The sequence below is a fragment of the Sarcophilus harrisii genome, chromosome X (genome assembly GCF_902635505.1).
Source record: "Sarcophilus harrisii chromosome X, mSarHar1.11, whole genome shotgun sequence".
Taxonomy (NCBI): Eukaryota; Metazoa; Chordata; class Mammalia; order Dasyuromorphia; family Dasyuridae; genus Sarcophilus; species Sarcophilus harrisii.
The window spans coordinates 25,785,730-25,857,818 of record NC_045432.1 but is presented as its reverse complement, the minus strand read 5'-3'; the positions used below and the strand labels follow the sequence as shown (position 1 = coordinate 25,857,818).

Sequence of the window (72,089 nt, the reverse complement as noted above, 5' to 3'; positions counted from 1 at the left end):
ATCATATAATCTTCATTGGAAGGGACCTTTCTGATAATTTCCTCCAAATCCTCTCTGTTCTGAGTTCTGCAACCAAGCAGGGTGCCCATGATTCCTGGATGGCAATGACAAAAGGGAAACTGCCATTCACGAAATCCCCCTTGTCAATAGGACCTACCAAAATGCTTTGCCCGGCTGAATCCCTTGTTGACCTCATAGCAGCCATTTCCTTGGCTTATTCGTTCCAGTCTAGGGAAAAGTATAAACACAACTGCATCAAATTCAGAAAATAATGTTGTGATTTAAACAAGCAGAAGGTCATCTTTCCTTTTTTAAGTGAGAACAAAGAAAACCAGTAGGGAGGACTGGGATGCAAATGATCAGAGAGGCGTGGAAATTGAGAAGGGATTATGGTTCCATAGGATAGAGACTCGGTTTTCTGCCCTAATCCACAACATGATATTCCTTTCTTCAGAAGCCCAAGCATTAAATTTACTTTTTGATTGACCTTGACTCCAGGGATTAGCATGAAAATGGAGGAAATTGATCCAATGAATTGTTTTGATAATCTGATGAGCCTTCCTTCATCACTGTGATGGATCAGAGGATGGATCAGAGCATTCTGGATTTAGAGCTGCAAGGGCCTTTTGAGATCATATAGTCCAAGCCAGTCATTTTGCAAAGGAAGAAACTGAGGAAGGAGGGGAGAGAGGCAGGGAGGGAGAAAAGCTTGGAATACAATGGTGAATGTTGAAAATGAACTTTGCATATATCTGGAAAAGTAAAAAGCTATTATTAAAAAAAAAAAAAAGAAACTGAAGTCCAGGAGAGTGAAGTGACAGAATCACATAGTCCATAAGTATTTTAGTTTTTATTTTATTTTATTTTTTAAACTAACAAGCATTTTTCTCCCTTCCATCTTTGTTTCAACCCCACCCCATGTAAGAAGGGGGAAAAAGAAATATATAAAAATATACAAAGCTCTTGTAACAAATTTCAAGCAAAACAAATTCTTACGTTGCTTGTATCTGAAAATAAATATGTTGGGGGCAGCTAGGTAGCACAGTGGATAGAACACCACCCCTGGAATCAGGAGGACCTGAGTTCAAATTTGGCCTCAGATACTTAGTACCTGTGTGACCTTGGGCAAGTCATTTACCCTAATTGCTTCTGCCTAAAATATGTGTGCATACACCCCCCCACACACACACACAAATATCTATTTATCTATCTATCTATCTCCATTCTTCATCTTGAAGCCCTCTACTCTCTGTCAGGAAACTGATAGTGTGCCTCAGGAGTGATTCCAGCTCCAGTGCTCTATCTACCATCCTGCCTTTTATAGGTGGGGCCTCATGGGGGCTTCTCCCAAGATGAATGGATAATTGCACTTATAAAAGATTGGACAGTTGGAAAAGGAGCGAACCGCTCTTTTTTTAGCCCCTTTTTGGTTTTTGTCTTTTTGCTTGGAGCTAAGATTAGAGTAAGGTTGAGAGGGGGAAGGGTCTATACATACTGCCTCCTGCCCCCTCAGCCCCAACCAGCCCAATGGCTGTCTTGGGACAGAGTGTGTGGTAACAGAATGCTTTCAACCATGTGGAAATTTATAGAGAGGAAAAAGTGAGCAAGTCCTCCAGAGATGAGGGCCTCAAGGATGGCCACAGCTGGACTGTAGCAGTAGATACAGAACGCCTGGACGTAACCCAAGGGAGACAGGGCTCTCAAACACTTGGCAGTTGTGGAGATGGAAACCATATGTGGGGAGAGTTCCTGAACCCTCAGCCTTCCATCCCGAGCACGGGGAGGCAATCCAACAACCTTCCCATTGGCAGCACTGGGGTTCGCCTTGTGGAGAACTCTGATTCTCAGAGTTTGGATATCCATTCTTCTACTGCAAGAAAATGAATTTCTTTTTAATTAGAGAAAGAAGTTTACATGTGGCCCCACATGAGGAAGAAATAGGGTCAAGGGACTCAAACCATGGGAATTGAGGGACCTTGGATTTTGCCGTTATAACCATGAATTATTGGAATATCTGATGGGAAGGAGCTTTACCTCTCTAGCAGCCCCAAATTTATTGTCTTTCTGGGGGAGTATGAGCCTTTACAGAATTTCTCGTCTGCAAGTCATACTCATTGGAATGTTGGGATGTTGCCCATCAGGCAATCAAAAGTTTCTTTCCCTTCCAAGGGGATCCCAATTAGTTTAGGGGTCTGCTTGGGGAAAGTAGCACTCATTGAAGAGGCAGAAGCACTGTGTGGATTATTTATGGACTACCATGAGTCCTTTTTTGTGTTGGGCTGGATTCTTTTGAGGATATTGTGAGTTCTTTTATGTGTTTCTGCATTTTCTATGGGGTAGAATAAAGGCTGCCACCCCATGTATACTTTGTTGTTTTGAATTCTCAGAGAAAAAAATATAAGTACAAATTTGATTTCTTACTGGTCTCTTCCTAGGAAATTTTTATCTTCTGCCAGTAGGGTCAAAGAACTGATTAGCTAATAAAGTACTTAGCTTCTTATTTGATGCTCACAACAATCCTGGGAGGTTAAGTTTTATTATTATTACTTGTCCCAAGCTTATACAGTTAGTAAATGTTCCGAGTTAGGATTTGAATTCAGGTCTTCCTAAATCTAGCACTCGAATCCGATGTATCACTTAGTAGAGTCTTGTAACTTCCTTGACAGTACTTCTTCTCTACTAAATGAGTAGAAGGGAAAAGGTCAAAACTGTCTTCTGAACCTTTATTTAAAGAGGGTCACTTGGGTGCAATACTAGAGAAATAAGAGCCGGAGCTGATACTGACTCCTATATGTGTCAGGGATCATCCTAAGTCAGTATGTCATCACTTTCCTTACCTTGGACAAGAATTAACTTGGCCTTGACTTTTGTACTCATTTCTGACCAGTGCTTTGGCTCCATAATCCGAATTAGAGTCCAAGCTTATCTTTATCCCTGCATATTATAACAGAGTAATGAATCGTTCCTGTATAATAATCTTAAAAGAATATACAGGCATTGTGGGAAAGCAGGAAGGGTTCAGGATCTAGAAAGAGAAGCCCCAAATTTGAACTCTGGTTCTGCTTTCTTCCTGTCTGACATTGGGCAGGTCCCTTTTCCTCCCTGGATATCAGGGTTTTTTTTTTTGGGGGGGGGGAAGGTAGGGGGACTGTTTTTTCATCTGTAAAGTAAGGGTTAGCAAAGATGACCTTTGGGGTCCCTTCCAGTACAATGATCCTCCGTGTAATCTTGGACAGGTCCTTTTCCTTCCCTGGGCCTTAGTTTCCTTCTCTGTAAAATGAGGAGATTGAACTTCATGGTTTCTGAGATCCCTTCAAGTTCTATATCTAGGAGCTTATGACAGATTCTGTTTTATAAAGAGAAAGGAGAATCTAGAAGAATATCAGAAGAGTTATGGAACATTTTTATAACTTTTAAATGTCTGCAAAACATTTTATTAATTTATTTTCCCAGGGAGTCTGATAGCCAACTTCCTCTGCTCAGTTTTAAGCAAGGAAGGGATTATTGGGAGAACAAGACCAACCTCCATCCTTGTATCCTTGCTCATTGCCCCGTATGGCTGCAAAAGCTGGATTAGGAAGAGTTTGTTGCCATTTCAGTATGTGGCTTTCTCAGATAGAGAATGTAATTGTCAGGCTCCTCATGGCAGCCCAATAAGGCTGGCTCACTTCCAGTTTTAGCCACCACTAGTTTTTGGATTTACCATGACTACACTTTAGCCAGCCATTGCTGTCCCACCCCCTAATCCCCTTCCCTCCCTTATTATAACATTTGGAACAGTGGCAGGTGAGCATACTTGGAGTTTTCTCTCAAATCCTGCCGGGATTAAATTTCTGTCTACATCAGGAAAGTAATCTGAAGGAATGAGACTCCCAAGACTAGTGTATACCCTAAAAAGGAAATAGTTCATCTACTGACTCCCTTATTGACAGTCCAGGAACAAAGCCAAAGAATGATTTGATAGCTTTGATTTAATGCACTGTTTGATCTCAGAGGGAGATGCAATGAAAAGAACTTTGCAACCTGTTTCTTGAATATTATTGACATTTGTTGCTGGAATTCTGACCAGAGTATTCATTTACCCTTTTGGGTAAGAAAAGCCCTGGGCCCTGTTTGCCTAGCATCCCCAAAAGAGAAGAAGAGCAAATTACCTACAAGTACTCTTTGCATGATATTTTGTTTTGAAACAAAATATGAGGTAGAAATCCAAGTAAAATTTTTTATTGACAATCTTTGTTTTTTACATCCATTTCAATTCCCAGTGCATTGTCCCTCTCACCTCTCCCTCCTATATAATCATCCCTTCTTGGTCAGAGTAAACCGGCACATTGACAAAATGATGTCATCTACAGTATTCCATAGTTTCCCACCTTTTCTGAGAAGGAAGGAAAGTGCCTTTTCCTATCTCTTCTTTGGGGTTAAGATTGGGCATTTTAGTCTTGTGGTAAGTTTCATTTGTTTTGCTGCTTTTCTTTCCATGAATATTGTTGTATTCATTGTGTATGTCGTTTTTCTGGTTCTGATCACTTCAGTCTACATCAATTCCCTGGGTAAGTCAGTTAATTTCTATTTGCCTCTCTTAGGCAAACTGTAAAATAAGAGATGATAATAATAGCTTAATAATAAAACCTTATGGGGTTGTTGTATGTATCAACTATTTGTAAAAGCCCTTAGAACAGAGTTTGGCCCATAGTAGGTGTTATATAAATGTTTCTTCCTTCCCTTCCCTTCCTTAATTGTTTAGTCATTCATTCAAAACTGACTTATGATTGTTTGCTTGCGTTTTTGTTTTTCTTCCCAGGTTATTTTCACCTTCTTTCTAAATCCGATTTTTCTTGTGCAGCAAGATAACTGTATAAATATGTATACATATATTGGATTTAACATATACTTTAACATGTTTAACATGTATGGGACTGCCTGCCATCCAGGGGAGGGGGTGGAGGGAAGGAGAAGGAAAATTGGAACAGAAGTTTTTGCAAGGGTCAATGTTGAAAAATGACCCATGCAGATGTTTTGTAAATAAAAAAACTGGCTTATGTGATTTTTCAGAATTAAACCAAGCAGTTTTTAGGTGATTGTGTTTGGCTACAAAGAATTCAACCTTACAAATGAAAAATATAGACCTGAATTCAAATCCTACCTCGGAACATTTACTAGCTGTATAAGAAGCCATCTAGTCACAGTTCTGTCATTGCAACTTTTAAAGAATCCAACTGACTTCTATTTTTCCAGATGTGCTCACTTTGTAATGCAGTACCTAAAAAAACAACTGATGGAAAGGTTGTCAAGGAAGCAGTCAGCATTTATTAAGGCACTGCTGGATGCAAGGCATTGGAGATGCAAAGGCAGGTGGGAAACACTCCCTTTTTTCTCCCTCTCATCAGGGAGACAAGGAAAGGGAGAAAGGGAAGGGAATAAGCATTTATATAACTCCTACCATGTTCCAGGCACTGTGCTAAGGAAGTACTTTACAAATATTCTATCAGACGAGAATCTGTTAGAATATAAGTTCCACGAGAGCAGAACTTACGTGCTCTACTGGGGTCCTTATGGTGTCAAGAGAAATCGAATAAAGCCCTAGACCCATTTGATTGATTCCCCTTGGAGCACTCATAGTAGACAAGAGCGGCCCCAGATAGACAGGCCTGGATGGGCCAAAGTTGACGTCACTGGAGCAAGTGCCAACACGGATGTCATTCCAGATGCATTTGCATACAAGATTCCCGACTCACATTTCGTAGAGGACATGGAGGCTCCTAAGAGAGGTACCGCAAGGTCGGGCTTCACAAAACCAGAGCGTACCCAGCTTTATCTGGATGCCAAGTAATCGGCCGAGAATTCAGATAATACCGATCAATGCCTTTATGCCAAACTCCAAAGGTACCCAAACTGGGCCCACCCAATGGAGCGTCAGGTGGGACTTGGAAATCTCGATGACAGCTCCTTGACAGTTTTAGAGAACTCGAAAGCTTGCCAAGTACCTTTTCTATATTATCTCATCTGAGCCTCAGGATAACCCCAGGAGTTAGGGACTGCAGAGATTAACTCATTTTACACTCAGGATGTGAAACACTTGCCTCATAGTCACAGTAGGTGACTATTAATGGTAGGTGGCAGAGGCAGGTTTGAATTTAGCTCCTGAATCTAGTACCCTGACCCCCATACACCATTGCTTTTCCATGTTACAGAATAAGGGATTCCCACTCCTTACCTTGGATCAGATTACATCCGCTTCATATGCCATAAATGTCTCACATGCCAGTTCATTTCAGCCACCTCCATATGATTCTATAGAAAATAGAAGATAAAGCTTTTCAGGAAGAAAAAAGGCTAATATTTGCTCTTAAAAATCTAATTTGAATGGTTATATTTGTTCTTCCTTCAGCTTTACACACACAGTGTCTAGCACAATTAGAAAATCCTTAATAAAGACTTGTCGTCCTCAGATCTTCATTTTCAGAAGAGGGAAATAGTGTCCCTCTTCCTATGCTGTGATCTTCGTAGCTAATCCTAGATCGTTTTGCATGCACGAGGCGATTGGGGTAAGTGACTTGCCCAGGGTCACACAGCTAGGATGTGTTAAATGTCTGAAGCCAAATTTGAACTCAGATTCTCCTGATTTCCAGAGCAGGTGCTCTATTCACTACACTGCCATCTAGCCTCCCTTCCTAGATCATTTTAATGTGCAACTGAGTGGGTCTATTCTATTATAGTGACCACAGATGTACCCAAACATTCTTGCATCTTGATTTTACATAGGATGCCTCTTTTCTCATTTTAGGACCAAGACTTGCTTGTTCCTTTCCCTCCCTTTCTGAAAAGCAATACTTTTCTATTTACTTGATGAAATGGACTTGCAGCATAATTTTCATGAATGCAAAATAAGTCATCTACAGCAAGTGATATGGTAATATGGTCACTGGGCCAAATGGGGGAGGGAAGACACCCATAGAGAAAAATGATTCTCTCAAAAGAAGGGAAAGGAATAAACATTTATAAAGTGCCTACTATGTGCCAGGCACCGTGCTAAGTACTTTTACAAATCTTCTCGTTTGCTTCTCACAACAACCCATGTGAGGTAGATGCTAATATTATTCCCACTTTACATCTGAGCAAACTGAGGCAAACAGATTAAATGACTTGTCCAAAGTCACACAGCTAGTAAGCATCTGAGGCTGGATTTGAATGCGGGTCTTCCTGACTCCAGGCCCAGTGTTCTATCCATCGCACCATCAGTTGCTTCTAAATTTAAAAAATTAAAAATCAAACTATTATTATAAAGGACTTTCTCTAGAGTTGCTATATATTTGGAGGTATTTGCTGAAACTCAAGAAAGGCATCTTGTATTTTGTGTTCCTGTCGAATGTCGGACTAGAGCATCCTAAAGCCAAGCAAAAAGACCCAGAATAAAATAAAAACTAGAATCCCATCCCCCGCCTTTACCCAACCTCCTTCAAATGATAAATCAGCAACTCCAGAGTCCATATTCAAAGGAAGAAAAAGTAGCATTTGGAAACGGTGATGCTTGTGCTGATCCAATGAATGGTTCTATTTCTCTCCTGAGGGGAGTTGGGAAGGATGAAAAATGAGTCATAGACCATGAACGCTGCCAAGAAAAAACCAGAGGTCAGCCAGCTCAGTGCATCTGCTTGTGAAAAGAGGAAGTTAGATCTGGAGAGAAGGGACCCAAGTTCCGATTTCAGTTCCATCACTTTGTGAATGACATCTTTCAATGACAACAATGTGTTGACTGACATTGGACGAGTTACTTCCTTTGTCTGAGTTTCAAGTTCCCTTCTCTGTTCAAATGAGGGTGTTGGATTAGATGGGCCCTGGGGTCTTTTCTAGCTCTAGAGCTGGGAGCCTATGATTCTAGATGATATGGAAGATGCAGTGTTTTAGGAGGGAAGAGAGGCTTAAATTTACTTTTGGTCACTATCTTTTGTTTTTACCTCATCTTCATTTGCAAATACTGCATGTTTCAGAAGTCTTTGTGCAATCTTAAGCTTTTAAAGCTCAAAACTGCACTAAGACTCTTGGCATTGTATATTCTTCTTTGATTCCATAAACCTTGCCCTCTCCACTCTCTACCCTGACCCTAGTTATGCTTGTAACTTTTTAAAAATGATTTTTTAAAGGAGAAAAAAGAGCAATTTAGCAAAAACCAGCAGACATTTCAATCATGGCTGCTAGTATTTGCCACATTCCCTCAAACCTCATTCCACTTCTGCAAAGAGCAGGGGGAAATGTTTTATCTTCTCCATGGCCAAGCTGGGTTGTTATAATTAAATAAAATTTGGTTTTATTTTGTTTTCTAAAACATGTTCATAGTATTTTATTTTTTTCCCAGCTATATGTCGAGAAAATTTTTAGCATTCACTTTTACAAGGTTTTGAGTTCTGAATTGTTCTTCCTCCCTCCTTTCCTCCCCTCTTCCCAAAGGTATGTTGTTTGATAATTTGTATTTGTATTATCATGTAAAACATATTTTCATATTTGCCATAGCTGTGAAAGAAGAAACAGATAAAAAAGAAAAAAACACAAGAAAGAATAAAGTAAGGGAAAAAGTTACACTTCAAACTGCATCCAATCTTCAATTCTTTATCTGATTATGGAGAACATTTTCCTTTGGGAGTCCTTTGTACTTTGTACTTTGGGAGTCAGTAACAGTTGATCATCACACAGTGTTGCTGATACTGTATACAATGTTTTCTTAGTTCTCCTCCCTTCAAACTGGCACTAGCTGCTACAGTGTGATCAGTCATCTAGCTGATGATAAAGTGTATGACGTGTGATGAAAGTCTGGAAGCGTTCCAGAGAATGAGAAAGGCAACCTCTTTTTTTTTTTTTTTTTTCAAAAAAGTTCTATGGTTTTTAGCCTAGCCATAACCAAGACTTTTCTGCATTTGGGAGAGCTAGGTGAGATAGTAAATTGAGAGTGCTCCAGGTCTGGAGTCAGGAAGGCTCCAGTTCAAATATGATCTCAGAGATCATAAAAAAAGGAAAAGACCCACATGTGCAAAAATGTTTGTGGCAGCCCTTTTTGAAGTAGCAAGGAACTGGAAAGGGAGGGGATGCCCATCAGTGGGAGAAGGGCTGAATAAATTGTGGTATATGAATGTTATGGAATATGATTGTTCTGTAAGAAATGACCAGCAGGATAATTTCAGAGAGGCCTGGGGAGACTTACAGGAACTGATGCTGAGTGAAGTGAATAGAATCAAGAGATATAAACAAGATTGTACAATGATCAGTTCTGATGGATGTGGCTCTTTTCAACAATGAGGTGATTCGGGGCAATTCCAGTGGTCTTGTAATGGAGAGAGCCATCCACATCCAGAGAGAGAACTATGGGGACTGAGTGTGGGATCAGAACATATCACCTTTTTTATTGTTGGTTGTTTGCTTTTTGTTTTCTTTCTCATTTTTTTTTCCTTTTTGATCTGATTTTTCATGTGCAGCAGGAGAATTGTGGAAATATTTATAAAAGAACTGCATGTGTTTAACACACAGTGCATTACTTGATGTCTAAGGGGGAAAGGAAGGTAGAAAAAAATTTTGAAATACAAGGTTTTGCAAGGGTGAATGTTGAAAATCACCTATGAATACGTTTTGAAAACAAAAAGCTTTTAAAACAAACCAAAACCAAATATGTCCTCAGACACTAGCTGGGTGACCCTGGCCAAGTCTCTTAACCTCTGACTGCCTCAGTTTCCCATATGTAAAGCGGGCATAATAGCACCTACCTTGCAGGGTTGTTGTGAGGATCATATAAGATAATATTCATAAGTGTTTAGCGCAATGCCCGGCACATAGTAAGTGCTATATAAGTATTAGCTATTATTTTTGTTAACTATCATCTGTAAACATTGGAGTTGAGCTAGATGATGCTTTCAAAGTCTTTATATGATTTTGTATGTTTTTCTCAGTGAAGCAAAGTAAAAAAAAAATACTTGACAACTGAAAAAGGATACAATAATCTAATAAACGTACTTGAGAGGGGAAAAAGGGAAGTATTTGTAGTTTGGAGGCTATGTTTCTTAAAAGGTATCTGGAGGCTGGACCTGTGACTTCACTGTATTAGTAAATAAGCATTTATTAAGCACCTACATGATTTTGCACAGTTCTGCTTCACTAAAATCAAGTCAAACTATGTTCCTCCTGATGTTCCCCAAGCAGAAGGAAGGATAAACAACAACACAATGGAACCACACCCTGGGCTAAGCCCTCAGGATACCAAAAGAGGCCAGGGAGTATTCCTGCCTTCTAGGAACTGATAGTCTAATGGTAGGAGGGGACAGCAATCAAATACATACAAACAAGCCATAGATATAGGATAAATAGGAAATAATTAAAAGATGGAAGACCTTAGAATTAAAAGGGGATAGGAAAGGCTTTCTTTTAGAAAGTAAGGTTTTCATTTGGACTTGAAGAAAGCCAGAGAAGCTAGGAGGCAGAGAAGAGGAAGGAGAGCATTCTGGGCATGAAGGCCAGGGTCACTGGATCAAAAAAACATGGAATGTTGTCAGGAAATGAAGTATAAGAAGACAAAGAAAGGTGAGGAGGTTGTTATGAAGGACTTTGAACAGGAGAAGATTTTTATTTGATCCTGGAGGTGATAGGGAGCCATGTAGTTTATTGAGTGAGAGGAGTGTTCTTTAGGTTTTAGGAAAATAATTGTGCTGAATGGAAAATGAATCTTTAATAAGAGAATTAAGATAATTTCTCTTAAAATAATGGGAAAATAGTGGGAAAAGATAATTACTTTCACTAAAAACCTAAAGGTTTGGACACATTGAATTTAAGATGTCTATTGGAAATCCATTTCTAAATTCTAGCGCAGAAGTCACACAATCAGGATAATACAAGATTTAGTAGTTTCTACATGAAAGGATCAGAGGGCCTAGAATATGATATTCTGGAGAGCAAAAGAGTTAGGAGTACAAGCAAGAATCACCTACCCAGAAAAACTGTATAATCCTTCGGGGGAAAGGTCGATATTCCATGAAATAGAGGACTTTCAAGCATTCCTGATGAAAAGACCAGAGCTGACTAGAACATTTGACTTTCAAATACAATATCCAAGAGAAGCATAAAAAGGTAATCAGGAAAGGGCAATCATAAGGGACTTAATAAATTTAATCTGTTTACATCCCTACATGGGAAGATACTTGTAACTCCTAAGAACTTTATTATTATTAGGGCAGTCAGGGACAGAGGGCACAGGTTTGAGTTGAATATGAAGGGCTAATATCTAAAATGTAAAATAAAATTAAGGGGGGAGAAGTTAATATACTGGGAGAAAGGGAAAGAGAGAGGTAGAATGGCATAAATGTTCTGCCATAAAAGAGGCATGAAAAAGTTGTTACAGTGGAGGGGAAATGGGGGAAGAGAGTGGGAAAGGATGAACCTTCCTCTCATCAGAATTGGATCAAAAAGGGAATAACGTAACACTCAATATGGGTATAAAAATCTATCTTACCCTGCAGAAAAGTAAGAGGGGAAGAGGATATGGGAAGGGGAGAAGGTGATAGAAGGGTGGGGAGATTGGGGGAGGTTATAGTCAGAAGCAAAATACTTTTGAGGATGGACAGGGTGAAAGGAGAGAGCCAATAGAATAAATAGGGGAGGGAACACAGTTAGCAATAGTAATTGTGAAACGAATTTTGAAGCAAGTTTCTCTGATAAAGGCTTCATTTCTCAAACATATAGGGAACTGAGTCAAATTTATGAAAACTAAGAGCCATTTATGAATTGAGAAATGAGCAAAAGATATGGACGATTTTCAGATGAAGTAATCAAAGTCATAGGAAATCATATCCATATGAAACTATCCTCACTATTGATTAGAGAAATGCAAATGAAAACAAACCAGAGGTACTACCTCATACTTATTAGATTGGCTAACAGGCCAGAAAAGGAAAATGAAAAATGTTGAAGGGAAAGTAAGAAAAAAATGAGACATAAATTCATTGTTGGTGGAATTGTGAACTGATTCAACCGTTTTGTAGAGCAATTCGGAACTGTGCCCAAAGGGCTATAAAACTCTTTGACCTAATAATAGCACTATTAGGCATGTATCCCAAAAGAGATTTTTTTTTTAAAAAAGGGAAAAGAACCTATCTTACAAAAATATTTGTAGCCGTTCTTTTCTCAGGGCAAAGAATTGGAAATTGAAGAAATGCCCATCAAATGGAGATTGGCTGAATAAACTGTGGTACGTGATCATGATGGAATATTATTTGCTATAAGAATTGATGAGCAGGATGCTCTCAGAAAAACCCGGAAAGACTTCCATGAGCTAATGCAAAGTGAAATGTTCTATGTACAAAATAAAAGCAATGTTGTGGGATAATCAGCTGTGAACGACTTTGATATTTTTAGCAATGCAATGATCCAAGACAACTTTGAAGGACTTAGGATGAAAAATGCTCTCCGTCCCCAGAGAAAGAACTGATTGTGTTTGAAAACAGATTGAAGCATTAAAAAAAGACTGGAAGTCAGCAGAGTGGTTAGGTCTGGAGAAGCAAATTTGAGAGAATCATCAGCATAGAAATAAAAATCAAGTGTATGGGATTTGATGAGAACGCTTAGTGAAACCATATAGAGGGAGAAGAGAAAAGGGTCCTGTGTGACATCCACCATTAGTGGGCTTGAGCTGGACAAAGACACAGCAAAGAAGACTGAGGAGTGAGATGAGTTGAAGGAAAATCAGGAGAGAGAGTTGTCAAGAAAACCTAGAAAGAAGAGAGGATCATGGATAAGGGCATCTTCATCAATATCAAAAGCTGTTGACAGGTCAAGGAAAAGGAGGATCATTCGATTGAGCAGCTGAGAGATCACTTTGGAGAGAGCAATTTCAATAGAACAATGAGGTCAGAAGCCAAATCCTAGGGGATTAAGAGGAAAGCAAACAAGAGAAAGTAGACACTGATTGCAGGGCCTTTTCGAATTTAGTCCTAAAGGGCAGAAGAGATATTGAATGATAATGAGGTTAGAGGAATCAAGTGAGAGTTTTTTAAGGATGAGGAAAATTTAGGTAGGTTTGTAGATAGTAGGGAAGGAGCTGGTCTATAAGAAGAGACCGAAGAGAGAACGATAGAGTAAGGATGACGAAAAGGAGAACACTGTTGGAGAAGATGTGTAAGAGGGACTGCTTGTGCAATGTAGTGGGGTTTACCATGCTGAGGAATGAAACCCCTCTTCATGTTGAAGATGGTGACAGAAGGCATCTGGGTAATGTGAATTGAGGAAGAGAGGAAAGGAGGACTCTCATAGCGAATGGTCTCATTTTGGGGGGCAAAATATGAGGCAAAGATCTCAGCGAGGTGGATAGGGGAGGCCACGGGAAGTTTGAGAAGACATGAAAAGTTTTGGAAGAGCTGCTGTGGAAAGTGGTTTAGTGGGTTGATAAGGGAGGTATAGATGGATTGCCTGGCAGCAGTGAGGGTCCAGCTGAGGTTGTGCAACATAAATTTGTGGTGGCCCCAGCCAATATGGTTGTTCCTTTATTCTCATTCAGCAGCCTATGTGTAGGAACAAAGGTGATAAGTGGTGTTAGTTGATCCAAGGCTGAGGCTTGGCAAGGCTCCGTTGGTGATATGTTGGGAGGGCAGAGACTCAAGAGAAGAGGACACTGTAGAACTGAATTGGTTCACCAAGGAGTCAAGATGCAGAAAGAAGGAGAGTATGGCTAGTTAATATAGGAGTCATGGCCTGGAAGAGAACTTAGGGGTCAAAGGATTCATGATCTTGGCATAGAGGGAAGTAATGTTTGGAAGGAGAAGACAGAGGGAGAGGTAGCAAGTTGGTAACTTTTCTTCAAATTGGTCTTCGAGTCACCTAGAGCACTGGAGCTTCAGCAACTTGCCCTGTGTTAGTGGTGGGACTTGTGCCCATGTTTTCTCTTCTTGGTCTTAAGATCAGCGCTCTATCTACCCTGCCATGTAACGTTAGCTCTCTACTCCTGGAGAACGTATGGTGGTAGGGTCAAAAGTGGTTCGACACTTGACGCTATATTGTGAGAAGATGCAATATTAGAGAAAACTTACCCTTTGGAGTGTCACAGATGCCAAAGTAGGCAGCTCTCTAGGTGATAATAGCCAGGCAGGAAATCTTTCTGGAAGGACCCAAGGTGTCTTTCCAAGAGCCAAAGATGGTGGTAGTGAATATAGGGATGAGTTCCCGAGGTGCATCATTGCACAAGGGGGGCACCTGAACCCTGGTGGTGGCAGCCAGCCACTGGCTTCACTTGACTTCCTTTCTCTGCCCCAGTCAGGGCCACATCTGTGTGAAAAACCATTGGCAAATTGTTGCTGGTCTCCAGTTAAATATCTTTAGGGTATTGTCAAACACATTAAGCTCCTTTGAATGATCACCTAAGAAATGTCTAATACTGTTTCCAGGAACTATGGAAATGAAGAAGTATAAAAGAGAGCCTTGCACAGAGTAGTGATGAGACTTACTGTCTCCCCCATAGGAAGAAGCTATTATCAGATAATTCCCAGACTATCCAGGAAGGAACTCTTTAGCAACTCCCATTGTCCATCCCCCAATACGAGTATCTTCAAACAACCTTTTGAGGTATCGATTAGCATATCTTTAGACATGTCTGGGAGCTGATCTGCCAGCTGCATTCAATCAGCCTCCATTCCCCCACCTTAGAGCTCCCTGGCACTTTCTCTCCTCCATGATCTCCCCCTCCTTTATGAGTTCCAGCCTTTAAACCTGAGAGGCCCCCAAGCTATATTTTCCTTATAAAAGATCTGTTTATTATGAAAATCTTTTTTTTTTAATTTAATAGCCTTTTATTTACAGGATATATACATGGGTAACTTTACAGCATTAACAATTGCCAAACCTCTTGTTCCAATTTTTCACCTCTTACCCCCCCACCCCCTCCCCTAAATGGCAGGATGACCAGTAGATGTTAAATATATTAAAATTATTATGAAAATCTTTGCTAAATTCTCTTCAGGACTAAGGCCACTCAGTATGAAGTTCTTTCTCTCTCTCTCTCTCTCTCTCTCTCTCTCTCTCTCTCTCTCTCTCTCTCATAGTGTCTTCCTTTTAATAGCACCATTTTCCTTACTGGAGCTAATTCTGGTCAGTCTAATCTGCCAGACAAGTGTCTCCCATCTCCTGGAGTATTTCCTTTCTCCTGGTTAATTGTGTTCCCCTAGGGAACTTGTCTTTTTCCTTTATAACTATCTGTTGTCCCAACTCTATTTCATATTTGCTATTCTTTGTGTCTGTTGTGTCCCTTCATTTTGTGTATAACCCCTTCCCCTAAATAAATCTACCTTTTATCAAAGAGAATGGCCATTGTGAATTTATCACGTTTATTTTGAGCTAGGTCGTGCTCTCCCAGCCACATCAGTAAGAAGCCTTATGAATATACCGATATGCTTATTCAATGGAATTACACAATAGTAAAGTATCGAATCAATAATTTCTAGAACTAAGGGAGGGAAATGCATACAATGCTCATGCCTTTATGCAATGACAGACTTCAAATAAACATTTATCCAACACCTACTATGGGCTCCCCGGATAGAGCTGGGTCTGCAGTCAGGAAAACCCAAGTTCAAATCTAGCTTTAGATATCTACTAGCTATTGTGTCACTGGGCAAGTCACTTCATCCTGCTTGTCTCAATTTCCTCATCTATAAAATGAGCTGGAGAAAAAATGGCAAACCACTCCAGTATCTTTGCTGAGAAAACCCTAAATGGAGCCACAACTTAACAAGCCTGGCAGTTCACATCTATTGATGTCATTGTAATCTGTGGGCAAATCAAACTACCTCTGGTCCTCAGTTTTCTAATCTGTAAAATAGGAATAGGAACCAGACCTTTGATTTCATTGCTGTAAAGAACACCCGGTAAGGAAACAATCTCTATTAATGCAAATCTGCAATTTATAATCTTAGAGAAATTTGTGGGGGGCAGAGGCACTGAGAAGTTAACAAGCTAGATAAAGTACTTTGTAAAACTTATAGCCCTGACTAAATTTCAGCTGATGAGCTAATGCCCAGGATGGGTAATAAACAAATAGATAAGCTGAAAATTTTAACTCAAGATCTGAATATGAGCTCATTAATATCTCACCCATACTGAAGGAAGGGGATTACTCATCATTAGAATTATGGTACCAGAAGTACAATATCTCACAGGAAAAGATGCAGGGCGGAGGTGGAGGGAGGGGGGCCTTTGGGTGGGGCCAAAAGGACAGAGAAACAAAATATTATTCTTGTGGCTATTATGCTATGGACCAGAATGGCAAAGGATATGGTCAGTGTTTTCCTAAGACATATAACAGAACTGACAGAGAGAGAGAAAGAGAAAGAGAGAGAGAGAGAGAGAGAGAGAGAGAGAGAGAGAGAGGTGCGACTTTAGTTAGGCATCTTCAGGAGTTCATTTTGCTAAGAATGGAACATCTGATTAATCCTTGCCTTGCTAATAATTACTTTTTTTTCAGAAGGGAACTGCTGTTCTAGACTATATTCTAACCAACAAAATCAAAACTGGGTGGTAAAGAGGGAGGATTGGAACTGTGAGAGAAAGTGACCATGTCATCTTAAAACTTTCAACAATAGGTAAAGAACTAGCATAGTCTGATTTGTATACTAAGCTTTAGAGCTGATTTAAAGATTTTCCTTTCCTTTTATAAGGGAAAAGAGGGATAGGAGACTCCACTTCCATCCCCCCAGATTATCACCTGGCAATCACACCACTGGGCACGTATGGCAAAGGTGTCAAAGAGAGAAAGGGCCTACAGTTCTCACATTATTCCCAGAATCACTTCAGAAGAGCAATGGCAATGTCCTCGAGGACAGGCTTCTCTTTTGCCTTTCTTTGTATCCCCAGAGCTTAGCACAGTGCCTGGCACATAAATGCTTACTGATGCCGACTGGTGTCAGTTTCTAAAGAAATTTCATAAGTCTGCCTCCAATGACTTCTAAAGAAATCAATATGAGTTCTCTGATGAATTTGAATTTTTAAAGTACACATGTAAAAGATAGAAGGAAGGGTGGGTCAGCTAGGTGGCGCAGTGGATAGAGCACCAGCCCTGAAGTCAGGAGGACCTGAGTTCAAATCTGGCTCAGACACCCTCTAGTTGTGTGACTCTGGGCAAGTCACTTAACCCCAATTGCCTCAGCAAAAAAAAAAAAAAAAGAAAAGAAAAGAAAAAGATAGAAGGAAGGAAAAAACTCCAAGAAGAAATAAAGGATAGAAATGACGGAGATTTGCAAAAATGCTGGAGACAACAAAAAGAGGAGATTAGCTATGTTCAAAGCTAGAAAGTACATAAAAAGAGAAAACTTATTTGCCATCGTTGTCGTTTTTCAGTCATGTCTGATTCGTCACCCAATTTGGGTTTTTCTTGGCAGAGACACTGGAGTGGTTTGCCATCTTCTTCTCCAGCTCTTTTTACAAATGAGGAAACTGAGGCAAACTGGGTTAAGTGACTTGCCCAGGGTCACACAGTTAGGAAGTATCTGAGGGGGGATTTGAACTCAGAAAGAGGATTCTTCTTGACTTCAGACCTAGCTCTCTTTTCGCTGCAGCGCCACCTACTGCCCTCTGTTTGCTGGGAATGATACCATATTAACAGACCTCAAAAAGCTAGGAGAATGAGCCTCCAACTGGACAAGACAAAAGAAACCTGGTTAAGAGGGGATTTAAGGCAAAGAGAGAGCACCTTGTCAGTTTCAACGAGTTCATGTCTCCAGGCCTTGATGTCTTGGGCTACTTGGGAGAAGTGTGCAAAAAACCTCTGGATGGACAACCTAGCTGCCCCATACTAAATCAGTATTAAACTAGAGGGCTTCTGATGGGGTGCAGCAGGGATCTAACTCTGGTTCCATTAAAAAAAAAACACATTTATAAAGGACTTTGATAAAGTCTTACATAGAATGCTTACCACATTTTCTGATGACACAAATCTGGGAGGGAAATACACTATGTTAGGGGCCAGGACTGAGTTCTAAAAAGTTCTCAGCTGGTTGGAAGGATGAGCTGAGTCAATTAATTTAATTTAATTTAGAATTTAATAAGAACTCACCTTTATATTATTTTAAGATCAGTAAAGTCTGCTTCACAATCACCCTCTGAAGTAGGTAATTCACATTTATTATGCCATTTTGCAGATGAGGAAACAGAGTAAAAGAGATGAAACGACTTGGTCATGATTCCAGAACTTGCTCATTTCTTTCTTTTTTGAGAGGTAATTGGTGTTAAGGGACTTGCCCGGGATGGCCCAGCTAGTTAAGTGTTAAATGTTTGAGGTTGGATTTGAACTTGGGTCCTTCTGACTCCAAGACCAGCACTCCATCTATTGCACCAGCTAGCTGCCCTACAGGCTCATTTCTGAGGCAGGATTTGAAGTGGTTTTCTGATTCTAAGCATGACACTCTCTTCCCTGTTACCCATATCTTAGGAATAAGAATAAAAGATTGCACCTGAGTCAAGCGCAAGATGGAGACATGGTGGAAGACTTAAGGTTTTGAGGGTCTGCAAAGTCAGTGAGCCGAGAATCTAACACAGCACCCAAGCAGACTCAGAAGACATCACTTTCTTCCTGATTAAGTCTCATCTTGCTAGTATGTGCTTTTGAATTATGCTCTAGTTATCACACATTTCTCTTTCATTTTGTCACCTAAATTCCAAGTTCCTTAAGGGCAGATAGCATTTCTCCTACTTTTCTTTAAAAATTCTTTCCATAACTGTGTGGCTGCCCACCAGTTGGGGAACGGCTGAGCAAGTGCTGGTATATGAATGTAATGGAATATTATTGTTCCATAAGAAAGGATTTCAGAAAACCCTGGAGAAACTTATTGAATCGATGCTGAGTGAAGTGAGTAGAACCAAGAGAACACTGTACACGGCAACAACAAGATTATGTGATGATCAACTGTGATGGACGTGGCTCTTTTCAATAATGAGGTGATTCAGGCCGCTTCCAATAGACTTAGGATGGGGAAAGCCATCCACATTCAGAGAGAGGACTATGGGAATTGAATATGGATCACAATATTGTATTTTCACCTTTAAAAGAAAGGAAAGAGCCGAGTTTGATCCTGTGTCAGTCACTTACCAGCTGTGTGGGCAAATGACTTACCATCTCTCAGACTCAGTTTCCTTATCTGCAAAATGGTAAACAATAAAGGATCCACCAATGGTATCTCTTTGAATACCATTAAATTAAAAATTAAACGCTTTGTAAACTATGAAAAAAATTCTTTCCCTGTTGTAAAGTATACCTCTATTAGACACACAAGTGATTCTTGTTGAATAAATATAGTTACCAGGGATAAAGCAGAGAACTGGTGATTCCAGTAAAATAACATTAGTTGAATCCAATTCAAGAACCAAACTCGAGTTTCCATCTCATCTTCTCCAGTTGATTCCCCTTTATGAAATCTCACTCTACTCTTACTCAACTTTAATCTCTTCCAGTCTATTGGCTAAGTTCCCATTCCTATAAGCATGCCCATGTCTTCCTCATCCTCAAAAATCCCTCATCTGATTCATCCATTGCTGCTAGCTATATTTCTCCAAATTTCTTGACTGCTACCTCCATTTTCTTTCTTCTCATTCTCTTAATTGTCTGCAATCTGGTTTCCAACCTCATTCAATACTCTCTCCAGGCCAAATCCTGTGACCTTTCTGAGGCCCTTGACACAGTCGACCACCCTCTTCTCCTTGATACTCCTTTTTCTAGTGTTTTGGAATACCATTCCCTCCTGGCTCCTCTCCTATTTATCTGATTACTCCATCCTGGTCTGGATTTTCAGCCAGGTCACCAACAACTGCTAATGATAGATATCTCTCAGGTCTTGGGACCTTTTCTCTTCTTACTCTATATGATTTCTTTTGTTGTTTGTTTTTTCTTTTTTAATAGTGTTTTCTTTTTTAAATACATGCAAAGATAGTTTTCAACATTCACCTTTGCAAATTTTTCTCTCTCTTTCCCCTCTTTCCTCTCCCCAAGACAGCACATGTACAATCCTTCTAAACATATTTTCATATTCATCATGCAGCACAACAACAACAACAAAACAGATCAAAAAGGAGAAAAAAAATCTAAAAAAGCAAACAAACAAGTCAAAAAAGTTGAAAATACTATGCTTTGATCTACATGTAGTTTCCATATTTCTCTCTCTGGATGCAGATGGCCCGTTCCATCCTAAGTCCTGAATCATCTCATCATTGAAAAGAGCTAAGTCCATCACAGTTGATCATTACATAATCTTGTTGTTACTGTGTACAAGGTTCTCTTCGTTCTAGTCACTTCACTTGGCATAAGCTCTTGTAGGTCCCTCCAGGCCTTTCTGAAATCATCCTGCTGATCATTTCTTATAGAACAATAATATTCCATAACCTTCATATACTATAACTTATTCAGCCATCCCCCAACTGATGGGTATCCACTCAGTTTCTAGTTCCTTGCCACTAGAAAAAGGGCCGCCACAAGCATTTTTGCACATGTGGGTCTTTTTCCCTCTTTCATGATCTCTTTGGGATACAGACTCAGTAGTCCCTCTATTACTTGGTGATCTCATGAGCTCCCATAGATACACTTCACATGTTTATGCTGATGATTCTCAGATCTACTTGTCCAGCTCTGAATTCTTTGCTGACTCCCATACTAGTATCTCCAACTGCCTTGCAGACATCTTAAACTGGATGTTCTGTGGACATCTTAAATTCAACATATCCAAAACTGAAGTCATTATCTTTACTCCACCCCTACTCCAAACTCTTCCATCTTGCCAACTTCCCTATTTTTGTCCAGGGTGCCTCCTGCCTTCCAGTCCCTCAGGCTCCCAACTAGGGATACATCTCAGTTCCTCACTCTAATTTCCATACCTAATCAATCTCCAAATCTTGCCCATTCTACCTTTGGAGTACCTCTCATACACACACACTTTTCTCCTCTGACAGGGCTCCCACTACTGCAGACTCTCATCATCTTATGCTTGGACTATTGCCACGGCTGTTGGTAGGTCTGCCTACCGCAAGTCTCTCCCTTCTACAATTCATCCTCCACTCAGCCACCAGTGATGTTCCCTAAGCACCAGTCTGCCCATGGCAGCCCCCTATCCAATAAACTCCAGTAGCTCTCGATTTCTTCCAGAATCAAATATCCAATCCTCCAATCCGTTGTTTGGCTGATAGATCCTGTCAGAAACCTGCTCCCCTTCCTACCTTTCCAGTCTTGTTACACTTTATTCTGCTCCATGTATTCTGCAGTTCAGTGAACTGGATCTTTTTGATGTTTCTTGCGTAAGACACATCTTCAAAGTCGGCATTTTCACATCTTTCACATCTTGTCTCCTGTACCTAGAATTCTCTCTCCCTGTCTCTTCCTTCTAGTTTTTCTCAAACCCCAGCTACCCCCCCCCCCCCCACCTTCATGGTCGGGCCTTCCCTCTCTTACTTCTGTCTGGCCTGTCTATAGCATCTTTGCACGGTATTGTCTGCATGTTTTCTCCCCCATTAGACCGTGAGCTCCTTGAGGGTGGTGATTTGGAGGCTTTCTTTGTATTCCTAACATTGAGCAAGGCACTTGGAACATATTAGAAACTTAATTAATTTTGATATTCAGAAAGCATAAGATCAGTGAGAAGTGGTGTGGTGCTGAATTATGGGACTTGAGTTTGGATCCTGACTCTGCAATTTTCTATTTATGTGATCTTGGGCAAGTTAATTCACTTGTCTGGGTCTCTTTTTCCTCATCTGTAAAATGGGGGCACTTGACCAGATGGCTTCTGAGGATCCTCCTAGCTTAAGAGCTATAGCCTTTGTGTGACCCTAGATGAGTCCCTTCCCTTCCCTAGATCTATTTCTTCCTGAGTAAACCGAGAGAGGGCTGGACTAGCTGGCCTCTGAGCTCCTTTCCAGTTCTAGATCTAGGAACTTATATTCCTTTCGTCTAGTTCAAGTAGCAGAAAAAGTCCCAACTGCAGCTCAGAAAACCCTCCCTTAGGGTGTGATAAGGGAGATGATTCATTCTTGGTTAATAGTAAAATAGAACATGGAGGAGAAAGTCAAGATGAGTCAAGATGCTGGGCTTGGCAAGGTTTCTCACTGCCACCTTTGAACGTGGCAGCTATGTTTGCCCTGAGAGAGAGGCTGAGAACCTTCTAGACTCTCACCCACCACAATAATCTGGGCCATGGATGAGGTCAGACATTAACGACCACTCCGCAGCCCAAATACAGTGAGGGTCTCAGTAGTCTGGGGCAGGGGGCTTTAAGAACTAAGAAAGTACATGGAAAGATAGTGGGCTAAAGAAGAAAGAACACTGGGCTTGAGGTCAGAAAATTGAGCTTTAAATTCTTGCTCTGTCATTTGCTGCCTGTGTGACCTGGACGCTGCTTCTAGTTCTAGTTCTAAGATCCTGTCACTTAATCACATTGGGTCTCAGTTTCCTCTTCTGTAAAGTGAAGGGGCTGGACCCAATGGCCTCTGGGGCACATTCCAGCTCTAGATCTAAAATCCTATGTGGGAACTTGGACAAATAGTAAGTATCCCCTCCCTGGACCTCGGTTTCCTCTTCTGTAAAATGAGGATATTGGACTCCATGGTCCTTTTGGCTGGAGTTTAGGATCCTCTGGTAATATATCACCTCAGTGCTTTACCCCTTCGCTCGATAACCAATGATCCACATTGTCTCATACGTGAGATCACACTAAGAAACAAACAAAAAATAAATACGAGAAACCTAATGAGAAATTAATTTAATATACATACCTTCAAAATGGTGAAAAAAGAAAAAAATAATCCAATCTCAAAGACATGGTTATTAATATGACAATTAGGCATTAGTGATTTTTAAAACTATATAAGTAAGAATTATCTGAAAGGTAAGATTCTATGGCCTTAGCGTAGATCCACTTTATTTTGCTCCTCAAAGGTGATTTCTTCAGCAGCTTGAAGAACCCCAAAGTACTTTTTCTGTTCCAACTTGATGACCTTCTAAGACCGATCTAAGGCACTTTTACTTCCCTTCTTTGCAACAGGGCCGTAGTATAAAATGAATGAGAGTTATTGGAATTGCCAGTCAATTCTTGGCTTTGCTGGGCAAAAGCAAAATTATTAAGGTCAAAGGCACTGGTGAGTCATTTTTATGAATCTGTCCACAGCAGGACAATTTAGAGGTCACCATAAAAATGGATAGGAACATTTTACCTAACAAGCAACTTGGGCTTCCTAAACTTGAAACGAGAGATTTGGAAATCGAGTTTCATCCTTTTTTTTTTCTTCAAAGGATTAGGGCTGGAGCCATGAATTCTTACATTGAGAATGTCTAGACCAAACTAGTCAAACTGGAGCTGTGTTGGTTTGGGTAAATTTTGCAATCACTGCTAGTTGCTACAAGCAGCGAATACTGGGAAGCCAGGCAGAGGGAGTGTGATCTGGTCTACGAATGTACACGCCAACCTATGTTCCGCCTTTCTTTGAAGAACACAGTAAGCCTGTTTCTTTGGGCCTTTGCTTCTCTTTTCGATGGATATGAGTTTTGTTCTTGCTTTGGTAAGCTGATCTTAGAAAGCTCTGAGCTGGGACCGACTGTTCGGTCACATCCCTGGGACGCTAGATATAATTTGTGAGATAGTGATGGAGAACTCCAGGCCCTTTAATCAAAGTAGACCTCCAACTGTGCAGTGGTGCAGTCAGGAATAAGGCCCGAGGCCCACAGATGAGATGGTGAAAGATTCAAGCTTCTCTTTTTTTTTTTTTTTCAGCATGGTGGACAGAAGCAACCTCTTCCAACATCACAAGGTCATAAGGTGGTACATACGTGTATGTTTTTAACACACCTTTTGGCCTTGTACAATTTTACAGAGTGGCTTTTCTGGTCTCAAAATTGTCTGTTTTTGAAAAACTTCTGTAATTCTCGTAATTCTTGTGGCTGCAAACTCTGATCTACGCCTGGGGTAAGCTTAGTGCTCAAAGGGGACACGGTGTAGCCGTTTTGATAAAGGCAGATTCTCTTGCAAAACTCAAAGGTACTAAACATTACTCCAAAATATGGAACTATCTGTAAAAAAAACAAACAAATGAAAACATTAAAAGTGAGGTTAAAATCCTGTTAAAGAACTAAATATTGTAAAATAATGCTTTTCACAACCATAAGCTAATTTATATGTGGCAGTGGAGGCAAATGTAGGAGTTACTCCAACATAATTAGAATATCAGTTCCTTGAGAGCAGGGACTGGTTCATGTTTGTCTCTATATCCCCAGAACCTGGCACACGATAGGTGCTTAAGAAATGTTTGTAGATCGAGTGATAGATTTTGTCTCTTCTTCCCCTACTCCAGGATGTAAGCTCCCTGAGGGCAAGGACTGGTTCATATTTGTCTGTGTATCCCCAGGGCCTAGCATCATGTCCAGTATTTAGTAAGTGCTTAATGAATGCTTATAGACTGGTTGACCTGGGAAAATGACATCATGGGATCTGTCACAGAACGGAAGGGGAGGAGAAAGAAATGATTTGTACTATACCACAGAAAGGAAACCAATGGCAGAAATCCCAGGTCTGTTGCAAATCTGTTAGCAGATGAGTTTCCCCTACAGTGGGTTTTGTTCAATTGACCATTTATTCATCAAGAGAGACTCTGACTTTAAATTTCTCAAATCTCTTGGAGTGCCATCAGGCCCAATAATGGTTCATGCTTGTACAGCACTCTAAGCCTCCAAAGAACTTTGCTCCTAAGAGTCCTGTGGAGGGCAGGAATTTTTAACCCCTTTGTGAGTTAATGAGATGAGAAGACTGAGACTCAACTGATGTTAGGCGACTTTTTTGTTCACTCAACTGGGAAGGATCAGAGCTGGGACTCAAACCTAGGCTTTCTAATTCCTAAACTCTCCACTACTCCATATTATCCAAAATACTTCGTGACTGATGTGGGTATTTTTTCCTTTTGCAAGGCTATAGTCTTTTCCCACAGTCCTCTTCATGCTTCGGGACCACTGCTCTTCCTGGAGAGACTTGAGCACTCAAGGTGAGTGCTTCTATGAAGTCTCATTGTGGGGCCAAAATTTGAAAGTTTGTTAAAGAGGGTAGGGGAGAGAGCCTCGTGAAAACAGGTTGGGGTACCTAATCTCACCTTTAGCAAGTTGGCGGACAGTCCGTTCCAGAGGGCCAACACACCCTGGGCCTTCACTACCTGGTGGAAGCAGGCCACTGCCCCTGAGAAATTGTTGTTTCCACTAGCACAACGAGGGAGGCAGTAACTCTGGGCCTGGGAGGGAGAAGAGGGACAGTTACGAACCATTAAGCAGAGAGGAGAGCTCACCTTGGAACATCTGAACGCTGTATTTGTTGCCAAAATTACACACATGAAAGGACCAACCAGCCACGAGGTTACCTGATACCACAGCACGTAGCAGCAGCATTTGCTGGTCCCCTTGAATTTACCAGGTGATCCATCCCAAAGGGACAAGCAAGATTACTCGCCCCCTTTCCTTTCCCAACACTCCCACACAAGGTAAGGAAGAAAAGCAATGATAAAGTCCTAGAAAGTATGCTTCGGTTTGGAGACCAGTTCAGGAGAGCCAAGAATCCAAACGGAAATTCAGGCCATGGACCCAAAATGGTATCTTTGATTTCCTGCTTCTTTGTTGGCTTGCATTCCCTGAGTCTTTTGCAGCAGATATTCAGGGTACAGGAATCACCCCATTTTATTAAGCATCAGCACGGGAAAGTGAAGTGCAAGCGTCACACAGCTTATCCCAGAAAGATAAAATAGTTCTTACTCTTCCCAGTCCAGTGATTCTAAAGCTCCTAATTTGACTTGCCATGATTCAGAGCCTGCTTCCTACTTCCTGCTTGGCTCCCAGATCATTATCTTGCTTTGGGATATGGTAACCCCAAATCAAATAGTTAGAAGATCACCAATCTAGAACTGGAAAGGATTTCAAAGAGTCAAATACTTTCATTTTACAAATGAAGAAATCAAGGTCGGGCAGAAGTTAATTGCCCATGATCCTCAGGAATTCAATTCAGCAAACATTTATTAAATGCCAACTGTATGCAAAGCACTGTCCTAGGTGCTAGAGAAACAGAACTCCTATGTCTAGTGTATTTCTACTATATCACAATACCCTTCCTCAGCCACAGTTCCTGTCATAATAACTAACAAACTATTCTTTCCTTAAACTGGACAAGCAGAATCTACACAATCAGGCAGGAACTGTATCACGATTTTATGAAACTGGGGTACAATACCAACCGTGACATTTTGTTATCTTTATAACAAAATGTTCCTTGGGTGAGGATGCCATGGAATACACATGGATTATTAATTCTGTAAGATTAGAGTCCACTAGGACGCGGTATTCATTGTATGACTGACATAGAGCAAGTATAACATTGCATCTATGGGGCCATGTGTGCCAAGTTACAAAGAGTGAATTTAGACAGAAATTGCCAAAGGACGATCCATTCAGAACCTGGAGACAACTATTTGGCTCTTGGGTACGTGGGCTTGAGTTTCAAATATTGCACGGATTTGGGCCATTGTCCTAGGACTGCCGATGTCAGTTTCATCTGGACTTCCTATTTGGGTTGTCTTTTCCTAATAGAATGGAAGTCCCTTGAAGACAAGGATTATCTTGATTTTCTATTTTTTATCACCAGCCCTTAGTATAGTGCTCAATCTATATCAGTGCTTAATAAGTGGTTTTTTTTTTTCCATCCATCCATTCAGATCTTGCTGCATTGTGAAGCAGGGGCTAGTGAAAAAAAATTGGATGGGGAATTAGGGACCGAGTTTGAACTCTGGTGTGTGATCTTGGACCAATGACTTCAGTTCTTTAGGTCTCATATCCTGCTCTGAAAAATGGTGAGGGGAAAGAAGGAGTGGCATGGCCCAAACAGTCCACGAGGTTCCTTCCACTTCTGAGGTTCTGGGATTCTATTACCTAACTCCAGGAAAAATCTGATCCCCTCAGGATATTGCAATGGCATTACAAAGGCAGAAGAACAAGGCTGAGAAGCCAGTCAGTCAGCTATTACTGTGATAAAGCAGGGCAAGGATACCCAAATGGAGACAAATGTGTGGTACTTCATTCTTCCTCATGCAGGTCTCAAGGCCTCAATGACTCAGTCCACTTACTGAGTTTACCACAACAAATATAGACACATAGGGACAGGGCCTGGACTGGTGATTTCCTTGTTATAGGAAACTCTCATATGGGGAATTTCCTTCTACCAAAGCAGATCGGAACTTTTTGAGCAATTTAAGGTCTTAGAGAGTCATCAGGAACCCTGAGAAGTTAAATGACTTTACCCAGGATCACATAGTTAATACCTTTCATACACAAAAGTTGAATTTAAATTTTCTTCAGCTCCAAGGCTGGTTTCCTACCTCCTATTCCCTACCACCTCAGGGAAGGAGACATAGTAGGTAAATGTCAGCTCCTTTTAGGTAGGGACTGTTTCATTTTCTTTGTACTGTATCCTCAACACCTAGAACAATACTTAGCACATAGCGTTTAATCAATGTCTGTTGACTTTCTATTTTATTTTTCCCAATTACATGTAAAGACAATTTTAATATCATTAAAAAAAATTTTGAGTTCCAAATTTTTCTCCCTCCCTAAAACAGTAAGCAATTTGATATAGGTTATATATGTACAATGATGTAAAATGTATTTGCATATAAAGAAGAAACAGACCAAAAGGAAAAACTCACTAAAAAAATAAAGTGAAAATAGTATGCTTCGGTCTGCATTCAGACTCTTTTCAGACTCCCTCTGGATATGGATAACATTTTCCAACAGGGGTCCTTTGGAATTGTCTTGAATCATTATGTTGCCGAGAAGAACTAAGTCATAGTTGATCATTAAACATGCTGCTGTTGCTGTTTACAATGTTCTCCTGGTTCTGCTCATTTCACTTTGTATCAGTTCATGAAATTTTTCTAGGTTCTCTGAAACACCAAAAGAGGGCATTCCCCTCTCACACACAGAACACAAAAATAGGATTCTTTACAAAACTGGGAATTTGCCTTTTTACAAAGAAATTTATACTAGATTCTACATATTACTTTCTTTTTTTTTTTCATTTTCTCACTTAAATTTTTTAAATTTTATTTAATTATTTTTTTCTTTTCTTTTCTTTTTTTAAATTTAATAGCCTTTTATTTACAGGTTATATGTATGGGTAACTTTACAGCATTAACAATTGCCAAACCTCTTGTTCCAATTTTTCACCTCTTACCCCCCACCCTCTCCCCCAGATGGCAGGATGACCAGTAGATGTACATATTACTTTCAAAACTGTCCTGTTTGTGCTTTCTGAACATCTTTCTTCTGTACATTTTAAAGAATGTTGTATTAGCCTTCTTTTTTCTGGCATCACAACTGGTAGTTCCTTTCTCTCCACCCTGACCATATTCCTCTCCCCATTTAAAAACTAAGAGAAAAAAACACTTCTAATGCATCAGTATTGTTTCTGCACCTTATGTTTACATATTGTCTGTGAGGAGGTGGGTAACATACTTAATCACTGGTTCTGCAAAGACATGGTTGGGCAGTGTATTGATCACAGTTCTTAATTCAAAGTTGTGTATATTTACAACACTAATGGCCTTGTAGAGATTGTTCTCCTGGTTCTGCTCACCTCACTCTGTGTCAATTCAATCTACTCAGGAGTCTTTCAAATCATTTCTTTCATAATTTCTTATATTCACTTATATTCATATGCCAATTTTTTCCAGCCCATTCTCCAAACTTTTTTTTTTTTTTACATATTTGAATACTCATTTTCTCATAGGCCTCAATTATGAGAAACAGCAAGTTTCATTCCCTTTTTCTTCTTTTCTACTCTAGTATATTCCTCCTTTTATCCTTTCTGCTCTCTTCAAACTCTCAGAACAGAACAAATCTCTTCCTCCCTTGCCACCCTATCACTAGGACCTCTGTTTTTCTTAATTCCCTCAATACCTATACATGTTTCTTCTGTTGTTTCAGTCATTTTTCATTTGGACCTGATTCTCTGTGACCCCATTTGGGGTTTGCTTGGCAAAAATACTGGAGTGGTTTGCAATTTTCTTCTTTAGCTCATTTGACAGAATTGAGGCAAACAGGGTTAAGTGACTTGCTTAGGGTCACACAGCTAGTAAGTGTCTAAGGCTGGATTTGAACTCAGTAGAAGGAGTCCGCTTCTGAGCCCATAGCACCATTTAGCTTCAATAGCACTACATTATCAGACTGCTCCTTCCAATTGCTCTATTCCATCAAAAAATCATTTTTTCTCCTATTAGGATTACACTCAGCTTTTCAGGGCAAGTTATTCTTGATTGTGAGCCTATCTCTTTTGCTTTTTGGAATATTGCATTCCAAGATCGCTTGTTTAGAATAGAAGCTGCCAGGTCTTGTGTGATTCTGGCTGTAGTTCCTCGGTACTTGAATTGCTACTTTCTGGACGTTTGTTGCATTTTTGTTTGATGTGGGGATTCTGGATTTGGGCTATTCCTGGGACTAATATTCCTGGGACTTTCCCTTTCAGGAGGCAATTGGTGGATTCTTTCTATCTTTGACCTTTTGTTCTAATTGATCTGAGTGGTCTTTATTATTTCTTAAAATATAGTTTAGATCAGTTATTCTTAAATTATCTCCCTCTGACTTGTTTTTGAGGTTAGCTGGGGTTTTTTTTTAAGAGATTAGTTGTTTTCACTACCAGATTACATTTTCTACTATTTGATCTTTTTTTTACTTCATTCTAAAATTTCTCACTGTTTCATGGAGTCATTGATTTCTGTTTGGTCTAATTTAATTCTCAGGGAGTCTATTTCTTGGGTAAGATTTAACATTTTCTTTCTTTTTTAAAATTTGATATTTTTCTTTATTATTATTATTTTATATATTATTCATTTATATTTATATAAATATGGCTATTTATATATTATATATTTTTTATTATTAAAATATATCTATTTTAAGCTATTCAATTCTTTCCTCAAGCATTTTTATTTCATTTTTTAAAATCTCTCACTTTATTTCTTTTATGTATTTAATGGGGTTAAAGAAAATTTCCTTTGTGTTTCTACTGACAGATTTGCAATAATTTTTGATACCATCGGTGTTTTCTTTGATTTACTCATCTCTCCAACCGTAGTTCTTGAGTTGGGACTTTGTGCTGGGGCCAGTCTCTACCATCTGCACTTTTGGATGGGGTGAACAGATCTTGGTCTTGTTGTGGGTCTCCTAGGTTCTTGACTGAACCTTTGTCTCGGGTCTTTGAGGTTCAGAGAGCTTGATCTATATGGCTAGTTGTTATTCATTTCTGGCCCTTTCTTGGAAAAGCCTTCCACTCCTACCATCTCCAGACTCAGGGTTCGACACATCTTGTTGATCTGGCTGGCAATTCATTTGCTGGAGGACCCCCTATTCCTATCGTCTATGGCCTCCTAGCAATTTTTGGTGCAATTTAGGGACGGAAAAACTAATTTACTGTAGCTTCTTCCTGTATTTCTTGATCATTATTTGGGCTGCTGTGAACATTAGGGTTTCTTGGAGGCGCGGAATCTGCAACATCTCCCTCTCAGTCAAGTACTCATCTTACCCAAAAGCCTCATGGGGGAGGGCAAATCTTGAAGACAAGGCATCCTCTAGAATGGTAGCATCATATAGCATAGTGACATTAAATACAAATAGAAACAGATCCCTGTGGGCTGAATACTAAATTAGAAAATCACAAAATAACCTATGTCATATTTTATGTTTATTCATTTTGTGAAATATTTTCCAATTATTTTTGAAACTGGTTTGGGCCACATGTTTACTGGGATCTGCTGGCATTTCAGTTTTAGTTTTTTGCTGGACCTGAACTCGGGAAGACCTGAGTTTGAAGCTTGTCCAAGCTATTAGCTGTATGACCTTGGACAAGTCACTTCCCTTTTCTGAGCCTCGATTTCCCCCTCTGTAAAATGCATGGACTCTGAGATTCCTCCCAGACCTAGTTCTAGAATCCTTCCCCCAGGCCTCAATTTCCCCCTCTGTAAAATGAAAAGAATAAAATTGATAATCTCTAAGGTCTCTTTTAGCTCTAGGATTCCTTGGTCCTATTGGTTACCCATGGTTCAGATGCAGTCTGATTAGGCACATCTCAACAGCTCCCACGTTCTACCACAGCTCCTTATAGGACTGTGAGACAAAGAACACAATAATCTGTGAAGTGAAAATGCATCTCCTACAGAGGGCAATGGAAAGGCTTGCGTGTGTGTGTGTGTGTGTGTGTGTGTGTGTGTGTGTGAGAAAGAGAGAGAGAGAGAGAGAGAGAGAGAGAGAGAGAGAGAGAGATACAGAGAGCAGAGACAGAGTCAGAGAGAGACAGAGAGAAACAGAAAGGGGGAAGAGAAGGAGAGGGAGAGGGAGAGAAAAAAGAAAGAGAAACTTCATACCCTCATTTTATAGAAGGGGAAATTGATGACCAGGCAAGGGAAGTGATGTGTCCAAGGTCACACAGCTGAAACTTATAAGCTATGAGACCTCTGAAGGAAAACATAGCAGAAGAAAAGTAGATGACATATATGGCAAGGGACAATGGGTTAGTGGCCAGAATCGTCCACTCATACTCTCTATATGTCAAGGGAAAGTGAGGAAGGGGAAGCGGAGCCAAGATGGCAGAGTGAAGGCAGGACAATGTGAAGAAGGCCCCCTGCATGTTGAACAAATGTTTCAATATTTGCAGACAAGAGTTGTATAAAGGGGCAGTCCTGGATGACCTGCAGCCTGCGTCTTTGGAGGGAACTTGGGATGCGGGAGAACACGGCTTCACCGAATGTCTGACCGGTGAGTACGGACAGATGCACATGAAGAATTAAAGCTTTTCACTTGCAGGCAAATTTCCTAAAATTAGGCCCCCAAGACCAGCCCCCCTTACTAGCTGGGAGTAAAGGTGCCTTTCCCATGTCACGTGAAGCACACGGCCCCTGCTTTTTTTGTTGTTGTTGGCTCCAATTAGGCCCCAAAGAATTGTCTTGTTCTCAGCTGGCAAAAACATGTCTTGGATTGGGGCTGTTCGTAGTGAGTTGCTCTAAGGGAGCAGCTTTCCTCATCAGGGGAGGCTCTTCCACCAACTGCGTGCTGCGCTTTCCAGAATTAGTCACACTCCAACAGCATCTAGGAGCGGCAAGGGGCCCCTGCACCCCATACAACTCCTGCTCGGGGACTGGGAGGGTTGGGATGGAAAGGGACCCTGGGTCATGTTCCACAGGCTCAACAACCATTGAATGCCAGCTTGGAGCTGGGCAGTGGGAGAGAGGAAAAGAGACTGAAGGTTTCATCCCTCCCCTCAGGGAACCCAGCATCCAACAAAGCAAGGCAGTGTGGTGGATTAGAAAGACCCGGATTCAAATCCCAACACTGACACATATTGGCTGTGGGACTATGGCGAGTCGCTTAGCCGCCTGGATCTTTAGTTTTTTCATCTGTAAAATGGAGATGATACTTGTGCTATCTGCCTCAGAGGGATGCTGTGAGGAAATCACTCAGAGTACACCAGCGATGTGGCAGTACAAAACAGGATCAGAGCATTAATACAGAGGGATTCAAAAGGAGAGACAGAAAGATTCTTTCCAACCAGGGAGTGGGAAGCACTCGATAGCAATATATAGTGTAACAGAGCTAATATTTTCATAGTGCCTTAACATTTGCAAACTACTTTATGTATATTATTTCATTTGGCTTTCACAACAGGCCTGGGACAGATGAAGAAACTGAGGCAAGCAGAGTTAAGTGACTTCCCCAAAGTAAAACAGGTTCATACCCAAGTCTTTGTGAGTCCAAACCAAGAACTTTTACCAGGGAGAAGGGACTTCCCAAGGTCACACACCAGATTCTAGCCTCAGAAGCCAGGTAGTTCATTTTATAGGAGGAAACCGAGGTCAAATGACCGTCAGCTCCAGAAGCCCCACTGGCCAGCCCGTTGGGACACTATCATGGATGTCAGCGGCCCGACAACCAGTCGATTCCATTAGCTCCCAACACAGCAATTCCCCAGGAAAAAGGGCCCTTGCTGCCACTTGCGTCTTTTCAGGCCATGGGTAACCTAGGTCCTGATAAGACTCGTCGCCACCAATCCCATCCCAGCCCGAACGAACTCTGTCATGTGCCCCTATGGCTACTCAACGATCTCAGAGTCCAAGTTGAGTGCCCACTTTCCTGCAAAGGAACTAAAAAAGTTTGGGTGTTTTCTTTCTGTCTCACATTTCGATATGGAGTTTCCAACTTTCTTTCTTCAGCGGGATGTTAACGAGTTAGGGTCACTGTAGACCTTGTTCCTTAAACATCCCTATCTCTGAGTAACGCAACTGAAGAACATGGTACTGGCTCACTAGCCTCCCCCCCCCCCCCCCCCCCCCCCCCCGCTTTAGGCGCCAATGAAGGGTCCAGATCTGCCTTTCCTAGTGCCAAAGATTCGATGGCGGCTGACGCTACTAGGGCCCACAATACACCGAGAAGGTCACATGCATGGTAGAAAGGGCAGATGGCTTTGCACTGCCCCAGAATGGGAGGCTCCGACCCATTCCCAGTGGTGGGACTTTTTTCAAGGGGTTGGCAGAAGTAACTCTAATTGGGCATCCTATGGTCCAAATGTTTCTTCCAGCTCCTTCCACCAGCAACCCTGCTGCCAGCCTAGCCTCTCCTGGCCATTATATCCAGGGAAGCAACTCTTGTGGAAAAGGGGTGCCTTCTCCCTTCTGGCCGTGGCCTCTGAGGGCCCCTCGCTCCCTCCCAGGGTTGGGTCCAATGTGACTTCTGCAAAAAGGCCCGCCTTCGTTCACTCCCTTGGTTGTTCCTAGCTGCGCAATCACTTTGTACTGTTCTGTATTTATTCGAATATAGTTCCCCTAGAACATAAACTTGTTGCAAGCAGAGACTATTTTGGTTTTTGTCTTAATGTGCCCAGGGCCCCGCAGCGCCTGGCACAGAGCAGGTGCTTCATAAAATGCCTACTGATTGACTGAATGCCAGGGTCCTAGCCTGTAAAGCATGAGATGGGTAGAGGCGAGCCCCCACTGGGTTACTGTTTGAACTCTGATTGGCTCAAAGTGAATGTAAATAGCAATGGTTTTGGGTTTTGCTGGGAAGCCCTGAGGATCTTCCCATCCCAGACTGGTTTTATTGGGAGGACTGAGGAAAAGAGGCCATTCTCTGCCTCCTTTCTTACCCAGCAGGGCCATTTCTAGTCGTCCTGATCTCTCTCTGGCCACTGGACCCAGATGGCTCTGGAGGGGAAGTTGAGGCAGTGACCTTGCCCAGTCCTCCCTCACTTAAATCCAGTTCTCTTGCCCGGCACGCCATCACCTCCCTCATGTCATGATCCCCTTCGGAGAAACAAAGAGCAAACAACAACTGATGGAGTGAAATGATTTCCCCTTGTTGAACTGAGTTTTGCTGGGAAAAGAGACAGAACTGCAGGCACTCATATACACACAGTGACCAAGACCAGATGACTGTACCTCCCTCCTGGACTTCTGGCAGGTCTCCTCTGCCTCTACTCCACTGCCAGTGAGCTTCCTCAAGTACTAATGTGACCTCCCTACTCAATCAACTCCAGTGGCTCCCCATTACCTCTAGGACCAAATATCAACTCCTCTGTTTAGCTTTGAAAAGCCTGGCCCCAAACTACCTTCCCAGCTTCCCTAGACATTAGTTCCCTGACCCCAAGACATACGCTAGGCTCCAGTCAGGCGGACCTTTTCTGTTTCTTACACTCCCATCTCCATGCTTTCCTATGTCCTGGGAATTCTGGGAATATCAAGACAAAAACGAGAGCTTTCCAGCACTAATTCTATGATCATCGGGCTGTAGGGAGGGAGGAGCAGCTCGGCAGCAAAGGAGAGCCAGCCTGGAGCATCGCGTATTTAGTTATTTCTCTTTTCTCGAAAGGCACACTTGCCTTGCTGATGAACAGACATCTTCTATGTGGCTCCGACTGTCCCGGAGTCACTGAGCCCGGCCCCACATCCCCTGGGAATACCTCTCCTGGGAAAGTATTTTCCCTTTCTTCCACAATGAAAATGCTTCTCTGCACATGAAGGGAAGCCTGGACTTCCTTTTAGACACTCAGCATTGGGTTCAAGGTTGCCCTGGTTCTCTATTACCCTGATAGTCTTTCAGAGCAGTGGTGTTCAAATGTCAGGCCCCAGTTGTACCCAGGGTTGCGCTCTGTCTTTGTCTGTCTCTGTCCATGTCTCTGTCTCTCTCTCTGTCTTTATCTCTCTTTCTGTCTCTCTATGTCTATCTGTTTCTCTGTCTCTCTGTCTGTCTCTGTTTCTCTCTCTCTGTCTCTCTGTGTGTCTGTCTCTGTCTCTATCTCTGTATTTCTGTGTCTCTGTCTCTGTTTCTATCTCTGTCTGTCTCTGTATCTCTTTTTGTCTTTCTCTGTCTCTGTCTCTCTCTTTCTCCCTCTCTGTCTTGAGCACAGGGCCACATGACCGGTTTGAAAAACATTCTCTAGGCTCCAAGGAGGCAAGACAGCATCAAATGCACCATTTGAAGCCACAGTTTCACTGCCACTTACAGAACAGAAGCTCCTTGATGTCAAATCTGAACAAGAGGAGGGAACCTGGATAATGAGGCAAGATTTCCCCCCCATCCCAAGGAATTATGGGAGCCTTTTGTAGAAGTTAGACTAGGCATTATAAAAGGCCACTGACTCGAAGAGGGACCACATTAGTGTTGTTTCTGTGGCGCTTGTTGCTTATGTCTTGCTCAACGATCGTGTTGCTTACCGGGAGCTCAAACGTGAACGGAGGCGAAAATAGCGGCAAGAAAACGAAGATGCCACAGATGCTAAATTCCGTTTCCGAGCCGTGAGCGTTTGTGCAGCTGGGCCTCTCCTTGGCGAAGCTCATTTGCTGTACTAACTAGAGCCAAGTGGCCAACGTGAAAGGCTGAATTTACATCTGCAGACTGTTTGACTTGGTCATCTATCAATGTGATCAATAGCCATTGCTGTTTTCACTGCTGAAAAGAATGAGAATGATTCAGCTGGGAAAAGCCATTCCATTTGCTCCAAGCCCAGGGTTTTACTTGGGGTTTGTGTGAAAAGAAAATGTATTGACCCACTTCTTTTTAAAGAAAGAAAAATAGTCTTTGGCCGCCCTGACGTTTTGAGCTGAGCTGAAAAGTGGGGGCTCTGTTTAACCTACCCTGGCGAACACGCTTCCAAATTGGAACCTGCTCTCATTCATTGGCCGGTCCTCCCCTGCAGGAGCTCTGGCAGACCAGGAAGGTCGTTTCCCCCTCCGCTCCACTCCCGGCTTGTGCTGGCCCCGGGTTTCGGGGTGCTGAAAGGCAGCCGCTTGCGGTTCTGCGCTCCTCCTCCCGTCCAGGGGGCCCCAGCCCGAAGCCGCCAACACAGGCTTCTACTGTGTGCTTGCCAAGCCAGCCAGGGCTTCCCAGAACGGGCGGGCACACTGTTCTAACTTGAGTTATATAGGTCTTTTTAACTATTTGCTATCCAAAAACGGGCCCCTGCTTGCAGAAGGATTTTATTTCCCAAGTCTGCCAGCACTTAGATGGCAGTGCCCATGAGTCAGGCTTCCTTTCACCTGTATTCTCTGGAACGCCACGTGGCACCTCACCTCCAGAGACAAGAGAATTCGGGTTGGATCCCACCTGGGACGCTCACTATCTGTGTGACTTGACCGTGTGACTGCTCTGCCTCTCCAACCCCAGATTTCTCCTCTGTTAAGCAACGGGATGAGATTAAACACCCTCTGAGGTCCCTTTTGGTTCTATATTATATATCTGTGTCACCTTGGAGAAGTTCCTTTCCCTCCTTGAGGCCTCAGTTGCCCCCTCAGTAACAAGAAGAGCTTGGATTCAATGGCCTCTGGGGGCCCTGCCAGCTCTAGGCTTAGATGCCTATGGGTGATCTCACATAAATCACTTCAACTCTCTGGCCCTCAGTTTCCCCCTCAGTAACAGGAGGGGGTTGGACTCCGTGGCCTCGGAGGCTCAGAGGCCCCGTCAACTCCAGACGGAGGCTTCTACGAACTTTCGGTCCGTTGCTCCTTTCCTCCCCCTCCCCCCCCATGTACTTTCCATTTCTGTGGTTAGCTCGGCAGGAGCCGTCCCGTTGGCTAGTCTGGGCTCTGAGAGTAGGAGATGACAGACGTCACGGTAGCTTGCCAGTCATAACATTTTTACGAGATAAATGGAGTGCAACTGGCCAATCTGAGTCTCCGTGTTCTCTGACTGCAACCAGTCTGTAATGGCGCTAAAAAAAGCACAAATGTGCACAAACAAGTCTACTGTGCTATGGTAGACTGTGCTAAGTGACCCAAGAAAGGCTGCTTTTATGGGAATTCCAAGAAGGGCCGGCGGGGAAGAGACAGGGGTATTCCAGGAAGGCTTCCTGGAGTAAGAAATGGTTACAGTTGGTAGAATTTCACTAAGCTAAGACAGGGAATATTCTAAGAAGGGGGATCAGATTGAGCAAAGGCACTAAGGTGGGCAAATCGGAGGCGTGTGGGGGGAAGAGGGAACACCCTCTTATACCTAGAGCACAGAATGTTGAACTGACAGAAGAAAAGAGTTCAAATGTAAGCCTTGTCATGGTGGGTTGACTTCTCTTGACCTCCGTCTGCTCATCTGTAAAGTGGGTACAATAACACTTGCCTTGCTGATGTCAAGTCAGTCTACTATGTCCAAAGCTCTCCACTAAGTTTTGGACAAATAAAAAAGGCAAAAGATAGTTCTAACTCTTAAAAAGCTCACAATCTGTAGGGAGAGCGGAGCTATAGACAGAAAAATTGGAGGTTGTGTAGGAAGAAAGGGACTGAGATTAATGAAGCACCTGAAGAAAGTGGGATTCTGGTTGAGGCTTAAGGAAGCAGAGAAGTGAAGATGAGGAAAGAGAGTTCCAAGCACGGGGGCCAACCAAAACAAATGCCCAGAGTCACGAAATGGAGAATGTTGTATGAAGAAGAACAAGGAGCCCAGTGTCCCTGGATGTCCAAGTACATGGAGGGAAGGAAGGTGGGAGAAGGCCTGGAAGGTCAAAGGTTATGAGGACTTTGTGGGCTACATAGAAGATCTGACCTTTATTTTGAAAGTGAGTGAGCCACGAGTTTATTGAAGGCAAAGAGAATGACATGGTCACATCGGAGAGTTAGAAGCTCAATTTGATGGCTGAGTGAAGGGTGGAGGAGAGTAGGGAGAGACTTGAGGAAAGCATCTCTCTCCTCCCCACCATCCCCCAGCAGACTATCGCAATAGATGGGGTCAGAGGTGATGGGCGTCTGTACCAGAGCGGGGACAATGTCAGAGGACAAAAAGGGGTATATTTGAGAGATGTTGGGGAGGTAAAAAAAGTCAGGAATTGACAAGTGAAGGACTACACAGGGAACCAAGGCTAACGATTGGGTTTCCAGCCTGAGTAACTGAAAGGCCCTCTGCAGTAATGAGGAAGGTGGGAAGAGGCAAGGATCTGGGAGGAAGATACTGTGAAGGGGCTGCTGGGAGAATCAAATACAGGACTTTGGAAACTAGGGACATGATCTATGAAAAGTGGCCAAGTAAGCGCCATCTTGCATTGGAGAGGGATTTTCCTGCTTTTCTGAGATTGTCACATGGCAATGAATTCACAGGTTTGTTCCCCAAAACTCTAAGGGAAAAAAATCTAACTTTGGCCTAGCAGACAAAAAAAAGAAGAAAACTTTTTAACCTTAATTGCTGAAAAGGTGACAATCTTATAATCAATGCTCACTACCTGGATGAATAAATGAATGAACGGATACCCTTCAGTAGCCTAATAAAGTCACTGCATGGATCTTGTTCTTTATGGGACTGGGAAAGGAAGAGACTGGTTTCAAATCCTGCCTTAGACACCAGCTATGTGACCCTGGACGGGCCTCTTCCCCTCCCTGGGCCTCAGTTTTCCCCTCTGTAAAATGAGAAGGTTGGACTTGAGCCACACATCTGAGCTTGAGATCTAGGATTGTCTGATCCTCTGACTCTTCCAGCTCCTTTCCAGCTTTTGTAGATCTAGACCCTGGCTGGGTCACTACCACTCCCCTGAGCCTCAGTTTTCTCCTCTGGACTAGATGGCTTCAAAGATACCTTCCAGTTCTAGATCTAGGATCCAAAACGTGTGGCCTTGGACCTCAGTTTCCTCCTTTGTTGTAAAACGTCAGGAATTGAACCGTATCTAAGGCTGTTGAGCTTTCTGTCAGCTTGAAATCTGGGATCCTGATCCTCTTAATCTGGTCAATCACGCAGTAGAGCGACAAAGGAATGGAAGGCGGGGAAACCAGCTTCATATAGTCAGGTTCCACACGGCAGAGCCCGGGGTGTGGTGGATGCAAGAGGGTTCTAAATGTGGGTAACTGGGACCGTGGCGCTGCTATTAACAGAATTAGGAAAGTCAATCAGTCAGTGATCATTCATTAAGTGCTTACTGCCAGCAAGCACTGGGGCTCCAAACATAAAGCCTCTGGAGCTGATCTTAAGAACCTCAAGATAAGGAAGGAGTTGTAGTGCAAGTACTACAGTCACCTGAGTGACGTTCAACAGGAAGTCACAGAGAGTGGAGAGAAGCTCCAAGGCTGGCAAAAAAAGACCGAGGAAGACCTTGCCTTTACAAAGCATGACGGTCAAGGGTGGGGCAGGCCGAGCCCTCTGAGACGATGAGAACTGAGACTGATGTAGGATCTAGAGGGAGAGGGGCAGGCTGGGAACGAGGCCGCGATCCCATCACCCGTTCGCCAGGGCGTTCGGGCCAGCACGTCTAGGTGCCTCCTCATCTGTAAACGAGGGAGAAGAGTCCCTCCCCTATGTACCTCATGGGATTTTGGCAAGGCTAAAAATGAGACAGTGTGTGAGAAGTATTTTGTAGATGGCAAGACACTATACCCCAAAGAGAGGGATTATTATTCCTTCAGCAAGATGAGCCAGGAGCCGCATCCAGTCTACACTGGGCCAGGCCGGGCATCCCCATTCACAACACACTAGGCCCTTTGTTCACTTCTGATTCACAAAGAATTGGCTTTGTATCCAGTCAGTGGCACCCCTTGGACCACTGCCTTCAGGCCTTGGGTTTTTGTCCTCAGTTCAAACACTGGAGTTTGACTGCATTTAGCCAGTGAATCTTAATGCAAGCAGGCAGTGTGGTATAATGGATAGGGCACTGGGCTTGCAGCCGGGAAGGCCTAGATTCAAATCTGACCTCAGATACTTACTATGTGAGTGTGAGCAAGTCACTTAAAAAAAAAAAAGTCTGCCTCAGTTTCCCCATTTGTAAAATGGGGGGCTTCTAACCCCAGATCTCAGATCGTCTACAACAGTGAAGCGATGAGATGCTGTGCGTTTCGCTTCCATTGTACGAAACTCCGTGACCTAATACGGGTGACCACAGCTGATCTTAGACAAGCCAAGAGCAAGCCAAGTCTGGCCCTAGCACATTGCAGCCACTGTTTTCAACACCTCTCACTGCCTCCCATGATTCTTAGCACTCTGTGACCGAGTGCCAACTCCCAGGAATACCTACTTTGACATTCTACTGGGGCCAGGATAGTGTTTTAGAACCTCTATTAACCCCCTTTGGGCTTCCCTCTCCCCACAAAAAAAATTCCCCGGCCCCCCACTAACCAGTCCTGTATCTTAACCCCAAGATTTAAAGCTGGAAAGGAAGGCAGAGGCCATTGATTACAACCTTTGATTAACAGATGAGGGAAAGGGAGGTAAAGCAGTTTGCCAAGGTCACACAGCTAGGCTGAGAGGCAGCGTGACTTAATGGATAGGGCACTTGACCGGGAGTCCCAGGGACCTGAGTTCAAATCCTAGCTCAGACACTTATTAGCTATGTGACCCTGGGAAAAGCAACTTCTCTCAGTTTTCTCCTTTGTAAAATGTGGAGATGAGGTGAAATGGCTTCTGAGGTCCCTTGTAGCTTTAGATCCAGTGTGTGACCCTAGGCAAGTCACTTCTGTGCCTCAGTTTCATCAAATGAGGAGGACGAATCAGACCCCCTTCTCAATTCTAAATCTAGAATCCTGTGAATTTAGGCCTTCCTGATTCCACTATCTCAAAGCCGCCTCTTTGAACTCTGATTCCCACCAGGGGTCAATTGGTTCTCTGAGGGGTTAAATGTTTTGATTTGACATGCCCTTTAATAGAGGGATCCCAGGCACTGGCGGGAGGCCCATGAGAGGTTGGTTTTGATTGGTGGAGGAATTTTCAGGGAGCCTCATACCACACCATTCAGGTGATGCTTCTTCCTCCTCCTCTTCCTCCTCCTTTCTCCCTGGGGCCCACCCTGAGCAACTACAGTGTATAGAGCAGGCTTCCCCAGCTTCCGGAGCGGCTGCCAAAAGCAGGAGCACACGCATGCGCCCTCTGAAGCTCGGCTCTCCAGCAGAGGCTGCTGGGGAGGGGCTGAGAGGAAGACAAAGGGAAGCTTGGGATCACAAAAGCAAGGCCCAGGGTTATTGTCCTGAGAGCTGGGAAGCTCTCCAGCTGGGTTTGGTGTGACCTGGGCCAGCTTTCCTCTTCCCTCCCTTTCTGCGGCTGCTTAAAGACCATGTATGGAAACAGAAATGGCCTGAGGCCCGGGCGAAGATGGAGGGAATTCCCATTACAGAAGATACCCCAGACACTTAGTGCTTCACAATCAAGATGGAGGCTCTCTTCAAAGTCAACGGGAACCAGACTTTGAAGGGCAGTCCCTGCCCCTCTCCTGGATTATGTGCTCTGAAAACTGCACACCCTAAAAAACCGACCGAATAACATTGTCCCAGAGCAGAACACTAGGTGCAGCACACAGGATCCAAAGCTTGAAAGGACTTTAGAGGCTATACAATGCAGCAGGATAAACTGAGGCCCAGGGAGGAGAAATGACTTGCTAGGGTTAGCACAGATCTAGAGCCGAAAGGATGTTCAGAGTTCCTCTAGTCCACCTCCCTTCATTTTACAGCGGAATAAACTGAGGCTCAGGGAGCTGAAATGACTTGCTCAATGTCACACAGGTGGTAAGTGGCAGAGGTGGGACTTGGACTCAGGGCCTGCGATTCCCACTGAACCACAATTCTTTTTAAGCTCTTTTTTTAGAGCCAAAAGACTTACACAGAGTTCACACAACCTTCCACACAGCTGGGGGAGAGCTCAGAGAAAACCCTGTTTTTTTACAGCTAAGGAAACTGTGGCCCCAAAAAGACAAGGTCACACAGGCGGCGACAGGAGAACCAAGTTTCTTTTTCCTAGAAAGGATCCAAAACTCTCTTTCCTCCTCGCCCTCTCCTCCGCTGAAAGCTCAAACAGGTTATGTGAGATTTGGCACATAATACGTGTTTCATAAAAGCTTGTTGGTTTATTGGATAGTTAGAGGGCCCATCCCAAGGGGAGATCTTTCTAGAAAATCACATTTCAACCACATGACTGCTTATGCATTTACATCAGTGCCACCTAGTGACCAGAAAGAGTAATGCTTCACTCGAATTTAAAAACACTTTTTCTCTTCAAAATGGTTCTTCTCATAGGCTCATAGATTTCAAATTTTTGTTCTGAAATGATTTGACAAGTCCTTACTTGGATATGTATTATATATATACTTGATGAAATGTGGGTTCTCTGAGAATACAGCAGGTGATTAATTAGTGTTGACTTATTAGTGTATTTGAATTGGAAAAATTACTTTCCAAGGTCCCACAGATAGTGATAAGGGCCTAGATTTGACTCCAAACCTTAAGCTGCTACACAATGCCTTAAATTCACTAACCACAGAGAACAAGGCCTTGACTAAAGTTCTAAGAATATACCGTTTGTACAGAAGACATTTCCATTTATTGTAATAAAAACCATTTTTTTCTGGACTGGGAACTCCTTCCATCAAGGCAGGTTGGCACTTTTTCTGCTGCTTCTGGTCTCGGTGGCCTAGAGCAGATGCATCAAACTCACGGCCTCCGCACACCCCCAAGGGCGTCCAGAACCAGATTAAAATGTAACTGGGAAATATTTAACCAAATAAATAAAAATAGAAGTAAGCATAATGTTCACATGTCATCTTCTAAGTCAATAGGTGCTCCAAAGGGATCCTTAGGTACAGCTCAGTGACACTTGTTTCTATTTGAGTTGGACTCCACTGGCCTAGGGCACTATAAGGTTAAGTGACTTGTACAAGGTCATAGGGCAATATTTTTCAGAATTGGGATTTGAATCCAGGTCTTCCCAATTTCTGGCCAGCTCTTTGTCCACTACACCAAGATGCCTTGTTAAGAAGCAATCACAGGACCTATTTTGTTGGTATTCATATTCAATGAGGTGGGTACAGTGGAATTCTCCCTTGGACTGGAATGGGGAGATTTAAAGCATTCTCATAATTTGGCATTTATTTGAATCTTTCTGTTTAGAGGTCTTTGTGTTGTTTACATTCTTTAAAAAAACTTCCCCCCAGGAGTGAGGAAATACTACTAATAATAGTAATAGTTATAATAGCTAGCATTATATAGGAGCTTTAGGCTTATAAAGCCTTTTATAAATATTCTTTCATTTTATTCTCACAACAGCTCTGAGAGTTAAGTGTTATTACTATCCCCATTTTACAGATGAGGAAAGTTAGGCAAACCGAGAATAAGGGACTTGCTCAAGGTCAACACAGTTATTAAGTGTCTGAGGCAAGATCTGAACTCAGATCTCCTTTATTGCACGGTACCGCCTGGAACTTTATTCCAATTATAGGACAGTGTATCTAAATAATGGTAGTAACCCAGGGGTTGCAAAGACTTACTTTTTTGGGGGGGAAATGGCTAAATAAATTGTGATCCATGATTGTAATCAGCTACTGTTGTGCTCTTAAAACCAATGACTATAAAAAATAGAGAAGTAGTGAAAGATTTCTATGAACTGATACAGAGTGAAGTCAGTAGGGCCCAAAAAGCAACATACACAATAATTATGAGAATGTTAATAGAAAGGACAAAACCAAACAATTGAAACTGAATGCTGGGAAAACGTATTGACTAAATTTGGCCCCAAAAAGACATGTGGGAAGCCCCTCTCTCCCTTCTTTGCAGAGGCAAGGTGCTACGGATAAGGAACACGGTAGATATTTTTGATGTGTTGATTGAGTTTTATTCAACTGTGTTCCTCCCTCTTTTTTATTCTTTGCTTTAAGGGGTGGTTCTCTGTGAGGGAAAAGGAAGAGGACTACCCCATAAAAGAAATCCTTGTAATCTCCCTGTAACTCCCTAGAAAGCTTCAGCTGTGCTTTGCCATCTGATGGAGCTGCATGGATCTGAACACCAAAGCCCTCTCACTTGTTGGCGAAATCCTGGTACCCCCAAAATGACAAAAGCAGGAAACTCTGAGGAGGGAAAAGGGGGACGATCTCTCCGGATCACTCAATCAATAGACATTGACTAAGTGTCAGGCGCTGTGTTAAGTTCTGGGGACACAAAAGGAAGCAAGGGCTAGCCCCTGCCCTTGTGGACCTCACAATCTGATGGAGACCAAATAAAGCTAACAAAACAAGCAATCTACAAGATGGATGGGAAATAATTAGCAGAGGGGAGTTGCTGGAATTAAGAGGGATTGGGGAAGGCTTCCCGTAAGAGGGATTTTAGTTAGGAATGAAAACAAGGAAAAAATGGTTAAGTCCCTCAGAAAGACTATGTATCCATATGCATTTATCAATGCAATTTTCTCCCCATTTGACAAGCATTTACTGAGAGCTAACGCCCACACTCACAAATAGCGCGACTGTTTGGACCAGAATTGACAAGACTGAATAAATAGCGTAATAACATAACAAGCCATTCTACCTTTGTTCTAAATAAATAAACATATAAGGCGACAGACTGGTCTCCAAACTGCCGCTTGCCGCTCTGGCCTAAGAGAAGTACCTTCCAGGTTACTTCTCTTGGGCCAGGTTTTCCAGGGAGCCAGCAGCTGGACCGCGTCGGAGCGGTAAGACAGTATACTCCAGCAAGTGTGATTTTCCATAGACCATGGCTCTACAGATCCTGCAGGTCATTCTCTGGCTGCCCAGGGCCACTGAGGAAACTCAGCAGGTAGTAGTAGGGGGTGGGAGAGGGGAGGATGGAAATGGTCATGTGGAAAATGACTCCAGATGACCTCGTGGTATCTGGAAGCACAGAGGACACCTTTGGGACTCCCACTGCCTCCTTTCTTTTCCCTACTAGCTCTCTACTGGGTGGAAAACAGTCCGACCTCAGTTGAGATTTCAGAAAATATAGTCCAGATGCGTCCTGTCAGGCTCTGAAGAGACTTACCTGGAACCCTGGTATTGTAGCCTTCTAAAAACAAGCAAATAAACAAATGAAATATTATTGAGATGACCAAAGAATAATTGCTTTGTCAAGTGAATTTTTCTTCCTTTTTTGCTGAGGCAGTCGGGGTTAAGTGACTTGCCTGGGGTAACAATGTTAATATTTTCACTTTTTTTTTTTTTTTTTTTCGCTGAGGCAACTGAGGTTAAGTGACTTGTCTGGGGTCACACAGCTAGGAAGCTATGAAGCTAGATTTGAACTCAGGTCCTCCTGGCCTGGATTTAAACTCAGGTCCTCCTGACTTCAGGACCAGTGGGCTATCCACTGGACCACCTAGCTGTCCCTGTTTCTTTAAATGCCAAGAGAAGTAGCAAGGTCATGAATATTTATGTGCCAGGAACTGTACTAAGTGCCAGAGATGCAAAGAAAGGCAAAAGACTGTCTCTGTCCTTGAGCTCACAAACATATATATGCATATACACACAAATACATACATACATGCATGTATAATATACATCTAGGATAAATTGGAGATGATCAATAGAAGGAAGGCAATAAAACCACGCGGGATTGGGGAAGGCTTCCTGTAGAAGGAAAGAATTTAGGAAGGAAGCCAGGAAATTGAGGAGGAGGAGAAGGAGGAGGAAGAGTGTTCCAAGCATGGGGGGGCAGCCGGTGAAAAGGTTCGGCCAGGAGAAAGCCGGTGTAAGGAATGGTCCCAAAGCCAGTGTCTCTGAATAGAAGAGTTTTGGCAAGGGAGTAAGATGCACTCGGGTGGGAGCAGTGGTGGAGAAAAGAAAGGGACAGATTGGAAAGATATTGTGAAAGTGGAACTGGTAGGATTTAGTAACAGATTGGCCACGGGGGTGAGAGAGAGTGAGGAGTCAGGAATGATACCTCGTTTGGGAGACTGTGGTGTCCTTGAAATAATAGGGACGTAGGAGAGGTCGGGGGGCGGAATAATGAGTCTGGTTTGGGATATTTTGAGTTTAAGATGTCTATGGATCATCTGATCTGAGATCGCCACTAGGCAGTCGGAGATTCGGAACGGAGGTTAGCAGAGAGGTCAGGGCTGGCTAAGTAGATGTGAGAACTACCTTCGTAGAGATGATCACTGGAAACATCACCAGGAGAAACGGTATAAAGGGAGAGGAGGACAGAGCCCTGGGGTCCACTCACTATTATAGGGATACAGATGGAGATCCAGCAAAGGAGACGAAGAAGGACCAGTCAGGGAGATAGGAAGAGAACCAGAAAGAGCAGCCACACAGAAAGGTAGAGAGAAGAAAGTATCACATCAAAGAGGGTAGTCGGTGGTGAATAAGGTTGCAGGGAGGTCAAGAAGGATGAAGACTGGGAAAAGGCCATTGGATTTGCCAATGAAGGGGTCACTGGTAACTTCGGAGAGGGCAATGTTGATTGAATGATGACGTAGGAAGCTGGCCCATAAAGAAGTAAGAAAAGATTGAGGAAAATAAGGGAGAAGCTGGTGCATAGAGAGCCAGCCCAGGAACCACAAAGCCCTGGGTTCAAGTCCTGTCAGCCATATATTTTGGCTGTGTTAACTCCCCAGTGTCTTGGGAAAACTCTTAAGATCCAAGGTTGCATAGGTACAGGATGTCTCCTCACCCAAGTTTTCCCCATTCCATGAAATCACAAGAGTCCCATCCCAAATAACCACAGTTCTCATTTGGCTAATTTAGCTCAATCTCAGAATAATTTTTTCCCTGAGACAATTGGGGTTAAGTGACTGCCCAGGGTCACACAGCCAGGAAGCATTAAGTGTCTGAGGTCACATTTGAACTCAGGTCCTCCTGACTTCAATGCTGGTGCTCTATCCACTGTGTCACCTCGCTGCCCCCTCAACCTCAGAATCTTGAAGAAAACTTTAACAATGGGAAACTGAGGCAAAATCTTGGTAACTGGGGCAGGGCTTTTCCCGTGACCCATTTCCCTGTGCTTAATGACGCCACCAATCTGCAAATGAGTAGTCTGTTTCTGCCAATGAAGAAACTCAAGCTTTCAAAACATATATTAGAAAATGATTTATACTCCCCAAGGCTTCTCCCTTTACAAAAGGACTCAAGGGAGGACCCCTCTACCCAGGGCAGATGGCCCTGCTGCACTGAGAGTGCTGGCTTTTCGGGGACCTCCCCCGGAGTCCTTCTCTGCTGCCCACTGGCTTTTTCCAAGGCTACACGAAGACAGTGCCAGCTACGCCAGGTCTTGCCAAGCTGGGATGGCCAGAGACTCGGAGCTGAAAAGAACCTTGGAGGCGGCCTAAGCCAGCCTCCTGGCCATACAGAATAGGAAGCTGAGGCCCAGGAAGGGGAAGCCATCTGTTTGAGGCCGCCCAGAGGATCCTGGAGCTGGAGGGGCCCTCAGAAGCCGGTGAGCCCACCCCTCTCATTTTACAGAGTAGAAAAAATGGTAGCAAAATGACAGAGCCCTGGGGGATGGTAACAGTAATAAAGATGATGGTGATAATAATAATAACAACAGCTATTAGCGTTTCTAATAGAGCTTTATGGTTTGCAAAGTACTTCCTGTGTTATTTCCTTTGATCCTCAAGAACAGTCCCATAAGGCAGGATCTATTGTTATGATGATGATCTCCATTTTACAGATGGGAAACCTGAGAGAAGTTAAGAAACTTGCTGAGGTTCACACAGCGACTAAGTGTCTGAGGGAGGATCTGAACTCAGGACTTCCTGCCTCCAGGTCCAACAATCTATCTATTCCAACTGGCTGCTCAGGGTAAGAAGGTGACTTGTCCAAGATCATGCACACAGTGATTCAAAGCTGGAAGATACTCCTTCTCAGGGAGAGGAATTAATTTACCAAATAATAACACATAGGATCCTAGTTCTAGAGCTGAAAGGCCCTCAGAGGCCAGTGAGTCCAACCCTCTCCTTTTCCTGAAGCCAGTAAAATGAAGGGACTTTCCTAAGGTCTCACAGAGTCAGGCTTCAAATTCAGGTCCTGATTTCAAATCTAGTCCTTTATCCACCGCACCCTTGGGGGTGGGCTGACGGCCTCTATGTCTGTGACCTAAGGCCCAGCCCGGCTACATGATGAGAGGGGCTCACCACCAGAAAGTCAACAGCGGGCTGATGAATTTGGGGAAGCCACAGTGATCTAAGGCAAGGAAGTAACTGGGCAGGGCCACCAGTGCAACACTCTCAAGGCCAGCCATTGCATTCTGGAGGGGCATGTGTTGCCCAGCTGGTGGCAGTAGCAGCCCTGTATCCTCAGTGGCTTTCTCTCCCTGCTGCAGCCCAGAAACCCGAGGTCTGGAAGTCCGATTCCTCCTGTCACCCAGTGGCCCCAGCCCACACTGTGAGGTAGGTGGATGGTTTGGATCTGTCCCGGTCTCTTTGACCTTGGCCTAGTGACTCCATCAAAAACCCTTCTTGCCAGTCTATCACTTACAGACCTGAAACTCTCTGAGTTCCCTTTTTGTGCCCTAGACCCCTCCGGCAAAGCCCCCAGAATCCTTTTCCCAATAGTGTTTTTAAAGGCATAAAATACAATCAGATTGAAGAATAGACTAGAGAGGGAAGGACTGTGTTCGTGTTCGATCTGGCAGCGGGTCCAATGACTGTTCACATTTGAAAGCAACTCTAAATTTCAGTTTGAGATGAATAAATAAAGCTGTCGTTCCCCCCCCCACACCCCGCCACCCAAGTTAAGTAGACCCCCAAGTCTATCCAAGAATACCAGGGGAAGAGACTTTCTGCTGAGGAGAACGTGTCCAAAATGCAAGGAGGAGCTCACTAATTGGACTCATTGCTTTGCATTCATTGGGAATGGACGCCAGGTCCTTTTGCTAATGGAAACCTGAGCTCGGGAGCCAGCATCTTCAGGAGGCTGGAACCCGTGGACCAAGGCCACCCAAAGAGACACCCCCTCATCCCTTTACCTGCATCTTCCTCTTCATGGTGTCGAAAGGATAGGAGATGGTCTGGGCGACCCCAGCAGCAAGGCAGCTGTTGGCAAAGTTCTGGAGTGGGGAAAACCGATCTTGGCGCCCATTCCAGATGCGATTAAGGTTCACATAAACTAGGAAAGAGCCAGCAGAGAATGGCAGAGCACCTAGATGGTAAAGTTGGGGAGAAAGGCACGGTGAGCTCAGGGACAAACAAAATCCAGTTAAAGATAAAAAAAACCACCTCGGGGAAGCCAGCTAGAGGAGCAGGACTCTGGGGGATGAAGGCAGAGTGCAATTCATATTAGACTCCTGAAAACTACAATGGGAAGCAGGTGATGTACTAGCTATGGAATGAGTATGGAAAACAAGTCACATCTGGGGTTCCAAGCCTCTTAAAGTGAGGAAGTGGACCCATGCTTCCACAGTGGCTCGGGAACCTTCAATGTTGGACACTAGAGCAGAGGCTCACCTATGACAGATCTAGAGCTAGAAGGGACCTCAGGTACCATTCAGGCCATCTCACTCATTTTACAGAGGTGGAAACTAAGGCCCCAGAGCTGAAAGAACTCAGTAATAGCTCGTATTTCTATCCAGCTTTAAGATTTATCAAGCGTTGTACATATATGTGTTTATTTAGCCCTTACAACAATCCTCTAAGGAGGCCGCTATTATTGGTTCCATTTTGCACAGAAGGGAACCGAGGCTGAGAGATCTGATCATTGTGACAGAGCTGGACAGCGCAAGGCTGGATTTGAATGATGGTTTTCCTGATTCTAAGCCCACTGCTCTATCCACTGTAATACCGATGGGCCATCCAGGATCCTAAATTGAGAAGGAACCTCGGAGGCCAGCGGATCCAAGGCCCTCATTTTACAAATGAGGAAACTTAGACCTTGGGAGGTTAAGTGATTTAGCTGAGTCACATAAGCGGTGTGACCCCAAGACCCCCGATTATAGAGACAGTGGTTTTTCCCACGGCACCATGGTACCTCCCCAATGTCACGGAATGACAAAGTTAGAAGGTGCCTTACAAATCCTTTAGACATTTTTATAGTTTATGGGAAACTGAGGCCCAGTGAGGGGAAATAGCCTCTCCAAGGTCACAGAATCAGTTAACAGCAGATCTAGGATTAGAATACAATGCTCCTGTGTTCTCTCCTCTATAAAATACGATTCCCTGGTGGGCCTTCTGCATCATAAGATAGGGTCCGAGAGTTTCTCCTTCAGCTTACCTAGAATGGTGAGGGAAACTCCTCGGTAAAGTGCCAGAAAGCCTTCCTGCTGATAAATAGTACAGAAAGCGTGGCAGATTCCCTTGTAAGACGGTTTCAGCAAGTCCTGCATAATCAACCGAGTTTTGATGACGTCACTTGGGTAGGTGACAATGGTGGCCACCATGCCGGCGAAACTTCCAGCCATGATTGCGCTCGACTGGGAAACGTAACCCAGATCATCCACGAACACCAGTATGAACCTGCGAAGGCAACACAAACAATGGCCAAGAACTCCACTCTACCGTCGGTACCTCATCCCGGCAAGTGGAAGAGAGTGGGAAAAACCAAGAGGGCCACCCAAATATAAGCCGGTATTAGGAATGCCATTACTGATGAGTCACAGATCTAGAGCTGGAAGGGATCTCACAGGCCGTCCGGTCCGAGCCCCTCATTTTACAAAAAGGGAAACTGAGGCCCAGGAGGGGATGGTCCCGTACAGATCTAGATCTAGGAGGGACAGTAGAGGTCATAAAGTCTGACTTTACAGATTAGGAAACTGAGGCCTATGCAGAAGGGCACACAGGTTACTGCTATAATAATAGCCTACTTTCAATGCCAAATAATAGCATGGAGATGAGATTCTGGGTTCAGGAAGGTTGTGAAAGCAGAGGACAAGTTGGCTCAGTTTCTCCCAAGCCAGGAAGGCTTGGAGTCTATCTTGACCCATGCTGTCCTAGGAGAGCAGCCAAGCTTCCAGAACACAGAGGTTCACTGACAGGTGGTCTGCAGGGTGCCAAGTTTCTTGTCCCAGCAAGACCTTCTCCTAAGGAAAAGGGGGTGAGCTCCAGAGAGAGAAGGACCACATTACAGATATTTGAAGTATTGAAAAAAGAGCCTCCCCTTCTCCCCACATTTTACAGAGAGGAAAACTGAGTATCAGGTAGGAGAAGGGACTTGGCTAAGGTCACTTGGAGGATCCCAGATCTAGAGCTAGAAGGGCCCCCAGAGGCCTAGAATTAGTCCAACTCCCTCATTTTACAGAAGAGCAAAGTAAGGCCCAGGGTGGAGAACGGATTTGCTCAAGGTTATATTGCTAGCATCAGAGGCAGAATTTGAACCCAAGTGGTCCATTCCAGGTGGCTCTCTACCTACCATGACCCCACTTAGATTTTCGGAAGATCCTTTAAGTCTAAAGCCTCTTTTGCCGTGACTATCAGCCCTTTCTCACCGACTGGAAGTCTTGGAATGGGGATGGGAGAGGAAGGACTAGATCAGGAGCCAAAAGGCCTCCCTGGATCAAGTCCCAGCTTTGCCTTTGAGCTGTGTGACCTTCAGAAAGTCATTTTCCCTCTCTTGAGTCTTAGCTGCCTCAATTGGAAAATGAGAAGAATGAGAATACCCATACTACCCCAACCTTGGAGGATTGGAGAAGGGGAGGGGGCCAAGGGGAAATAGTCCTGGATTTGTAATCATAAAATGTGGCTGTGAATTTTAGCATTATGGAATCATCAATGTATCCTTTGGAAATCTACTCTTTATAATTCTCAGTTTCCCTGAGTGTTCAAATGAGGGATTGGACTAGCCGGCCTCTGAAGTCTGTCCCAGTTCTAGGCCTAGCCTAGACTTAGGAATATGTGGGGCTTTGGTAAGTTACTTCCTTCCCTGGGCTCCACAGGGAAGTTACAGAGTTACCTCCTCTCTAAAATGAGGCTGTTGAACTAGAGGGCCTTGGAGGCCCTTCCACATCTAGGATTCTCTGGGTTTAGAGCGAGGATCCTGTCAATATAAATAGGAACTCTTCTCATCCACTGACAAAAGGTCCCTTCTCTTCGCCTCTCCTGCTCCCTAACTAGTGAGTTGACTTGAAATGTAATTAAATACCCCCCAACTTTTTTTTTAATGCTATCTTTTGGCTATTATTATTATTTTGTTTTAAGGAAATTCCCCTTGGACAAATAATAAATGTCACAGAGTTCCTCATTTTGGATGGAGCATAAACTTCATCATCGGGGTCTTCCAGGAGAAAAGGAGGAATATTTACTGAGAACTTCCATGGGAGGCCTTCCCCAGCCAAGAAACCTGGGGGAAGTCACTGTGCAAACAAGGCGAGAAAACACATGAAAGGGGTCTAAGGTAGCAAGAGCCATCTCAATATTTTCTGCCATTTGAAAAAGAGGCAATTACCTTTATGGAAAGACAATTTAATTTTCAAAAAGGAAAAAAGACAAGAGCAGAGTAATTTATTGGAAACCAGAGATGGCTGACCCCTTTCCACTCTCTCAAATAAAGGTTCTTTGGCTCTTAAGCCTCTTTACCTTTCTGCTAATTAGTGTATTCTTCTCTCTTCCCTCCTTTCTAAGTTTACCAGGACCACCTTACAATAGAGAGATATGGGGCTGGGCAATCTCAAGGAACCTTTCTGCCTCTTAAAGAGCCAAATAACTTCTTAATCCCTTAAATCATTTTCTCACAGGGCTGGAAATGAGTTACTTTTGTGGGTATCAAATCCTACCAATTACAGAATTGCCTCTTTTAAAAGGTAACCACCCTTTCCCTCATTCACACCTAAAGATTTAATCAGATTGCTTTCAACAGAATTCACAGGAGACCCAGGAGCGGGAATGAATGAGGGCTTAGGCTGAAAGGTAGGCCCATTCTGCTTTGGGTTTCGGGAGAAGGGAGGGGTGGTTTTTGGAGCCTGGGGCACGGCTCAGGGAAAGCTGGCCTGCTGGGTGAGGCTTAGGGTAGAGCCACACAATCAAGGGCCCAAGATTTCACCCAGGTGGGAACTTTTTTCCCCCCATCTAATAGAACAGATGGAAAATCTGACAGAATAGAACCTATAATTTGTTGTCTGAGTCACAAAGAAGTTAAGTGACTTGACTTGCCCATGGTCCCACAGCTAAATGGCAGAGATGGAACTGGAAGTCACATCTTCCTGATTTCAAGACCAGAAATCCATCTGTTCTACTCCAATGCCTAGTGTGAAGATATTACAATAAATTCAAGGGAGATTTATTTTATTCTAAGTATAATGTGAGTAATCAATTGACCCCCTCACTTTCCAATTACAGGATTTCTGGTAAGTCCTTTCATATAAGAAGCTCAGTGCTGAAGGACTTTAGAGAAGGCACTAATGACTAAGGGGAGCAATAAACCAATTGAGAAGCATTTATGTACCATGTACCAGGCACAGTGCTAGACACTGTGGGTATAGAGAAGAAATAAAACAAATGCAAAGTGACACATACAGCAGACCAAGAGAGGGTTCCTCTAGGTGGTACAACAATTAAATCTTTAAGGTCAGGAAGGCAATTCCTTCCTTCCTGCTTTCTTCCTTCCTTCCTTCCCTCCATCTTTCTTCCTTCTTTTCTTTCTTTCCTTCCTTCCTTCCTTCCTTCCTTCCTTCCTTCCTTCCTTCCTTCCTTCCTTCCTCATTCTATTTTTTCCAAACACATACAAAAATAGTTTTCAACCTTGTCCTTTGCCAAACCTTGTGTTCCAAATTTTTTTCCTTCCTTTCTCTCACCCCCTCCCATAGACAGCAAGCAATCCAATATAGGTTAAACATGTGCAATGCTTCTAAACATATTTCCATATTATGCTATAAAAGAAAAATCAGATCAAAAGGGGGAAAACATGAGAAAGAAAAAAAACCAAGTAAACAACCAACCACCACAAAAGGTGAAGATACTATACTTTGATCCACATTCGGTTTCCCTAGTTCCCTCTATGGATTCGGATGGTGAGTCTATTGGAATTGCCTTGAATCAGTAGATACTTTTTCTTCCATACACACAGCTTTGGTCACAATATGCCCTCCGTGCTCTTGCCTAAATCACCAGACATTTCAACTTAACCATCTCATTAAGTCCAGCAAAACCCATCGAGGTCTCTGAAGAGCTCAGGAAACTGAGGCACATAGGTCAAGAAATCTCTCTGAGCTTTGCACACCTACGTGGCTGTTTATGTAGGGAAGGGACATAGAGAGCAGGTGAGGGGAAGGGGAAGGCAAGGAAAGTTTTAGTATTTGCAAACTAGAGTTCACCTTCCTGTCTTTTCTAATAATCACAAAGCAAAAACAAATGGAAACCCCAACTCCCCGGTTTTCCAAAGAATAAGCCCCCCGTTGTCCAGGAAGCCTATCTGATCATTCCAGCTGGAAACGTCTCTCGCTCCTTGGAACTCGTATTGAGTCTTGTTTGTTCCCCTCCTTGGGCATCACTCTAACTGGTACTACTTGTGCTTATGATTGTATTAGCCTTTTAACTGCTGTGCCAGGGTTTGAGTCCCATTTGATTTTGCATCCTCTGCTGCTATTTATGAGGTCTTGTGCATAACAGGTGCTCAATAAAACTTCACGCTGACAGGAACATCAAATAAGTAAAATTCTCCCCCCCACGGTCCTGACAGACAGGATCCTGAGACCCCAACTCATTGTAGAAAATTAAATTAATACGCTAGAGTGTCAACGTTAATTGCGTTAACTTTAATATTTAGGTTCGCAGACATAATGCTGGAAGGGAGACCTGAGAAGTCCATCTAGCTCCCTCTTCTCATTTTGTATAATGACATATTTGCTATGATTGCATCCTGATTTTTTCCACTTCTAGTTCATATATAAAATTCAGCACATCTGCGCCCCACACACTAGGTTCATAGAGAAAAAACTCCCACATAACTATTGGCACCTGCTATTGTTGAGTTGTGTCTGACTCTCCGTGACCCCATTTGGGGTTTTCTTGGCAGAGATACTGGAGTGGGTTGCCATTTCTTTCTCCAGCTCGTTTGACTGATGAGGAAACTGAGGCAAACAGGGGGAAGCGACTTGTCCGGGGTCACACAGCTAGTGAGTCTCTGAGACTATATTTGAACCCCTGTCTTCCTGACTCCAGGCCCAGCATTCATAGTAGCACCACCAGGCCACCACAGGCTGCCAGATAGAGCATGGGAAGGAGCTTCAGAAGCTATCTAGCCGCATCTTGCTTTTACAGAGGAGGAAACTGAGGCCCAGGGAAGGGAAGAGACTTGACCAATGTCACACATAGTATCTTCATATAGAGCTGGAAGAGGAGCTTCGGAGACCAGTCCAATCCTCTCATTTTAAAAAGAAACAGAATCTAAACACTCTGGATTTTGCCGAGGAAACAAGAGTTTCAAAGAACCAAACTGACTCATCCAGTGTTGGCTCAGCAAGGAACTGAATCCCAGAGTTCCCAATGCCAAACCAAAGCTGTTTCCACCACACTAGAGGGCTCCCCACTCTCATTATCCTGTAGGTATCCCCTAGGCCCAGGAGGGAAGGCCTTATTCCACTTTGCCTGCGGAACCTCAGGGCTTCTGGCATGGAGTAGGTGCTATTACCAATTACAAATAGAAACAGGGCCACTAAACTCCACTTGGAAAACCACATTATGAAGAATATGGAAATATGTTTGGAAGAACTGCACATGTTTAACCTGTCCTGGGGAGGGGGGGAGGGAAGAGAGGGGAAAATGGCAACATAAGGTTTTGCAAAGGCGAATGGTGAATCTTTGCATGGATTTTGAAAAAAAAAAGCTATAAAATTTCAAAAAGAAAATCACGTTAAAATGATCTATATTGTAGTTTTCTTCATTTTGTTCCATATTTCCCAATGGCATTTCCGTCTGGTTCATGCCTTTGCTGTTCTGACACCTCGGCTCTGCCCTATGTCACGTGGTGATCTCCATTTCCATGGATTCAATTCTCTCTCTGAAAACGATTCTACTAGGGGCGCTAGATGGCACAGTGGATAGAGTGCCGGACTTGAGTTCAAATTTGACCTCGGACACTTAATGTTTCCTAGATGTGTGACTCTGGGCAAGTCACTTAACCCCAATTGCCTCAGAAAAAAAGCAAGAAATGCAGTTGAGTCGATTTTCCCTATATCATTACCCTTGTTCAGACCGTCATTACCACTCTATTCTAACAGCTTTGTTTACTGGACTGCCTGGTCAGATTACCAATTAAAAATCATCAATTTTGTAATGCCCACTAGGGGGCACCACATATACACAAAGCACTGGGCCTAGAGTCTGGAATATTGCAGGACAAACCCAGACTCAGACCCTGACTAAACTGTATGGCTGTGGGCAAGTCGTTTTTCCCAGTTTCCTCAACTATATACAATGGAAACAAATTATAACAGCACCTATCTCCTAGAGTTGTGAATATCGGATGAGATACTATGTGTAAAGTGCTTAGCACGGGGCCTAGTACGGAGTAAGCAACTGAGACATATTATTCCCTTTTCTCTATTCTCCTCAGCCTGACATTCAAGGCCTGTCATGATGAGGCTTTAAATTTCAGCCTTATTCTCCCATTTCTCCTCCATACTTCCAGTCCCCTGGATATTTTCACTTTCCTACCTCTTCCTGTTTGGTCAGGTCCCTATATTCCCTGTGGTTCTCTCCACATTTAAAATTGAATCCAAACGGGGCCCAGCCATCCCTAGTGACGCCGGATGTAATTCTCTGACTCCTCTGAAATCCCAGATGGACTTTTTTGAGCCCCTCTTCTGACAGTCCTCTTAGTATTAATTAAATGTATACTTGTCAGCCTCCTAGATTATTAGTACGTTTTAAAATGTTTCATGAAGCTGAAAGCAATACATACTAGTAGTAGCAGCTGCTGCAGCAGTAGTAGCAAGTACTAGTAATAGTAGTGCTTCGAGGCAGCCAGGTGGTGCAGTGGATAGAGCACCAGCCCTGAAATCAGGAGGACCTGAGTTTCAATCTGACCTCAGACACTTAGCACTTCCTAGCTGTGTGACTCTGGACAAGTCACTTAACCCCAAATTGCCTCAGCCAAAAAAAAAAAAAATTATTTCCCTGGTATCCTGTGCATAATTAGGCCAAGGGAGGACGGCCTGCATCTGTAACTTCCTAGATGTAAGGAATTGCCTCTCTCAGTGCTTCCTCACCTGGGCTGTTACTTTAAGACACTAAGAAGTTCTGTCAGGCAGCCAGTGGGTGTCAAGAGGTGAAGACCCCCTGCCTCTCCTAGCAGAAAAGCGCTCAATGAAGAATTCGATTCAATTATGAACAATCATGACGTTTCTACCACGCGCCATTGGGCAGGGGATAAAACAACAGCCGGCTTTTATTTACTGCTTCTTTAAGGTTTACCTTGTCACCTTATGATGAGCTCTTGGATCTCCCAGCATTCCCGGGTGGTGCTCCTGCCACCCCCGATTTATAGATGACTAAAACTGAGCCTGATGGGATAAGTGATTCACTGTAGCTAGTGTCTGAGGGCATCTCTGGACTCAGGTTTTCTCGACTCCAGATTCAATTCCTGCTCTATCCATTGAGTCACCCGCTCGCCTCTCTATCAGTAACCTTCGCTTGCTAGCTTAGACCCATTTTTTTTGATGCAATCAGGGTTTTATGATGTCATGGTCCTCTCTGAGAATGAAGGAGGAACAACAACCTCCGTGAGTGGGAACTGTCCGACTGAGAACAGGGCAACAGCTTCCTTCCTTCCTTGCTATTTTGGGGTTCACTGGCTAGCTTTCTTTCTTAAGGACCGGGCCTTAAACTCAAATCCCGCTGGCTTTCCGCCTTGCTCAACAAAAAGTCCCAGGCCAACCCCACTTGGGCTTTGTTTTGGCCTAGAGCTCCTCAGAGTGAAAGTAAATCGCAATTATTGTGGTTTGGGGGCAGAAACCCTGAGGGTTTTTCCCTCCCCGACTTTTTTATTCCTTTTTTATTGACTTACTCACTTTCTAGCTTATTTAACAAGCAATTGCCTCAGTCAAACTGAGACCTGTGGAAGACTTTAGTTAAACCTCATCTGATCATTAATGGGGTCCTCATTCACTCAGAGATAGCAGTCATTTCCGCTTTGGCCAGAAACCCTGAGGATCTCCCCCTCTCAGATTCACTGATTTATTTATTTTTTTCGGATTAGGCGAAAGATTCTTTGCCTCCCTGGCTCTAATCACTGAATGTGTGTTGCTTCTATCAAACTGAGACCTCAGCTTAAAAAGGCCAAGGCCTTCCATTTCAGCCAAGGCCATCTTGATCTAGAGCTGGCCACTGGACTCAGAAGGCTTTGCGGGGGGGGTGGGGGGGGGGGAACCGTGCACAGCCCTCCCTCGCTTAAATCCAACTCGCTTGCATCACCTCCTGGATGAGAATGAATCTGCCTCTACAAAAAGGAGCTTCTATCTTAACGGAGTAATACTGCCCTGTCCGGGAGCGGAGTATCTAATCATTTGCCAAATACTGCTGTTTCTGCCTTCTGTTTGGTAACTTCTGTTCTCCCCCTGTTCAGGCTCTAATCACCTCATAGATGAACCACTGAGACAGCTTCCTAAGTGGTCTCTCTGCCTCAAGTCTCTCCCCACTCCTTATCCTTTTTCCAAAAGAGGTTTTTTTTTTTTGGGGGGGGGGAAGCAGCTAGATGTCATGGTTCTCTCTGGTGCTCTGGATAGAGCACCACTCCTTAAGTCACAAGGATCTGAACTCAGATACTTAAAGCACTTATTGTCTGTGTGACCCTGGGCAAATCACTATACCCTGATTGCCTCACTAAAAGTGTGTGTGTGTGTGTGTGTGTGTGTGTGTGTGTTTATTTATTTCCCCCCTTGAAGGGCAGGTCTGGCCTCCTCACTCTCCTCCTACTCCAACAAACTCCCCTACTTCCTTATTGTATCCAGGATCAAATAGAAACTCTTTGAGTACTTACAGCCCAGCCTATTTTCTGAGGCTTATTTTACATTAATGGCCTTCCAGCCCTTGATACTCCACCTCCCATCCCTGACTTTGGACTAGTGGTCCTTTACCCCAGGAATGGAGTCTCTCCTCACCTCTGGCTGGGGGAATCCCTCACTTCCTTCAAGACTCAGGTTGTCTTGAAATTTCTAGTGCCCTTTCTCCCTAAACTACTGCATATGGATTTTATTTTTTAAAATTAATCTGTATCTTTGACTATGTGCAAGAGAATGGGATCCTTCAGGGCAGGGTTGATATTTGTTGCTGTTCGGGCCTGCCAGACTTTCAGTGACTCCATCTGGGGCTTTCTTGCCAAAGCCACTGAAGTGGATGGCCATTTCCTTCTCTAGCTCATTTGACAGTTGAGGAAACTGAGACAAGCAGGGTGAGGTGACTGGCCCAGAGTCAGCCAGCTAGGAAGTATCTGAGGCTGGATTTGAATTCAGATCTTCCTGACTTCAGGCCCGAGTCACCTAAGTGCCCTAGGGCTAATTGATTACTTTTTTTTTTTTTTTTTTAAGTTTGTGGATTTTGTAAATGTTTTCATCCACAGGAAGATCCAAACAGATCCACCATAATTCTTTAAATCAAACCCTTCATTGTTTTGTCAAGGCCTTGGGGGAGTCTGTGCCTGGCTCGAAAAGACAAAATATAAAACTTGGAAAAACTCGGGAAAATCGGAGCCACAGACGGAGTTTAGGGCCCGGAAATAGTGCTCACACTGTCTTTTAGGGAGCCGAGCTGCACTCTGAGCCCCGGGAAGGGGCGTGAGGATCCCACCTCCAATGCTCATCAGCTTCGTCACCCCGGGCCAGTGATTTCAGCACTCTGGACCTCGACTTCCCCTTTTGTCAAGGAGGGGGTGGATCCGTAGGATCCTCGTGGGCGAGGGCTCCGTGGGAAACTGCCCGAGTCATCACTTGCCCCTCCCCTGGGCTTCGGTCTCCCAAGGTGTCGGGAGATTAAACTGGAAGTCCTCCGCGTCCCTCCCGGAGCCAAATCCACGATCCCAGCGAGGCGCTCCGAGAGGGCTTCGGCAGAAGGAGCCGAGGGCCGGCGCGCCCCGCCCCCCCCTCCCCGGGGGTCCCGGCCTTCAAGCCCGGCCTCTGCCCTTCCCCCAACTCCGCCCGGCTCGGCCCGCTCCGGCCTCCCTTACTTGCGGTAGGCAGCCAGCTGCAGCACGCTGTAGGGGAAGAGGCGCAGGCACGCCACGCCGTTGCCCTTCCACAGGGCCCGGGGCCCTTCGGTGCGCCACACGCTCCGGCAGGCGGCCCACGGGCCCCGCGGCTGGCCCGGGCCCGCGCCCACCTGGGCCCGGACGGTGGCGAGCTCCAGCGGGGCCGTGAGGCTGAGGCTCAGCGCCCCGGCTAGGCCGGCGCACACCAGCCGCTGGCCGCCCGTCAGCCGCCCGTCTCGTCGCCAAGTGACCATCGCGGTGGCTCGCGGCCGCGGGGCCCGGGCCCCGGTTCCGGCCCGCCGCGGGCTCCGGCAGCGGGGACCCCCGGCCCGCCCCACCCCCACCCCCCCGGGCCCTGGAGCGCCCCGCGCAGCGAGCCGGCCGGCGGCAGGGAAGGCGAAGGGGAAGGCCCGGGGCGGGGCTGCAGCTGGGGCGGTGGCCCGGGAGCGGGGGCGCGGCCCTCTTTCCCTTCGGGCTGGCCGGACGCCAGCCTCCCGTCCCTCTCCCCACACAGACTGACGGCCCCCACCCCCGTCCCTAAGCCGGACCCCGGCGTTCCGGCCGGACGAGAAAAAAAAGCCAAGCTCGCCGAAATCCCTCTTTCTCCTCCCCGTCTTCCATCGGTGAGAAATTTCTTCATTTTAAACCAAACGCTCTTTTATCCATCAACAGACATCCATTAAGCATGAAAACCATCCATCCGATCTACATTTATTTTTATTTTTATTTTTTTGCGGAGGCATTTGTGGTTGTGACGTGGCCGGGGTCCCACGGCTAGGAAGCGTTAAGTGTCTGGGGCGAGATTTGAACTCAGAACCGGTGTTCTATCCGCGACACCAACTAGCTGCTCCCAACATCCATTTTTTTTTTAAAAAAACATTGCAGGATCCATTGTGAAACGGTCAGATTCTGCTGGTTACATCTCCTTTAAAAAAAAAAAAAAAAAAAAGCTTTTATCAAATTTAAAAGGACAGGGCCCCAGGGAGGCCCCTACTGAACTTTGTGTTCTTCGGAGTCTTTTGGAGATTTTTATGGCTATCTCTTCTTTCTCTTTTTTATTTCCCCTTTGTCCCTTTTCTCCAGGCTCAGGGATCAACTCCCCCTCCCACCCACCCCCTTTTTTTTTCAAAGATCTTCCTTTGGGGAAAAAATAATCAAGCAAAATAACCCCATACCTTGGCGGTTTCTGAAGCCTTATCTCAAGGCGCACCTTTGTCCATTGCCGCCTCTCGGCCAGTCAGAGATGTCTCTCTGTCCCACAGAAGAGATTTTAAATTGATTTTCTTTTTGTTGGTTTGTATTTTTTGCTAAGGCCCTTGGGGTTAAAGTGACTTGCCCAAGGTCGTGCAGCTAGTAATTATTGAGTGTCTAAGGCTGGATTTGAACTCAGGTCTCCCTGACTTCAAGGCCAGGTCTCTAACCGCTGAGCCATCTAGCCACCCCCTAAATTGATTTTCTTATGAACCTAATAAGCATCAACAAACATAAACCCACCAGTATGCTGAAAACAAAATAAGGTGATTATAGATGATATCAAGAACTCGTCATCTATTATTTTATTTTTGAAAAGTATATTAAATTTTACACAAATGATTTTCATGTGTATATTTGCATTTGCATTTACATGATTTCACATGTATTATTGATATAATGCTTGCCTTCTCACTGGGTTGGGGAGGGTCTGGAGGGAGGGAGAGAGACAACTTGGAACTCAAAATGGAAGAAAAAGAAGGTTAAAAATAAATTTTAAACCCCCAAATTATATTAAGCATGAAAAGCATATTAAGTTTAAGGATGGAATAGCCCCCTCTTTGTTCCCTCTTCTGAGCCTCTTTTTGCCTAGAATCTCAGCTGGGAGGAACTTCGACCAACCTCTTCATTTTACAGAGAAGAATTCAGGTTCAAGAAAAAGACTTAGCCAAAGTCACATGAGGGATCTTTGGAAGAGATTCCCAGAAGCCTCTAGTCCCATTCCCTGTCCCCTCCACATTCACATCATCTTATTCCAACATGAGAAAGTCTAGGTAGGAAACCTGTCAAAAGCAGCTAATCAATCAATTGATCAATACATATTTATTAATAAATATCTCTTTTTATGCCGTACACAGTGGGGAGAAAAAATTAGTTTCTGCCCTCAAGGAGTTCCTATTTGAGTCAATTAATGAGGTGCATTTAAGGGTAATGGAAAAAGGGAATGCATTAGCAGGGTGGGGGGGGGCCCAGGAAAGACCCCTATAGCAATGGGTTTTGATCTGAGTGAGTCAGAAGAAACCAGGGAAATTGAAGAGGTGAAGGTGGAGGGGGCAGACAGGGGCCAGGCTGGGGGGCAAGAGAAGGGGGGCAGGAAGGAAGGGGGTGGAGCGTCCTAGGCCTGGGGAGGGCCTATATAAAGGCGATGAGAAGGGCTTTGTCTCTGCCTGGATCTCTGTCACTGTGTCTGTGTCTCTCTGTGTCCCTCTCCCTCCTCTCTCTCTCTCTCACACACACACAAACCAGGAATCACAGCCCAGTCAGGATGGATGCTGGAGTGTGATGGAATAAGGTATCATGAGAAGACTGAAGGGTAAGCCTATTGATGATGGCAGGATTCAAACACAAGACTTCTGGCATATAATCAGTGTTCTTGGTTACTCTGCAGCTTTATTTAAGATGGACTTAGTAGCCAGTGGGGAAAAAGGGACAAAGAAGTGCTTAAAGGGATTGGCAAAGACTCCTGGGTAGGCCCAGGGTAGGGCTGCCAAAGAACCCAGAGGCAAGTGAGAGCTGGAGCACATTGGCTCCTTTTTGCTGCAGAGTGGTCCAATATTCTTGCAGTGTGTTGTGTTTTTTTTTTTTTTTTGGGGGGGGGGTCAGAGTTCTGCCAGTACTTTGGTGAAGCTCAACCTTAAATGAATCACATTGAAAGAGCTCTTTGACGGGAGAAATGTTTGAGTGACTGGGGATAAAACCCATTCATCCTGGAGTGTTTGGGAGAGGAGTGAGTCACATCCAGAGTTCTGGGTTTGGGAGATCTGGGGAAAATTGCACCAAGCTACTTCTGGGAGTCACCGGGACTGGAATCCACCACCACCTCTAAGGGGGCCCAGAGCAAGCCTCGGGCTCACCCACTCCTTAGCACCTTACCTTCCTCTGGGTAAAATAAGTCCAGATGGTCTCTAACTCCTTCCTGCTCCCTGAGAATTCAATTTGCTCATCTTGCTAATAGAACTAAGTAGGTTAAAGGTTCTGCCTGGGATTTCCAGCAAACCCTTTTAGATTGACTTACATACCCCAGGGGCTCACTGCCAGGATGTTTCATTGTTTGGTGCTGTTTTCTTAACAAATGGAGATTAAGGGTAGGGGCCCCAGGAAGGGAGAGGGCTTAATTATTGAAAAGAGTTGACTGCTCTTGAGTTAGGAGGTGCCTGTCTGTTATTTAATGTGGGGAGCTCTGCTAATCATCAGAAGGCCTATGCAGCTAGGCCATTTCTCTGGTTACAGGTTTCAGGGGATCCTGAATGATTTCCACTTCTGAGTCGAAGACTCCTTATTTCTGTCTTTTCTGAAACTTCCAGATTTAGTACAATATTTGGTAAGTGGTAGGCACTAAAGGGAGGAATGAATGAAGGACTGGATGAAAGAGCTTGTTAAGAGCTTTCTGTAGGCCAAAAGAAGAAAAAAAAGTTTTTGAAAGCAACTGTAGCTAAGGGTATGAGACCTGATGTGGACAGAGGAAGGGAGGGAGGGAAAAAGAAAGGGAAGAAGGGTAAGAAGAAGGAAAGATGAGAGGGGGGAAGGGAGGAAGGAAGGGAGGGAGGGAGGAAAGAAAAGAAGGAAGGAAGGAAGAAAAAGAAAGAGGAAGGAAGGAAGGAAGAAAAAAAAAGAAAGAAAGAAAGAAAAAGAGAAAGAAAGAGAGTTTCCCAACTGATCAGTTTGGGGCAGCTCTTACCGAGGTTATTGTTTGTCCTTCATTCTGGAAGAGATCTCATCAGGGACGTGATACCATGACTTGCAAATAAATTGGATTTAAGTGGGGGAGAACTGTGCAAGATCACCTGCCTCCCTTTTCCCCCAGAGCCATTTGGGTCCAGTGGCCAGATATGGATCAGTATGACTGAGACAAACAACTGTAGACCAGACTCTCCACTAAGTGTGTGTGTAATACACAAGCAGTTGCTGCCCAGCCTGGGGCCTTTTCATTCTGAAACAGGAAGACAACAGAGGGGAAACTAAAATTGAAAAGAGGTGGCTTGGGAAAAGGGTTTGTTTGGAGATGGCCAGGAAGTCTCATTGCAATTATATATGATTATAAACTTTTGCTCCTGTATAGGAGATAGGCACTGGATTTAAGATTTCACTGTCGTAGGGAAATCCCAGGTAACTCTGAGAGGTTATGCTGTTTGCTCAGAGGTCACACAGGAAGTAGGTCTTGAATCTAGGTCTTGCTTCCCAGGCCTCTGTTTACAAAGCCTCTTGGGTTTCATAGCTCTTGTGAAAGTCAGTGTGGATCATTCTTATCCAACATTTTATACAGCTGGCGCAGTTATTTATGATCGATTTTCCATTAGTTGCTTTTATTTTTTTCCTTGGTACTTGGAGATTTTAAAAAATATTTTTAAATTTTATTATTTTTTATTAGCTCTTTTTATTTTCAAAACATATGCATGGATAATTTTGCAAATCCTTGTATACCAAATTTTTCCCTCCCTGCCCCCCCTTCCCTAGATGACAATTAATCCAATATATGTTAAACATGTTAAAAATATATGTTAAATCCAATATATGTATACATATTTTCCCCCACATCCCCTCCAGTATTGTCATTATCTTTTCCTGTCATCTTAGCCAATCTGAGAGATGGGTTGTCTTAATTTGTATTTCTCTGATCAATAATGATTTGGAGCACCTTTTCATACGCCTAGAAAATGGTTTCAATTTCATCATCTGAAAATTGTCTGTTTATATCCTTTGACCATTTATCAATTGGAGAATGTTTTGATTTCTTATAAATTTGAGTCAATTCTTTATGTATTTTGGAAATGAGGCCTTTATCAGAACCCTTGAATGTAAAAGTGTTTTTCCAGTTTATTGCTTCCCTTCTAATCTTGTCTGCAGTAGTTTTGTTTGTACAAAAACTTTTTAACTTAATATAATGAAAATTTTCTATTTTGTATTCAGTAATGATCTCTAGTTCTTCTTGGGTCACAAATTCCTTCCTCTTTCACATATTTGAGAGGCAAACTATCCTATGTTCTTCTAATTTGTTTATAATATCACCCTTTATGTCTAAATCATGAACCATTTTCGACCATATCTTGTTAGGTGTGGGTCGATGCCTAGTTTCTGCCATAATCATTTCCAATTTTCTCAGAAGTTTTTGTGAAATAGTGAATTCTCATCTCAAAAGCTGGGGCTTTGGGGTTTGTCAAACATTAGATTGCTATAGTCATTGACTATTTTGTTCTGCAAACCTAACCTATTCCACTGCTCAACTGTTTTATTTCTTAGCCAGTATCAAATGGTGTTGATGACCACTGCTTTATAATATAGTTTTAGATCTGGTACAGCTAGGCCACATTCATTTGTATTTTTCATTAACTCCCCTGACATTCTTGACCTTTTGTTCTTCCAGATGAACTTTGTTATTATTTTTTCTAGATCTGCAAAATAATTTCTTGCGAGTTTGATTAGTATAAGTGAATAAGTAGATTAATTTAGGTAGTATCGTCATTTTTATTATATTAGCTCAGCCTACCCATGAGCACTTGATGTTTTTCCAAGAGATTAGATCTGGCTTTATTTGTGCAGAAAGTGTTCTGTAGTTGTGTTCTTATAGTTCCTGACTTTCCCTTTGCAGATAGACTCCCAAATGTTTTATATTATCAAAAGTTATTTTAAATGGAATTTCTCTTTGTATCTCTTGCTGTTGGACTTTGTTGGTAACATATAAAAATGCTGATGATTTCTGTGGATATATTTTGTATCCTGCAACTTTGTTGAAGTTGTGAATTGTTTCTAATAGTTTCTAGTTGATTGTCTAGGGTTCTCTTAAGTATACCATCATATGGTCTGCAAAGAGTGGTAACATTGTTTCCTCATGACCTACTCTAATTTCTTTAATCTTTTTTTCTTCTCTTATTGATAAATCTAACATTTCTAATACAATAGTGAATCGAAATGGTGATAGGGGGCAACCTTATTTAATCCCTGATCTTATTGGAAATGGTTCTAGTTTGTCTCTTTTGACTTCTCTAGGAATTTGGATGGTATATCACTTGGTGCGTATATGTTTAGAATTGATATTATTTCATTATCTATGGTACCTTTTACTAGAATGTAGTTTCCTTCCTTATCTCTTTTAATTAGATCTATTTTTGCATTTTTTAAAATGGCATCTGGGATTTCATTGGTAGACGATATTTCCCCAGGAAGTAAGTTCTTCTATCAAGGCAGATTGGCATCTGCTCTGAAATGTATAATGCTAAAGAATTGGCTAGGACATATAACAAAAATAATAGTAATTATATATCATTTCATATATTAATTTTACATATAGATATCGGTATCTATTGTAGATATCATTACATATGATGCTTGCTGATGGTTTTAAATAGATGCTACTGATCATTTTAAGGAAACATCCATTTATTCCTATACTCTCTAATGTTTTTAATAGGAATGGGTGTTGGATTTTATCAAATGCTTTTTCTGCCTCTATTGAGATAATAATATGATTTCTGTGAGTTTTGTTATTGATATAGTAGATTATGCTAATAGTTTTCCTAATATTGAACCAGCCCTGCATTCCTGGTATAAATCCTACTTGGTCATGGTGTATTATCCTGGGGATGATTTTCTGTAATCTCTTTGCTAATATTTTATTTAAGATTTTGGCATCAACATTCATTAGGGAAATGTTTTCTCTGTTTTGACCTTACCTTATTTCAGTATCAGCACCATATCTGTGTCATAGAAGGAATTTGGTAGGATTCCTTCTTTCCCTATTTTTTTCAAATAGTTTGCATAATATTGGAATTAATCATTCTTTAAGTGTTTGGTAGAATTCACATGTAAATCCATCTGGCCCTAGAAATTTTTTCTTAGGGAGTTGATTAATAGCTTGCTTGTTCAATTTCTTTTTTCTAAAATGGGACTATTTAAGTAATTTATTTCCTCTTCTGTTGGTCTGGGCAATCTATATTTTTGTAGGTATTCCTTCATTTCACTTAGATTATCAGATTTATTGACAGAGTTGGGCAAAATAGCTCCTAATTATTGCTTTAATTTCCTCTCCACTGGTGAAAAAATTCTCCCCTTTCATTGTTGAGACTGATAATTTGATTTTCTTCTTTCCTTTTTCTAATCAAATTACTTAAAGGTTTATCTATTTTGTTGGTTTTTTTCATAGAAACAACTTAGTTTTATTTATTAATTCAATAGTTTTCTTACTTTCAATTTTATTAATCTCTTTTAATTTCAGAATTTCAAATTTGGTATTTAACTGGAGGTTTTTAATTTGTTCTTATTCTAGCTTTTTTAGTTGCAAGCCCAATTCATTGATCTGCTCTTTTCTCTATTTTAGACAAATAAGCATCGAGAGATATAAAATTTCCCCTAATAATGGCTTTGGCTGCATCTCACAAATTTTGGTATGTTGTCTCATTCTCTTGGATGAAATTATTGATTGTGTCTATGATTTGTTGTTTCACCCACTCATTTTTTAGGATTAGATTATTTAGTTTCCAATTAATTTTTGATCTATTTTCCCCTGGTCTTTTATTGCATCTAATTTTTATTGTGTCATCATATAAAAATGCATTTACTATTTCTGCCTTTCTGCATTTGATTTTGAGGGTTTTATGCCCTAATATAGGTTCCATGTTCTGCCAAGAAAAAGTATATTTCTTTGTTTTCATTCAGTTTTTGATTTCATACCTAACTTTTCTAGAATTCTATTTATCTCCTTAATTTCTTATTTATTACATGGTTCCATTTATCTAGTTCTGAGAGAGCAAGTTTGAGATCCCTCTGGTATAGTTTTGCTCTTTTAATTCTTTTTGCAGCTCTCTTAACTTTTCCTCTAGGAATTTGGATGCTATATCACTTGGTGCGTATATGTTTAGAATTGATATTATTTCATTATCTATCGTACCTTTTACTAGAATGTAGTTTCCTTCCTTATCGCTTTTAATTAGATCTATTTTTGCATTTTTTAAAATGGCATCTGGGATTTCATTGGTAGACGATATTTCCCCAGGAAGTAAGTTCTTCTATCAAGGCAGATTGGCATCTGCTCTGAAATGTATAATGCTAAAGAATTGGCTAGGACATATAACAAAAATAATATTAATTATATATCATTTCATATATTAATTTCACATATAGATATGGTATGACTATTCATTTTGTTATACCGTTCCACCTCTCCCTTTCCCTTTCTCCCAGCACATCCCTGTCTCATCCCTTAATTTTATTTTTTAAGATATTATCCTGAAGATGTCTCTTTATCTTGGACTTCCCAATCCTCTGTGATGTGTATACTTTCACTGGAGGGTTTACTGGCTCGATTCACTCAATTACCATTGACCCAGTTATGGGTATTTTAAAGCTATTTATTTTGGAGGCCTATAGGAGCAACCAAACAGTATTTTGAAATGACTGTCACAGGATTCCAAATCTAGAATCTGTTTTCACTATATCTTTGGTCAGATGAAATTGTTTCTGAATTGGGGATGGAGATTAAAGAGAAGGAAAGGGAACAAGGTGCTCTGGTCCATCTGTGAGAGTTTCTGACAATCTGTGAATTCAGAGGTCAGGCTAGGCTCTGTAATGGGACTATTGGCTGCCCTTTTTATTGGTCAGAATGTTAAAACTTGGCAGGTTTGTTGATTTTTCATCTCCAAAATGAGGTGGTAGAACTAGCTGGCCTCTGAAGGCCCTTCCAGCTCTAGTGTGAACTTGGGTTCCTCACTTCTCCTCCTTGGGCCTCAGTTTCCACTTCTGTAACACGAAGGCCTTGGAGGTCCCCTTCCACTCTAAAATCGACAAACTCTTTTGCTCCAGTTTTATTTAGGAATTGGCTTTTTAAAATCTTTTGTCTTTTAGAATTTGGAGGGTTTTAGGCTTCAGAGGGAAACGGGAGCAATTCCCTGCAATATTTTCCTGGCAAAGCTGAAATTAATTACAGCTCCATTTCCATGCATAGGAGCACAAGAATGCCATCACTGTTTTCAGAGCCAACAGACTTCTTTAATCTACTTGAAGTGTGGGGCCTCAACCATGGAACGGTGTAATTTTAAGTACCAGCATCTTAACACTCTAGAAGTTTTAAAGCAATCAACCCTTCAGGATATTTATGATTTCAGTGATGAGCCTATTCCTTTCCATTATGAAGAATGAAACCTGTCCCCTACCTCCTCAGCCTGGGAAATGTTCTTCCACAAATCCTCCATCAAAGATGTACCTAAAACATTTGAGTCTTTTTCTGTTGACAGTATCCCAGTTTAAAAAAATAATGATGTGAGCCCTAGGACAAGATTTAGTTTGCCAGCTCTCTTGCTCGATCTGACTGGCCCATCTCCTTTTCCGATCATAAACCACCTGGGTGAAACATTTTACATTAATTCTTTTGTACAAGTCATCATTGCTAAGAAAAGCCGTCCCCCAAATTATTAAAGCTTGAATATAGTAAGACTTTGGAACTCTCTGTATGTAGCAGTCTACTTATTTTATCTGTTATACATTTCTGGGCTCTTTGGGTCAGCTGGAATATTTTTTCAAGAAATTAAGTTCTACTATGACCAAAGGGTTATCAAACTGTGCGTATGCTTTGATTCAGCAGTGTCTCTACTGGGCCTGTATCCCAAAGAACTCATAAAAAAGGGAAAAGGACCCACATGTGCAAAAATATTTATGGTAGCTCTTTTTGGAGGGGCAAGGAACTGGAAACTGAGTGGATGTCCATTAGTTGGAGAATGGCTGAATAAATTGTGGTACATGAATGTAATGGAATAATATTGCTCTATAAGAAACAATCAGCAGGATGATTTCAGAAAGGTCTGGAGAGACTTACATGAACTGATGCTAAGTGAAATGAGCAGAACCAGGAGATCATTGTACACGGCAACAAGAAGTTTATATGATGATCAATTCTGATGGACATGGTTCTTTTCAATATTGATATGATTCAAACCATTTCTATTTGTTCAGTGATGAAGAGAGCCATCTATACCCAGAGAGAGAACTGTGGGAAGTGACTCTGGATCACAAAATAGTATTTTCACTTTTTTTGGTATTTGCTTGCTTTTTGTTTTCTTTCTCATTTGTTTCCTTTTTGATCTGATTTTTCTTGTGCAGCATAATAATTGTGGGAATTTGTATAGAAGAAATGCACATGTTTAATATGTATTGAATTACTTTCCATCGGGGGGGGGGGTGGGAGAAGGGAGGGAAAAATTTGGAACACAAGGTTTTGCAAGGGTGAATGTTGAAAATTACCTATGCAAATGTTTTGAAAATAAAAAGCTTTAATAATAATAGTAATAAAGTGAAATTATGTTTTATAGCAAGCTTCCCCCAAAGCTCTGTCTTAGACCCCCTTCTCTTTTCACTCTCTGCTATCTTATTTGGTTGTCCCATTAACTCCAAGTGCTTCAGTGATTATCTCTATGCAAATTATTTCCAGACTTATACCTGTATTGATATTGATATTGAAATCAAAGCAGATATCTGGTCCTGATCTCTTTCCTAAGCTTCAGTCACACATCTCCTGTTGCTTCTTGGACATTTCAAATTATATGTTCTGTTCTGTAGGCATTTCAAAATCAACATGTCCCAAAGAGAACTCATCATCTTTTCCCAAAACCTCTTCCCCTTCCAAATTTCCCTATCACCATCGGGGATGAATATAATGGTTAGCTTCTCACTCTCACTGTTCACCTAGAGGGTCATCTTTTTTTGTTATTGTTATCAGTAGTATTTTATTTTTCCAAATACATAAAAAGATAGTTTTTAACATGTGAGATTTTATGTTCTAAATTTTTCTCCCTTCTTCTCATACCTCCCCCCTCCTCAAGATAGCAAGCAATCTGATATAAGTTAAATATTTGCAATCCTTTTAAATATATTTCCCTATTTGTCATGTTGTACAAGAAAAACAAAACGAGAAGGAAAAATACGTGAGAAAGGGGAAAAAAAGGTAAAAATACTGTGCTTTGATTCACATTCAGTCTCCATAATTTTCTCTCTGGATGCAATTGGCATTTACCATTCCAAGTCTATTGGAATTACCTTAAAACATTGCATTATTGAGAAGATCAATTGATCACATAATCTTTTTAAAATTTTATTTTATTTTAGGTGGTACTTTTTTATTAAAGCTTTTTATTTTCAAAACATTTGCATGGATAATTTTTCAACATTGACCCTCACAAAATGTTGTATTCCTAAATTTCCCCCTTTTCCCCCCACCTTCTCCCCTATATGGCAAGTAATCTAATATATGTTAAACATGTGAAATCCTTCTGTACATATTTATATAATGCTCTTGCTGCACAAGAAAAATCAGATCAAAAAGGGAAGAAATGAATAAGAAAACAAAATGTAAGCAAAGAACATCAAAAAGAGTGAGAATGCTATGTTGTGATCCACCCTCAGTTCCCAATGTCTCTCTCTTGGCTAGATGGTTCTCCATCACAAGTCCATTGGAACTGGCCTCAATCCTGTCATTGTTGGAAAGAGCCAGGTCCATCAGAATTGATCATCACATAATCTTGCTGTTGCTGTGTACAATGT

General features: G+C 42.7%; 1 protein-coding gene across 1 annotated transcript; it reads right to left on the bottom strand.

Moving 5' to 3' along the window:
* Nucleotides 1–23,260: 23,260 nt before the first annotated feature.
* On the bottom strand, nt 23,261–60,819 carry SLC25A43 (solute carrier family 25 member 43). The gene is made up of 5 exons (XM_031945029.1): nt 60,297–60,819; nt 50,421–50,662; nt 49,180–49,352; nt 25,123–25,257; nt 23,261–24,052 (listed from the first exon to the last, which is right to left on the bottom strand). Exons 1-5 carry the CDS (start codon nt 60,569–60,571, stop codon nt 23,873–23,875), a joined length of 1,005 nt encoding a protein of 334 aa, XP_031800889.1. The 5' UTR covers nt 60,572–60,819; the 3' UTR covers nt 23,261–23,872.
* Between the last annotated feature and the right edge of the window lie 11,270 nt (nt 60,820–72,089).

Coding starts and splice junctions, on each gene's coding strand:
- SLC25A43 (XM_031945029.1), bottom strand. CDS start 60,571: ATGGTCACTTGGCGACGAGACGGGCGGCTGACGGGCGGCCAGCGGCTG. Junction 25,258..49,179: donor CCATGAAGAGGAAGATGCAG/GTAAAGGGATGA, acceptor TCTCCCTCCCAG/GCCCAGAGTTACTGCCTCCC. Junction 24,053..25,122: donor TGTCCGCCAACTTGCTAAAG/GTGAGATTAGGT, acceptor TTTTTTTTACAG/ATAGTTCCATATTTTGGAGT.